A 72,089-nucleotide genomic window follows, 5' to 3' on the forward strand; every position below is an offset into this window, starting at 1 on the left:
AGACTTGACATATGTGCAAGACTTGTATTTCTCTGTTCTTTAAAGGTGCGTGTATATTTATAAATGGTTGTGTGTAACCTGATGGTGGTTACATTGCTTGCTAGGCCAATACCAACTCATTGTACCCATGTGAAGAACTCTGAACTCTGATCTTTGCTAGACCATCAGGGAGAGATGCCAAGGAGAAGCCAAACACTTTCCCACAGGGATTGCGGGGAAACCCGAGGCAGTGCCAGTACAGACAGCTCTTGTGTACCTCTTGGAAAACTATTTACACAGTGGGAGTGGTAGAGTCTTGCAAGCAAATGGCCTGCACAATGATCCCATTGGGGAGTGATGTGTATCAGTGTTGCATGGCGGGAGGGGAAAGAATACAAGAAGTAGAATAAATAAAACAGAAGGTTTCTGATGCCAAACTGCACAATTTCACAACTTTTACATTCACAAGAAGATCAAAGTAGTCAAATTACATGCGACGGATTCAAATGTCATCAAATTATGATCAGTTCACACAGCAAAATCAAATTTGGTCCCTTTTGAAGTCTGGCTGAGAATAACTAATCCACTCGCTTCACCTGTGGACTGCAGAAAGGGTTTGTTGACCTTTGACTGCCACACTGAAACCATACTTAGGGTCTGCTGCCCAGTCACAGTAAGAGGCCCATATGTCCATTTTGGATCACTCTGAATCAGTTACTTTCCCCATTTGTCCAAATACATACTCAAAACCAAATTGGACTACCTACTATTTTCCATTTCTCTCAATATTGCTATGTTCACTGTTTATTCCACAAAATAGTCCTTTATTATTTTTTTTAAATGATCTAGTATGAGGTTCTATAATATAAGGTTTTACATATGTGAGCAGACTGGTCTTTCTGGGACTTAGAAAATACTAAGCTATGTTTGTGTTAAACTTGTAAAATGGCAGATAAGGTCAGTTCAATGAAACTATCTCCCTCTCTCAGAAACTGAGTTTAAGTTTCTGAATCAGGATCACATTCAGCTCTACATGGAGATGCAACCACAGAGGCATAAAGAAATTGGCACAAGCCCTCTGTGACTGGGCCACTTCCTCTGTCTGAAAGTTGAATGGAATCTTGTTGTGCGGGGTCCCTTAGGGAAGAGCGACCATAACATGATAGAATTCCTTATTAAGATGGAGGGTGAAGTAGTTGAATCCGAAACTAGGGTACTGAATCTAAATAAAGGAAATTATGAAAGTATGAGGTGCAAGTTGGCTATGATAGATTGGGGAACTTTACTAAAAGGGATGACGATGGATAGGCAATGGCTAATATTTAAATGTGCAGGAATTACAACAATTATTCATTCCTGTCTGGCGCAAAAATAAAACAGGAAAGGTGGCTCAACCGTGGCTTACAAAAGAAATTAGGGATAGTATTAGATTCAAAGAGGAGGCATATAAAATTGCCAGAAAACGCGGCAAGACTGAGGATTGGAAGCAGTTCAGAATTCAGCAAAGGAGGACAAAGAGATTGATTAAGAGGGGAAAAATAGAGTATGAGAGTAAACTAGCAGGGAACATAAAAACTGACTGTAAAAGCTTCTATAAATATGTCAAGAGAAAAAGATTAGTGAAAACAAGGACAGTCAGAAATGGGGGAAATTATAATGGAGATCAAAGAAATGGCAGAACAATTAAACACATACTTTGGTTCTGTCTTCACAAAGGAGGACACAAATAACCTGCCAGAAATGTTAGGGAAGCAAGGGTCTAGTGAGAGGGAGGAACTGAAGGAAACCAGTATTAGTAAAAAAATAGTGCTAGGGAAATTAATGGGGCTAAAGGCTGACAAATCCCCAGGGCCTGATAATCTACATCCCAGAGTACTAAAGGAAGTGGCCCTGGAAATAGTGGATGCATTGGTGATCATCTTCCAAAATTCTATAGACTCTGGAACAGTTCCTACAGATTGGAGGGTGGCAAATGTAACCCCACTATTTAAAAAAGGAGGGAGAGAAAAAATAGGGAATTACAGACCAGTTAGCCTAACATCAGTAGTGGGGAAAATGCTAGAGTCTATTATAAAAGATGTGATAACAGAACACTTGAAGGGCATTAATGGGATTGGACAGAGTCAGCATGGGTTTATGAAAGGGAAATCATGCTTAACAAATCTACTGGAGTTTTTTGAGGCTGTAACTAGTAGAATAGATAGGGGAGAACCAGTGGTTGTGGTGTATTTGGATTTTCAGAAGGCTTTTGATAAGGTCCCACACAAGAGGTTAGTGTGCAAAATTAAAGCACATGGGATTGGGGGAATATACTGGCATGGATTGAGAATTGGTTGACAGACAGGAAACAGAGAGTAGGAATAAACGGGTCCTTTTCCGGGTGGAAGGCAGTGACTAGTGGGGTACCGCAGGGATCAGTGCTTGGGCCCCAGCTATTCACAATATATATCAATGATTTGGATGAGGGAACTAAATGTAACATTTCCAAGTTTGCAGATGACACAAAGCTGGGGTGGAATGTAAGCTGTGAGGAGGATGCGAAGAAGCTCCAATGTGATTTAGACAAGTTGGGTGAGCGGGCAAGAACATGGCAGATGCAGTGTAACGTGGATAAATGTGAGGTTATCCACTTTGGTTGTAAAAACAGAAAGGCAGATTATTATCTGAATGGTGATAGATTGGGAAAAGGGGAGGTGCAACGAGATCTGGGTGTCCTTGTACACCAGTCGCTGAAAGCGAGCGTTCAGGTGCAGCAAGCAGTTAGGAAGGCGAATGGTATGTTGGCCTTCATTGCAAGAGGATTTGAGTACAGGAGCAGGGATGTCTTACTGCAGTTATACAGGGCCTTGGCGAGACCACATCTGGAGTATTGTGTGCAGTTTTGGTCTCCTTATCTGAGGAAGGATGTCCTTGCCATGGAGGGAGCGCAACGAAGGTTTACCAGACTGATTCCTGGGATGGCAGGACTGACGCATGAGGAGAGATTCGGTCGACTAGGCCCATATTCACTAGAGTTTAGAAGAATAAGAGATGATCTCATCGAAACATATAAAATTCTAACAGGACTAGATGCAGGGAGGATGTTCCCGATGGCTGGAGAATCCAGAACCAGGGGTCACAGTCTCAGGATACGGGGTATGCCATTTAGAACCGAGATGAGGAGAAATTTCTTCACCCGGAGGGTGGTGAACCTGTGGAATTCTCTACCACAGAAGGCAGTGGAGGCCAAGTCATTAGATGTATTCAAGAAGGAGATAGATCTATTTCTTAATGCTAAAGGGATCAAGGAATATGGGGAAAAAGCGGGGACAGGGCACTGAGTTAGACGATCAGCCATGATAATTTTGAATGGTGGAGCAGGCCAGAAGGGCGGAATGGCCTACTTTTGCTCCTATTTTCTATGTTTCTATGTGATCTTCTGTAAAAGCATTAAAGGTTAATGGTCCCAAAATTTACCGGAGGCTGGGCCTCATTTGCAGCTTGTAGGGCCACCACCTGCCCGGCAACCGGCCGGCGGGCAGGAGGACTGGGGGGAGAAGGCCCACAACCGGGAGGGCTGGTGGAGGGAGGCTGGAGATCGGGGCTGGGGGAGGGAGGCTGGAGATTGGTGCTGGGGGAGGGAGGCTGAAGATTGGGGCTGGGTTGGTGGGGGAGGCTGGAGATTGGGGCTGGGGGGGGAGGCTGGAAATTGGGACTGGGGGAGGGAGGCTGGAGATCGGGGCGGGGGGTGGGAGGCTGGAAATTGTGGCTGGGGGAGGGAGGTTGGAGATTGGGCAGGGGAAGGGAGGCTGGCGATCGGGACTGGGGGTGGGAGGCTGGAAATCAGGGCTGGGGCTGGGAGGCTGGAGATCGGGGCTGGGGGAGGGAGGCTGGAAATTGGGGCTGGGGGAGGGTCGCTGGAGATCGGGACTGGGGGAGGGAGGCTGGAGATCGGGGCTGGGGGAGGGACGGTTGGAGATTGGGGCTGGGGAAGGGAGGCTGGCGATCGGGACTGGGGGTGGGAGGCTGGAAATCAGGGCTGGGGCTGGGAGGCTGGAGATCGGGACTGGGGGAGGGAGGCTGGAGATCGGGGCTGGGGGAGGGAGGCTGGAGATTGGGACTGGGGGAGGGACGGTTGGAGATTGGGGCTGGGGAAGGGAGGCTGGCGATTGGGGTTGGGGGGTGACTGGAGAAGTGGGTTGGGGTTGGGTTGCCCGATCCTGATATTTTAACATTCCCCTGACCCTCTCCTGCTCATCTGGGATGGGTTGGGGGGGATTAAAGTAGAAGCAAATGTGTTTTGGCTATGCCTTATTCTAATAAACTATTATAATAAACCTCTCATTATAACAAGCTTTCTACTTGTCCTAGCTGAAGTTCTATTAGAATTAAATCAGGTGAAGAGCTCCAAGGTTGCTTTCTGAGTATATCAGTTTCCAAAGCGACAAAATAGCCTCAAACTTCTCCACATGCAGTGAAACTCCTGAGAGAATGAATCTCCTTATATAACAAATTAATGGCTAGATTGTTACTGAAGCATTGTAAAACTGACATAATTCCAGCAAAGCAAAAAAGGAATGGTTTCCTTTGTTATTTACCTTATAAAACTTTTGAGTATACAGAAAAGTCTGCCCATGTAACACCGCTTGATGGATAGATTAACATAACCTAGAAATGATTGTTGCTGATAACAGCAGATGAACATTTAACAAGTTTGTATGACATTACACTGTCTGTAATTTTAACACAGGCAATAACCGTTTATTTCAAACATTTTTTTTGAAGCACCATTAAGTATTCATCCACTAATACCATTAGCAATAATTTCTAGGCTTTAGAGAATCAGCCCTTTGTAATAGATTTTTAATTTGTTTCTCTATCTGAAGAATTTTTAATTCAGAGAAGATCTTCATCTAGACTCAAAAGCTGAACAAATAAGAAGGGAAAAAATAAATAGGCACTGAAATAATTAAATTCTGCGAAAAGCTAATTGAAAATTCAGTACAAACTGGGGGTACGCCTGGCTAATTCCATTTTTTGTTGACTGAAATCATATCTTCTTTGCAAAGCTTCAGTCCAACACTGGCTAATTTTAAAATATTGCTGACGTATTCGACTCAAGCTGGTTGAGTCAATTCCTCAATTGACATCACTAAAATGGATTATCTGGACATTTATCTCATTGCTGTTTGTGGGACTTTGTTGTCTTTGCCTACATTATAAAAGTGACTACACGTCAAAAGTACTTCATTGGCTTCTGAAGCACTTTGAGACATTTCCGTGAAGGTGAAAAGCTCTATATAAATGTAAACTTGTTCTTTCTTTCTTCTATCTATCCTGTGATTTGCCGCTCAAATAATTTGTCATAATGGGTAGATTTTCCGAGTCCAGACTCACAGTGAGTTTTCCGATGTGCACGCAAGCACGCGGAATATGTGAGAGGACTGGGAAAATCTACCCGAGTGTTCATTATTGATTTGAATCTGGTCAGCTGCTGCTCTGGTGATTTAGGAAATCCGTATCCATTAATACTAAAAAAAAATCTACTGTGATGACTAGTTATTAAAATTCAAATACAGATTTTCCTATCTATTAATCCAGCTTTACACTGAATTTCATCGATGTAGGTGAAAAGTTATAGCTGTTCATCGCATGAACTCATGAAAATCACTTATTAAAGGTCACAATTACATCACACTTCAAGTGACTGTGAAATTTTATGAGGTGTCATGTCAAGTTTCTATGGCGACCACACTTCTTTAATAGCGACTAGTAAGTCACAACTCTCTAGTGACTAAATGAGATGTCACGGATGTGAAAGATTGATTTATATATACATAAATCAGATGCATTGCTTCATTATTTGATTAGTCACATCTAGATTAATATATTATTGATTGAATACGCCTGTCATCAATGTGAGTATGATAGATTAAAATGGTCTACTGCTGCTGATTGTGCTTGTGAGGATAGAGTCAATGGTAAAAAGTGATGCTAGTTTTCTGATGAATATCTACAGAAATGTAAAGCCTGAACCAGAAACTTTCACCTTCCTCCAGTCTTACAATATCACGCAGTTATTTCTTATCTGTTTTTTAGTACAAGTCACAAACTTCTCCCTAGCCACCATCAGGGTTGTTCTGTAATTGGCTGAAAGAAGACATATTTCTTATGTTAGGCGTGCACCTTTCTGCTGAATTGGAGCCTTCTCCTTTTACATAGAGCTTCATATTGTGACCCAGCCAAGAAATGATATAACTCAACCAATGGAGAACAGTAAGATCCAAATGTTGGCAGTGTTGAGCTTAAAGCTTTGCTTGGGTGTTCAGCATCCTCAGAGAGCTTCCTTTAGATTAAATATCAAATCCATCCATTTGCAAATATGCCTGTTTTTTGCTTGCTGTAATGTTGAAGATGAAATTGGGCTCCTAATCACTGCGTCATTACACCATGTCAAAAAGGGCTGCTGTTTCGTGCTTAATTAACTCTTCTTTGACCACAAATTATGTGCCCAACAAGGCCAACTCGTCTCCTATCAACCAATCTTGGGATGAGTTTAGTCATTTCCAGCCTAACTGCTGGTGAGGGTAGAACCACCCAGAGATAAATATCACTCAGTCATGCTTGACTGTTACAGAACAGAAACCACAAAAGTTGCTGCAGTTGTGAAGGCAGTTGTGGTTCTGTTCACTAGGTAATCATGCCTAAGTTAATTATCGTGAGATGACAGATGGCTGGCCTAAAGAGAGATACTCAACTAGCATCTACCTTTTTAGGACTTGCACTCACTCATTTTTCTTCACAAAGTTACCATTTTTGTTTATTCAGAAAAGGTTGTCTTATGAAATATTCTTATATATAATTTATATTTCTAATTCTACCAGATAACATTCAATATATTTACACAAACTTGGCTTTCCAGGTATTCTTCAGAGACAAAAATTTGTTGAAAGATTTGCTCAAAAAATGCTTGCTGTCTTCTGGCTGACAAATAAAGACTATTAGAGATTTGTTTGGTCAGGTTATCCTGTCCTTGAGTTACTGAGTGAACAGTGGGAGTGCACACAGACATACAACAGAGACAACACCATTTTACATACACTGGTGTGGAAGAGGGCATTTCTCAGTGCAAACAATGGCATTATTTATAATGGTTAAAATACTTGTGCTGTTATTTGTACTCACGTCCTTACCAGACCTTTCAAATCCTCCCTGTTATTACATGCAGAGCAGGTGACAGTTCAATAGACACATCCCTTTTCCTCATCTGCATGCATTATTTAATTTCTTGAAAAGATACCAAAGTCAAATTTACGTTTCTCCAATTTCTACATTCACAACTAGAAGTGTATAGTTAATTACGTAGCAAAATTATAGAATGGCCCCTTTTGAGCACAGACATCATCTGGCTGTATAGCACCTAGGTAGTTTGTGGCAAACAGGCTCACAAAGCAATGCCGTCCGTGTAGGGCAGAAATTAAGAGCGGTGGAGGAATGATGCAATTCCACAAAGAGAAAGGAAAACTAACAGAAATGTAATGAGCTAGCCCACTTCCGCATCCTTCCTTTATCGTGCGTTTTCAATCCTTTTTTTCCAGATGTGATGATAAATAATGTAATACTAATTCCGCCTGACCTATAAAACTGATGCTATGAAGACAACAGGCACACCAGGGACTAGGAGAAGTGGAGATTATTAAGCAAGACATGTTGAGCGAAAGTGGTTGAGACATGTGGGCACTTTACATAATATCTACAATTTGTCAGTGTCCTTAGCTAATGGAGGAGGCAGTTATTTAATTATTCATCCATTTTACTATTGATCTAATGTATTTTTTAAACCTGTTTAAATTAGCCAACAGTTTCGATCTTAAAAACATTAAATATGATTTTTGACAATAATTACAATAATGATTAATCTATCTTTTGCTATTTGAGTAACCTGGAAATTAAACCGCAATTGGACTATTTTCAATATGAATCTGAACTTGCCTCTTCTAGCCATGAATTTTTATTACTGATACTGTAGAAACAGACACCGTCTGCTGAAGTGTTCCAGGAAAGTTGATACTATGAATTGGACTTTGTGATTTTTTTTTGTGTTGGACTTTTTACACATTTTTACTTCCACTTATAGAACTGCAGAAAGCTGTAACAACAGGCACAGAACACTTTAAAAACAGTTATTAAACTGTTATCACCAAGACCTTCAGTGTGTGAGTCAACCTGCTCATTACTCCAAATCCACACCTTATTAAAAAATAAATGAATCCCCCCTCCCACCACCTTCATCCAGAGGGAAAGTAGGGAGTGTCACTGTGGTAATTATAATCAGGACACACCTTCTGCACCAGTCTATAGTCTGTGCTGTAAAATGAAATGTAGATACATATAACTTTAAAGGGCTTGGAACAGATCCAGGACACATGGCTTTGGGTCTGTTCCTGGTAACAAGTCTTGGATGGATCATAATTACATAGTGCAGTCTTCTTTGCCCTGTCAATTTTTTCATATTCGACGCGGCAGTTAAATATTTTGGAATCTTTGGCATCAATCGCTGTTTGTTGAGCCAGGTCGAATTCGACCGCTTTTGTAGGTGGCACAAGGCTAACTGATATATTTCCCTGGCCAGTGGAATTGTGGCGGAAGTACACACTGAATGTACCATTTCCATGGTCTACGATTTTCCCAGTGATGAGGAGGTTTAGTTTCACGGTTTTGATGTTTGAGTAAAAATCACCCCATCCAAACATTTTCTTAAATTTCCCAGTTTTAACAATTGGTCGTCTCTTGACTCTGGAGTGGGCATCTTCATGTTGATCTGACACATTTCCCAACCAATCCCAAATATCCTGTTTGGAGTAAGAGACCGGTGAGGAGTATGGAAATCCCAGTAGAGTGGAGTTCCCTGTGCTTGGCAGAGTCTGCATCATCCATTGGCTGAGGGGCGACATTTTGTTGCTTTTTATTAAGACATGCTTTTGTGTGCTTTTAGAGCCACTGGACTTCACATCTTCCGTGTTATTTGATGGATTTCCATGTGCAAAAGCAACCTGCAGAAACAGATACTAAATGTTATTTTAAAAAGATACACATGTGATTGTTCTTAAATGGACATGGTCAACACAAAACAATTTTTTTTGAAAACTCGCTGCAGCAGTTATGTAACTCACATTAAAAAGCACCATTGCTTGTGTGGTAAAAATAGTGATGCTCAGTTGTTCAGGTTTTTCTCCTTCAAACAAAAAAATGTCTGCTAAACGCTTTTCATGAGGATGGTTCCCCTTTAAATAGCAACTCTGCCCTAATTATAATTGGATACATAAATTGGTTACTTTGTATTATAGTGATGTTTTACACATGTGGTCAAAACAATGGAAATACAACAAACTGAAGGTAACTTGTGGATTTTGGGATCCTGTCTGAGGCTACGATGCTTTCCTTCAAGCCGATGCCTGAGAAGGTTCTAGGAACGACCTCCCGTTTTGGCTGCATCTAATTGATGATTCCGTTTTTTCTGTTTTGGCTTTGTTTAGGCTGAAATGTGTTACAGGATTAGTCAATCGCTGAATATGTACTGTATCTTTAAATAACAGAACAGTAAGTGGAACAACCATTCAACAAGTAGAGCAAGTGGGAACTTATTTGGATAAGAAGAAACATTTAATATATGTTACTGTATTGAGGGCATCTAACTCTCTATGAGGAATGTGTAAGTGGAGAGAATAGAACTGTAAGGCAAAGTTCCCTCCGTTGGGGTAATTGTTCTGCATTCAAGAGTCAATTTGGTGAAAGGTAATCCTGAGTGCCAGCAGCATGATGTCCTAATATGGCGGAGCACCTCCACACGGTAAAATAAAACTGGGCCTTCAATGTGTTGCAGCCTGGAATTGAGTTTCCAATCTCAGCCCTGCACCACAGCCTTGTTCAGAACCAAGGGAGGGAGGTAGATTTGGAGTAGGACACTTGCAGGCTGTTTGTACACATTCCTCAGTGTCCAATTCGGAGAGGATTTGATGGGACCCTGACAGTAAGTTGTACATGTGTTTTCCTCAGTTGTTGGTTTGTGGCTTTGGGATTTAAAGAAAGAGTGAGAAAAAAACAGAGGGAATCTTAAAGTGATGTTTTGTTTTTTTAAAAAAGGTTATTTGCAACTTTGTCTGGATTTATTCTAGAATGAAACAAGAAGCCAGTAAAGCTGAAGGTTTCACATCTGAATAAATAAAGTGGATTAATAATGAATTGGAAAAGATCGTCTTAAACACAGATTTGAAGATCAAAGAGAAATGGCATTATATCAGAGTCCAAAAACCTGAATGCACTGCATGTATTTCCTACAACAGACTGGAGTTTTCATTTTGAAAGAATTAGATGGTTATATATAATTTACACAATACATCTCCTTTTATTTTAACCGGAGAGGATTTCTATTAAAAATTTGGTACTATTTTCAGATCTAGCTTCTGGCTTACTGCCTTCCCTGTGGAAATAGAGAATTCCAAATGCCTCCTCATGCAGTGTGCATGCATTTTTTTTATTTCAATGATGAATCAGACTGGCTGTATGAGAAATGGATTATGATTAAGTTATATTGAAGATCAAGTGGAACAGTAACTGTGTTATAAAACTCTTGGGGCTCAATTTTATTGTGTGTTGTGGCAGCACTAGTGCTATCTTTTTCGTGTTTGTATTCAAATATGACTGCACCATGTGACTATTTCAACTATTGGTTAATATGGTTTTCTGCCATACTTCTGTACCAATGCTGCCAGTTTCAGCTAAAGCACTATGTGCTGTTAAATACACCTTACATGATAAAAATATATGAAAAATGTTCAGTTCTTCTGTGCTTGTCATCCACAGTAGCCAATATCTTGTGTACATCACAGGTCGGATATCTTGTGGCAAAGCCCACAATATCAAAAGGAACAAATGCCGCCTACACAAGTTGAAAGGCCTTCGATAAAGTCCCGCACAGGAGACTGGTCAAGAAGGTACGAGCCCATGGAATCCAGGGTGCCTTGGCACTTTGGATACAAAACTGGCTTAGTGGCAGAAGGCAGAGGGTGATGGTCGAAGGTTGTTTTTGTGACTGGAAGCCTGTGGCCAGTGGGGTACCACAGGGATCGGTGCTGGGTCCCTTGCTGTTTGTGGTCTACATTAATGACTTGGATATGAATGTAAAAGGTATGATCAGTAAGTTCGCTGATGATACAAAAATTGGTAGGGTGGTAAATAGCGAGGAGGATAGCCTCAGTCTGCAGGTCAGATGGGCGGAACAGTGGCAAATGGAATTTAACCCGGAAAAGTGCGAGGTGATGCACTTTGGAGGGACGAACAAGGCAAGGGAATACACAATGAATGGGAGGACCCTAGGCAAGACAGAGGGTCAGAGGGATCTTGGTGTGCAAGTTCACAGATCCCTGAAGGCGGCGGAACAGGTAGATAAGGTGGTAAAGAAGGCATATGGGATACTTGCCTTTATTAGCCGAGGCATAGAATATAAGAGCAAGGAGGTTATGATGGAGCTGTATAAAACACTGGTTAGGCCACAGCTGGAGTGCTGTGTGCAGTTCTGATCGCCACACTACAGGAAGGATGTGATCGCTTTGGAGAGGGTGCAGAGGAGATTCACCAGGATGTTACCAGGGCTGGAGCGCTTCAGCTATGAAGAGAGACTGGGAAGATTGGGTTTGTTTTCCTTGGAGCAGAGGAGGCTGAGGGGGGACATGATTGAGGTGTACAAAATTATGAGGGGCACAGATAGGATGGATACTAAGGAGCTTTTTCCCTTCGTTGAGGGTTCTATAACAAGGGGACATAGATTCAAGGTAAAAGGCGGGAGGTTTAGAGGGGATTTGAGAAAGAACTTTTTCACCCAGAGGGTGGTTGGAGTCTGGAACTCACTGCCTGAAAGGGTTGTGGAGGCAGGAACCCTCACAACATTCAAGAAGCATTTGGATGAGCACTTGAAATGCCATAGCATACAAGGCTACGGACCAAATGCTGGAATATGGGATTAGAGTAGACAGGGCTGATGGCCGGCGCGGACACGATGGGCCGAAGGGCCTCTATCCGTGCTGTATAACTCTCTAACTCTATGACTCTCTATGAAAGGGTGAAAGGTCGACACCACAGTGCAGCTGGTGGAGTGACAGGACAAAGGTTCGACCTTTTGATTCCCCACTTGCAAAGTCACTAAGACTCTTGTGAGGATGTGTTGAGTAGAGGACAAGTGCATTTCCATGGAGGGAGAAAATTGCTGAGAAGGTCACCAGACACTCCTCTCACTCCCTCCCAATGGCTGGTTATATGCGGCATCAACCTGGAAGCATATCAGACATGCCTATTTTTGCCCCAGTGTCACTAACCAGAAAAACAGCTCTACAAGAACCCCCTTCATCTGAGGGGGCACCACTAATATAATAATCTGAAAATGAGGTCCAATCAAACTTAGAGAAGCTTACATTAAAGCTAAATCATGTTATTATCCATATTAATTAAACAGTGTGTGTCCCGCTGTGCCCACCAGTCATGGAAAGCCTCAAGCTTACTGGTGACCATTTCATGTTCCCTCTCCAGGGCCACTCAAGCGCCAACAATTAAAGGCACCACTGGGAATCAAATCCATGATCAAGACAAGTGCTTAACTGGTGCCCAACTGCAGAGATTTCCAGACCATAAAAAATTTACGAACAGGAATAGGCCATTTGGTCCAATAGGCCTGTTTCTTTTTCATTGATCTTAACTCCCAACTACCTGCCTTCCCACCAACTCCCTCAATCTCTTCCTTCTCTAGAAGTGCATCTATCATTTCTTGAACAATTTATATTATTTGCATCAATGGATCTTCCTGGAAACTTGTACACAAGAGAAAGGGAAGAAAAATTAATAAAATATCTGAAAAATATAATTACATTTCTGACTTAAGAGAAATAATTTAAACACAAAGTAGCAATGCAGGGATTAGGTAAAAACACAAATAAGAAGGAGATACTATGATTAATTCCGCAATCCCAGTGGGGAAGCCAACTTGAGGGGAGTGCGGTCCGCGACAGGGTCACTGTAACCCCAATCCACGCTCCTTGGGAGCACAGCTCTCCAATGGAAATGGAGAATGGTAGAATTATCTCCATAATAGTTACAAAAATTAGAAGTAGGTCAAGAAAAAAACAAACTGAGGGAAGAAATAGCGAAGACAGCAATTATCATAGACATGAACTGGGACGATTTTATAACAGCTGATTTAATTGTTCCTATGAACTTTGTAATAGCTGGCACTAATCAAATTTTTATAACTCAATATTAAAGTGTTGGACCGCCTGGTCTGATTTAATGATCTGCTTATATTCAATAGTCATATAAACATACAACTTATCCTAATCATTTACAATGTCAGCTAGAAGGTTGGCTAATTACAATTCACAAAGCAAAGTTTAGGGGGAAAAAAGGTAACCAACTCAATTTGACCAGTTATATTTGTTACTTGCCAAGGCTTCTTCAAAGGGCAACCCTCAATAATTGGGCACCCAGACCCATGAATGATTTTTAAGGGTGGTCCAAAGTATTTGAACATTGTTGTGCTTGCCATGAAGCACAACCCTTAACTCTCCTGATTTAATTGCGATGTCTCAATTTTGCAAATGAATTTATCCTGACTTTGGAATTACATTTCCAAATTTTAAAATGCTTAAATACTCTTGTTCTTTTTGGGGTTAAGGAGTTGGGAGATCAAACAAGTCTGATGCTTAATGTTTTTATTTCTGTCAGAGGGATCAATGTTTTATTGATTTTTGATGGTATACAGTTTAAAGTATGTACTGTGAAAAATTGTTAGTCCCTCTGGTAGGGAGCCGTTGCTGAAACTCCCTTGAGTTGTATTTGAATTTGTAATCATGTATTAAACTCATTAACATGTAAATAGTAGTACGAGAATGAAGATATTCGATTATTTGAATATTCAGACCGCTGCACACAGTAAAATAAAATGTCCCTGATTTTGGCCATTTGTCCCCGATTTTTACATTGCAGGGTTAGATGATTGGTTTATGGTGAGCTAATGATTCCGGCAGTGTTATTTGGTGGAGGTGCAGGATGAAGACGAGCCGCTTCCCTATATCACCATTTATTGCTCTGTTTTATGCTCCATTGGTTGGAGGAAGCTTGGCAGCAGCCATTTTATGATGGACTTATGACATCATGAAGTTCCATCCACCATTATCCTGAATGGAGGCTTTAGATTTCCCTATTCACTGCATTAGCCAAAATACAGTGCTCCTTCGATATAACACCACTCTTGGGAACCAAGAGAAAACAGTGTTTTATGTGAAGCCCATTTAAAAACAGGACGAATAATATAAGCACTACAGTTATACATCAAAATCATCTGTGCTGTTGAAATGTATTGCTGGAAGTCAATGATAATACACTGGGATAGAGTTTCTCCAAGGGTTCTCCCAATCTTTGGCTGTAACTTCCGCAGAATCCCTGGAGAAATATTTACGCCATTTCTCGATGATCTTCTGTGAAGTTATGGCAGGACATCATGAAAACCCCGTGGAAATTCTACCTCAATGTAAATTTGGAACCCGAGTAAAAAGAGCTTTGCATCTAAATAGCTGTAAAATTGTGCATCATATCCAGAGACAGCTGCAGTTAACTTAAAACTCTAGGTTTGATAGCAGTCATTGCTAAAAAAAAAGTTTTTTTGTGTGGGGAAGTGGGTAGTGCAGTGGATTTGTCACTAGAAACTGGGTTCAAATCAAGCCCAGACTGATGCCTCTGCCTATGGGCTGTAAGGCTCCTATATGAAATGGGTTTGGACCGTCTCAATCCAGCTTGTAATGGGCATGGGCCTACAGCATAAAATGTGCCTTAATTTGCAATTTCATTTTGGAAGTGGAAGTAGGAAGTAGGAAGTCCTCTTCTGAGGTTGGGGCAGAGGCATTTTTGTTGGGGCAGAGTTGAGGGAGCTTAACTCTGCATCTGGCTGGCACACCCAACCTGGGAGTGTGACTTGCTGCTGATACTGGGTGCATGAAATGGGAAGAGCTCCATTTCCAAAATGAACATCCCTTACTTTGATAAGCACAAAAGTGAAAAAATAAACCTGACAATATTTTATTTACGTCCATTTCTGTCCCAAACATAAACAAACTTTGCTTTATTAGCTACTGCTGAGCTGAAGCCTGAAGAACATGGCACATTTCTGGTTGTTCTGTCGCTTTCTCTCATCTTACAAACAGCATTTATAGTCACATTTACCACTTCCAGTTCAAATCAGCGATCAATGGATGGCGGCAATACACATGCACACATGCAACACGCACATGCATGCACACATACGCATGTACACAATACAGACACACACTGTGTGCCGAACAAGGGCTCAAGCACATGCAAGTCAGTAATCCAATTTTTTTTTATTCGTTCATGGGATGTGGGCATCGCTGGCAAGGCCAGCATTTATTGCCCATCCCTAATGGCCCATGAGAAGGTGGTAGTGAGCCACCTTCTTGAACCACTGCAGTCCGTGTGGTGAAGGTTCTCCCACAGTGCTGTTAGGTAGGGAGTTCCAGGATTTTGATCAGTGATGATGAAGGAATGGCGATATATTTCCAAGTTGGGATGGTGTGTGACTTGGAGGGGAACGTGCAGGTGGTGTTGTTCCCATGTGCTTGCTGCCCTTGTCCTTCTAGGTGGTAGAGGCCACATGTTTGGGAGGTGCTGTCGAAGAAGCCTTGGCGAGTTGCTGCATTGCATCCTGTGGATGGTACACACCGCAGCCAAGGTGCGCAAGTGGTGAAGGGCGTGAATGTTAGGGTGGTGGATAGGGTGCCAATCAAGTGGGCTGCTTTGTCCTGGATGGTGTCGAGCTTCTTGAGCGTTGTTGGAGCTGCACTCATCCAGGCAAGTGGAGGGTATTCCATCACACTCCTGACTTGTGCCTTGTAGATGGTGGGAAGGTTTTGGGGAGTCAGGAGGTGAATCACTCGCCACAGAATACCCAGCCTCTGACCTACTCTTGTAGCCACTGTATTTATGTGGCTGGTCCAGTTAAGTTCCTGGTTAATGATGACCCCCTGGATATTGATGGTGGGGGATTCAGCAATGGTAATGGTGTTGAATGTCAAGGGGAAGTGGTTAGACCCTCTCTTGTTGGAGATGATCACTGCCTGGCACTTATCTGGCGCAAATGATACTTGCCACTTATCAGCCCAAGCCTGGATGTTGTCCAGGTGTTGTTGCACGCGGACACGGACTGCTTCATTATCTGAGAGGTTGCCAATGGAACTGAACACTGTGCAATCATCAGCAAACATTCCCATTTCTGACCTTATGATGGAGGGAGGGTCATTGATGAAGCAGCTGAAGATAGTTGGGCCTAGGACATTGCCCTGAGGAACTCCTGCAGCAATGTCCTGGGGCTAAGATGATTGGCCTCCAACAACCACTACCATCTTCCTTTATGCTAGGTTTGACTCCAGCCACTGGAGATTTTTCCCCGATTCCCATTGACTTCAATTTTACCAGGGCTCCTTGATGCCACTCTTGGTCAAATGCTGCCTTGATGTCAAGGGCAGTCACTCTCATCTCACCTCTGGAATTCAGCTCTTTTGTTCATGTTTGGACCAAGGCTGTAATGAAGTCTGGAGCCGAGTGGGTCCTGGCAGAACCCAAACTAAGCATCGGTGAGCAGGTTATTGGTGAGTAAGTGCCGCTTGATAGCACTGTCGACGACACCTTCCATCACTTTGCTGATGATCGAGAGTAGACTGATGGGGCAGTAATTGGCCGGATTGAATTTGTCCTGCTTTTTGTGGACAGGGCAATTTTCTACATTGTCGGGTAGATGCCAGTGTTGTAGCTGTACTGGAACAGCTTAGCTAGAGGCGTGGCAAGTTCTGGAGGAAAAGTCTTCAGCATTACAGCCGGGATGTTGTTGGGGCCCATAGCCTTTGCTGTATCTAATAATCAACCAGTGACTATCCTCTTTGGGGAGAGATAAGCTGAGTGTCTTTGGGGTCTAGTTGGCTCCAAAATGAGACAGCTGACATTGGGAAATTGGAATCGAGTTGGTTTTCTGCAGCAGACTTTGTAATGTAATACTTGAGTCATGTGGGTGTACAGTACTTCCGAGCACTGTTACGATTGACCGGACAGCTTGGCTCATGGACAGGATCTGGAGGCTAAACCTGTCACTAAGGGCTGCGATCCTTCCCATGTCATTCCAGATAACCCCGCAAGTCGAAGTCCTAGCTGGTAGAGTATCATAGTTGGACAAGCAACAGGAAGTTTACAAGTGCTCTGTGCTGGTAGGCTACGTGGTTTCAGCTAGTTAAATCTCCAACAGTAGCCTTGGTCACACTTGGGGGACCTCTTTCCTTGCCAGCCTGCAGTTAAATTCTTGGCTTAGGTTAGTGAGAGGGCTCCCTACGGGGAGAGAGTTTGTGCTCCACATCAGGCAAGTGGAAACTGTGTGTGGATTTTTCAGTAGGTTGGAGATTCCTAAACATGGTGATGCACTTCCATATGTGTCAGACATCCGGCTGACCAAAGAAAAAACAATTATATTGCTTGTGTATTAATAATTAATGGCTGCACATTCTCTTATTATACGAGCAGCACCATCAAAGAAATATTAAACTTGTAAATGAAGCTAATGTGTTTCTCCGGCAAGGGACTAATTCCATTAAAGGCCAACTTTGTAATTATTTTTTAGTGTGTTGTCAGAATGAGAACTCAGCAGGCATTTGAGGCAGAGTAATTAGTGGGTCCTGCCTGTCTGTGGCAGGGTGTGAAAGCACTGGTTGAAAATGATTTATGACTGTGTGCTGTATTCAGTAAATCTTTGCATTCTTTAGCTGAGATAGCTGAAACCGCAACTATGCAATTCATTTGAAAAGACAGGACGAAAGAAAAAAATGTATCTGAAATATTATTTTGGCATATTTTGAACACAGTAATACCGGACTATTTCATTTTTTTGGCACCCAACACATGCAGCTTGTCAAAGCTAATGAAAATAATGTATGTAAAACTGTTCTTAATATTTTATAACTTTGTCAGAGATTATCCTTTAATTTAATAAAGATAAAGCACGAGCCTAGGATGAAGGATTGCAGACAAATGCTGCGGTATTTTAAGAAACTGTTATTGTTTCTGTTTAAATAGATGACAAACCATCCTGGATCATTAACCACTTGACTTCTTTGGTCATTAAAAATTCAATCTATTTGTTATTTTCATTTCAATTATTTTTCTTGTTAGCCCCATCGTCTTGGCAGCAATGCTCGTAATACAGTGACTGTGTTGGACCAGGAGGCACTGTATGCTGTTCTATATCAATGCCATTTGTAAAGGTAAAGATAATGGCCCAAAAAAGTGCTGTCAAAATAACACCGAGGCTAGTAGTGCTCGCCGTTATTTATGCGCAAATGCTGCAGCAACTTCAAGAGAGGGCAGATGCATAATTAAATGTGGAAATCGAAAAGTTGCTGTCGGAGCTGCGCCACTCTGCTGTTAGCTTCACGAAAACGGCATCTCGAATACTGCCTCACCATTGAAATACAGTGAGCGGCCTCAAGTTCTTGTATTTGCGCTGTAGATACGAACTAAACTCGCCACAGAAAATTAAGTCAAGTAATTTCAAGTCTAAGTTGTAAAGGGTTAAAAACTGACTTTTACTATTATCAGCCCTAACCTCCTCAGTGAGTTGATGATGTTAAGTCAGTGTGCCACATGATCCTCCGCTAAAATGGTAACTTACTGTCTCACCGCCAAGCGCGGGTGGGACTCTTGACATTGCATAAATATACAGCTCAAACAGGGTTCAGGGTAGAGGAACAGGATGGGAACTCCGAGCAGCAACCAAGTTACCATCCCTACCCAAAAAGCAACCGGGTAATATAATTGCTTATTCTCTGTAAAATTACCGTTTCTTTACTTGTATTAATCCTTGCTTGTGTTCAAAATAAAAGAACAATCACTGTAACCAATTGGTGTCAGGCCCGACTTTGTCTTACAAAGTAGCCTTTTAGCAACGTGATAGACGTTACTTACTGCCAGTCAACCTCTCTGGCACTGAAAATTAACTATTACAAGTGTGGAGTCTCATTCCTTCAGGTTTTAATTGTTGGAGATACTTTTAAAAATGTAAAATTAAAAAAAAATGTTTTACTTTTTCTTTCTGTTTTTTTTCTCTTTTAATCCAATCTTTCTTTCCCTCTCTTTATTTCTCTTTCTGTACCTGATTTGACATTGAATTCACCCACTCGAATTTACACTTCCTTTTCAGTCCTTGCACTGTTAATTTAACAATCCTCCAATCTGATTGGTTAAGGAGATACACAGTTGCTTGCTCTGTTCACTCAGGTCCCAGATGCCCTGTAGAGGGCACCACGCCGTTTCCATCTCCCACATCCAGCAACTTGCAGGACAAAATATCATCGACATTGAACGGGCGAGAGTAAGTCTAACTAACAGCATGCGCCATTCGTTGGCCTACCATACCACTATATTTGGGCTAATGCTCCTAAAGAGATGCCAGGATGTGATGAAATACACTGCAGTATCATTCTGAAATAACTTCACGTGAATTTCGAATTCTGCTTCTCTCGAGCAGCGTGTTGCATGATTTCCCAGACAATATACTTAAAGCTTGTCTGTCAAAGTCTAATGACTAAATCAGTGGAGTGGTTGTGAGAATTGCAATAGCAACTCTGCATCCAGACACAACTTTAAAGGTTCACTGTCTTTGTCCTCGCAGAGCAGGGTTGCCAACTCTGGCTGGACCTGTTCCTGGAGGTTTTATCACGTGATCTCTCCCCTCCAACAGCCCCACACAATCAAACAGCCTTTTTCCCCCATCTCCAATATTTTTATAATTAATAAACAGGAGGGTTCAAAGAAAATGAAAAAAAAAACATAATTCTTTTAAATGCCCCTATGATTTTTCTGCCTGGTTGCTCGCAGCAGTGTCCAGGTGATTAATCTGTAATTCCTGGATAATGCAGGACAATCCTGCAGAGTTGGCAACCCTGTTGCAGAGGGAAAAGAACAGCCATGCTTTGTTCCGCTGCAGCACCAGAAGAGGCAGGAGCCAAATTAAATAGGGCAGACTTCAAAACATCTCTCTACTTTTTTTCTATGTTCCTACGTACCCATTGAAGGCTCTGGCTGAGACCAAAGCCTTCGGCAGGTAAGTAATGGGGGTGAACTAGAGGGAGAGGAGGCCTCTGCCAAGATCCAATCCCGACAGTTTCCCGCCAGAGGATTAGGTTCAAATTATCCCCCATATCAGTAAATCCTGTGGTATCAGAGCTTAAAACAGTTTCAACATTATTGACCAGCAATAGGAGATTACACGGATATATTTTTATACAAGGAATATTCAGAAGGTACAGCAAGTCCCTTTTCTCAGACGTATAATCAACATGAACATAAGAACATAATAGGAGCAGGAGTAGGCCGGACGGCCCCTCGAGCCTGCTCCACCATTCAATAAAATCGTGGCTGATCTTCCGCCTCAACTCCACTTTCCCACCCAATCCCCATATCCCTTGATTCCCCTGATGAAGATTGTTTTTCAGGATTAAAGTAAGGCAGGATTTTCCAGTATTGATGGTTTGACCCTACAGGTATCTTTAATGATTTTCCTTCCAGTAATTGCCTGGTTCCTATGATATACAGTAAGTTCAAAGTAACATCTGTAATGCTTCCAACAACAAACAGCACCTCCCAAAATGTCAAAGTGAAACATCACAAAATCAATCATCTTACAATCGGGTTAAAAGTGGCCAACTTAGAAAATCTTCGACTTAGGGGTTTATGGTCAAAATGAGAAGAGATTATTCTTGGTATCATAAGTAATATGCAGCAAAACAATACACAGAAATTGGAATATAAAAATCATCCAAAATCAATTAAATAATAAAGCAAAGCAATGCAACACATATATATATCGTTATAAAATATATTAGTCGATCTCTCATGGAGCTACTCACAAGGAGTGAAGACCATGTGTAGTGGGGTTAGAAGGTGAGGAATAATTGGACCAGGGCACACAGACATAATTCAGTCCCCATTTCTTTTAAATTTTAAAAGAAAGAAAGAAAAAACTTGCATTTAAATAGCACCTTTCACGACCTCAGGAGGCCCCAAAGTGCTTTACAGCCAATTGGGTACTTTTGAAGTGTGGTCACTCTTGTAGGAAACATGGCAGACAACTTGCGCATGCAAGGTCCCAGAAACAGCAAGGAGATAATGACCAGATAATCAGTTTTAGTGCTGTTTGGTTGAAGGATAAATATTGGTCAGGCCATCAGGGAGAACTCCTACGCTCATCTTCGAATAGTGCCATGGGATCTTTTACATCCTCTTGAAAGGGCAGCTGGGGCCACAGTTTAACGTCTCATCCAAAAAACAGCACCTCTGAAAGTACAGCACTCCCTCAATACTGCACTGAGATGTCAGCCTAGATTATGTGCTCAAGTCTCTGGAGTGGGATTTGAATCCACAACCTTCTGACTCAGAGGCGAGAGTGCTTCCACACATATACATGCTGTCTTTATTTTTATATCTTGCATTATAAATTCCTATGTCCAGATTTATAATGGAAACTGCCTTTGTAAACTTGTCACGGTGTATTTACAACCCCCATCTCCCCAAGTCAAGTCACTGCAACAAATATGAACATAGACATTTATAATGGAAAAAGCTGACAGGAAGTGCATGCAAGATTTTTAATATATTATAGATAGAAATCAAGGCTTGACTGCTTGCTCCTTTTGTCATCTTTTCTAAAATACCCTTCTATGTCCGATCCTCAAAATGAGTCAACTCCAGCCATTAGACATGACTGCACTCTCGAGTAGGTCTTGCAATCAGTGTATCAGGTACGTCGCAACAGAAGAGCTGCTACTGGGTTCCTCTTCTTGCTCTTGCTCCTCTTCCTTTCTTCTTGGTGGAGATAAGTGTAATACCACTTGTGCACAATTCACATTGTTGACGTCGTCACAGTTAGCCGCAGACAAGCCTATAAAATCCAAATTCTCTTCTCTTTCTCTATATGCTGCCAAATACTTGGTTTTGTGTTTCAGTGTAGTTTAAGCAGTTTGTTACTGACTTTAATGCATATCAACAGGCAGTAACAAAGTTAAAAGATAATTGTATAAAGTTGAAAATGTCTTTGGTCCTAGGAATTAAAAAACGTGCATGCCTTGGATCATGATCTTTTCGAATAACAAACTGCTTGTACAGTACCTTATGTGATTGTGAAATATGAGCCTTGTCTAAACAGGAACTGTACAGCCTGCAGACCTTTAGATTGTCATGCTTCAGGAATCTGTTGAACATCTGTTGATCGTGTCACTTATTAAGAACTATTTAGAAAGGTCAATGTCAGGGAGTGCACGGACACTTAGGCCCCGATATTAGAGTGGAGGGGGGATGACAGCAGGGGGGGGGAGAGTGAAGGTGCACGTGGCAAACCCGAATTAAAAAAACTTACCATTTCCGACGCGATCGCGATGTAATTGATGGTGATTAAAGTTATTTCTGGGTTTCGAGCCTGGCAGCCAGCCTGATTGACAGGCTGGCTGCCAATAGCAGCTGCAACGCCAAGGAGGGGGAGAGGGGAAGATCGTGGTGGGGGGGAAGAGGGGAAGATCAGCGGGGGGAAGGGGACGATCGAGGGGAGAGGTGAAGATCGGGGGGGAGGGGTAGATCGGGGGGAGAGGGGAAGATCGGGGGGAGAGGGGAAGATCGGGGTGAGAGGGGAAGATCTGTGGGGGAAAGGGAACGATCGAGGGGAGAGGTGAAGATCAGGGGGGAGAGGGGAAGATCAAGGGGAGGGGGACGATCGGGGGGGGGGAGAGGGTAAGATCGGAGGGGGGGAGAGGGGAAGATTGGAGAGGATATTGGGGGCTGAGAGGGACATCAGAGAGGGACATCGGGAGAAGAGGGGGAGATCGGAGATGGAGACATTGGGATTGGAGGCTGAGAGGGACATCGGACAGGGAGATATCAGACATCGGAGCAGGGTGGAAAGGGTGGATTTTGTGTTTTAACTTCGTGCAATTGTTCTTTATTTAATTTATTTATTTCATTTTTGCCCGATCCAGACATGAATTGGAAGGCATGGGAAAGCTGCCCAGGTAAGTTAAAAATCATTCTAACTACCTAATGTGTCACAAGTAAAGTACCTTAAGTATCTCAATGAGGTACATTTGGTTCTTTAACTATCATCCCGCCGGCTTTAATTGCTGGGGGGACTTGGAAGTCGGCGGGTTGCAGACGGCTTCCGAACCCGCTCTGCATTTTTGCAATTTTCGCAGCTCCCCCCTCCACAGCAATTTAAGTTTAAAATTGAGCCCTTAGTCTTGTCAACACAACCTAGTCCAAGTGGCTGGGGCTTGCACTCAGTGACCAGAAGATAACTGATTAATCAAAGTGGCAGTTGATGGTAGGAGGAGCCTGGCAAACTAAGAGAGCCAGGAGGATCGATGCTGTTGTCACCAGATAGCTGAGTAAATCTGAAGTGTGATTCAAAGGTAGGACTTCAAAGAGAGGTGGGAAACAAAAAGATAAATTTGATGTAACTGCCGGAAGTTGTCTGCAGAAATAAAATCTGAGTAACAAGGAGCCCGAAATACATGAGATTTGCATCTTTGGGTTATTTTAAACATACAGCGATAATATAAATAATCAAAGAGCCATTGATATAAATGCCTCAAAAGACCGTCTGGAATAAGAGTGACAAAAGTTGATTATCTCAGAAGGAGTAATGAATGACAGACCCGGTGCTGCAAGAAGTAGGAATGACATGGTATCAAGTGGCTACGGAAATGAAGAGGCGATTACTGATGAGTCACTTTGGAGCTGACGGAGAAACCTGACCACAATGAGAAGGAGTGGGAGAGATCAAAGTTCTAATTGCTTTTGTAATGTAAGATACCAAGAATTGTAAATCTGAGGTTTACAAGGGATAATCAAGCCTTAATTAAAACTGTGAATCAGTATGAAGACCTTTACACCGTCATTGTCAGTTACTCTTTGTGCTGGATTGCTGTGCTGAAGACTTCAGAGCTGGGTGCAGATCACTGGGGGGGAATTTGAAGGCTGAATTTTAAATAAATTACTTCAGTTGAGGTGATTCCTGTGGCATGTGCTGGTTCTTGGCAGAAGCTTTGTGCTTCTAGTGGAGAAAGTGCCCATCAGAGAAAATTCCTGCCCATAGTTTCACCACCAATTAAAGAAGACACATTTACCTGAGGAAGGAGGAAGCCTCCGAAAGCTTGTGAATTTAAAATAAAATTGCTGGACTATAACTTGGTGTTGTAAAATTGTTTACAATTGTCAACCCCAGTCCATCACCGGCATCTCCACATCACATCAGATTCAATAGGCTATAGTCTTGGCTGCACTCTTCAGGAACAAGCAAACTTGTGATAAGAGACACTCCACCTCACACAGAAATTCAGCAGTTTCGCTCAACATCTTAACAGTACACAATGTGGCAATGTGTCGGATTCTCTTCTATCACATCAAATGATTGATTGTGTGTCATACCTCTCCACTGTCCTGCTTTTGTCGGGATGTCCCGTCAAACAATAATGCTGAGGAAAGCAATGGCAAACTCCCAAGCCAATAAAATCAGCTGATTCTAAAGGAAAGGGCACTCCCACCCCAAGCATCAGCGTGAATGCCGCCCTGTTATTATTGCAGTTTGAATTTAAAAAGTGGGACAGATGCACTAACCTTAGCCCAATGATGCTGTGCTCTATGGGGAATCAGTTAGAAGCTCCTTCTGCCAATCCATGGCATCATAATATTACAATCTATGGGTTGAGTTGATGGGCATGATTGTAATATGGAGACAATTATAGGACTTTGAGCTGAGGAATGCTATATTGCATTTCACACAAGTAAATCTCTTTATTTTCAAAGCAGGTGCACAAATTTCATTGTGTAATCTCTCCTCATCCCAAATCAATAGGAAAACAACTGTCAATGGGATAGACACAGAGAAATCACAGCACTGACACCAAAAGGAAGCTCCTACTATGCACAATATAAAAATCCATATAATTATATACCAAATACAAAGGCAGGAACTTATCACTTCATGTTTAACAACAGGGAGTAATAGTTTGGTTCTTATCTAAAAGGCAGAGAGGATTTACATTGAAGCTGCAGCTGTCAGAAGACAGCAGCCATGTAGATATGGATAAAATATTAGCTCGGCACATGATGCTTATTAGGCAGGAACTTCAACTAAGGCCTTTATCCTGCATATAAAAAAAATAGCCTTTCCCAGTCCCCCTCCACATGGCTTATTGGATCGAATTCCACTTTAAGACTGGAGCTCATAATCTAAGTTGACTTTCCAGTGCAGCACTGAGGAAGTGCTGCTTTGTCAGAGGTGGCTTCCTTCAGATGAGACCTTAAACCAAAGTTCCATGTGCCTGTTCAGTTAGATGGATATTAAAGATCCCATGGCATTATTTGAATAGTAGAGAGCCCTGGCCTTCATTCCTCCCTCAATCAATATCACCAAATATAGGTAAACTGTTCATTGGTCTCATTGCTGTTTGTTGGAACTTGCTGTGCACAAAATGGCAGCTGTCTGCACCTACATTACAACAGTCACTGCACTTGGAGACATTTGAGATGTGATAAAGCACAATATAATGCAAATCTTCTTTTAAATTTTTCTTTAAACCAACAAGACCAATAATCACAATTTCCTTATTGATTTTGTACCATTGTTTAGTGTGCACGATTTATGGCATTTCTATCTCTCTTCTATCCTCATGAATTGGATGTATTAAAACAATAATGTAAAACTGCTAAACTGTTAAAGTACACCATTCAAAATTCCAATGATATTATGTCGGACTAATAACAGGGATTAAAATCTGTTCCGCATCCAACAGCACCGTATGATTGCATTACTCTACAAAACTGGATGGCGGGACCTCGAGGCAGCTAAAATATTTGGCTGCTGTCTCACAATGTGATACACACTTCTGGATGCAGGGCACATCTACATAGTGTGTCGTGGCCTGTGGAGTATAACAGAGTCCTGCTGTATGTCAGCATTCTGTGCTGCCTGTAATGAGCCTTTGCTGCTGCCAACACCGCAGTGTAAATCAGATGAGACACCTCAGCCAAGCATCTGGTAAAAACATTTGAAGTAAATCCACTAACAACCTTAAGGACACAGGCAGTACATTTGCCCAGTGTAGTTAAAGCCTTAGAAATGCACATCTAATTAGCTGGAAAAAAATATTATATCAGGACATCAGGATAATTGGATTGAATGGGAATGGTATTTTTGGAGCTCTTTACTAGGATCAGTTTCTTTCTTTGACCAGGCGTTCTGTTCAGTGTCGATTCTAAATATTATGGACAGCACACCCTACAATAGCAGTATTCATTCTGTAAAAGTCTGTGGGAGGTGAACAGAGCTTAGCCATATTCTTGGAGGAACTTGGGCCCTGTGTCTCCCCATACACTTTCAGGGTGTGGTTATTCTGCCACTGATGTAAAATGGTTTCGGGTGTTAATCAAGGTAAAAGTAGCATTATACCCCCGGAGACCGGTGAGCGCACTGAAGCTGAACGGTGTGGAGTTTCTTTAATGGAGTTATACTGCATTCGGTGCAAACTCAAACTGGGGGATGGGTTTCCCCAAAGCGTTATCCCGGCAACTAGCCAAAAGAACTCTTCGGCCGGTAACTTGGGTAGTCCTGCTGGGAGGCCCGGTCTTTACTGAGGACTCCAGGCAACCACAATATCAGCCAGTTCCTGGGAAGACCTCAATCTGAGGATGGGGGAAAGGGGAACCGGACGCCGCAGCGGGGCAGGCTGGGTTTGAGGAGCAAAAGTGCCCCTTCTAGCCCCACAAAAATGAAGAGGAACTTACCTTTGGGTCCCATTCGGCCCGCTAATACTAGCCAGATGGTGGACCATTCCATGGATAAGATTTTAGCGCCAGAGACACTGAGGTTGGGACACATTGTGGGAGATGTTGCAGGGGTGGAAATGAGCAATCTTGGTGATGGGCAAGATGTGGGGTGTGGTGTGAAGAACAGCTTTGTGTTCACCTTGGCTCAATGGTAGCACTCTCACCTCTGAGTCAGAAGGTTGTGGTTCAAGCCTCACTCCAGAACACATAATTTAGGCGGATACTTCTGTCAGAACTGCTGGGTTTCAGATGAGTTGTTAAACCCAGGCCCATATGTCTGCTCAAGATGGATGTAAAAGATCTTACGGCACTATTTGAAGAAAAGCAGGGGAGTTCTTCCAGTGTCCTAGTCAACATTTACCTCTCAACAAATACCACCAAAAACAGATTATCTGGTCATTTATCTTGTGCAATTTGTGTGCAATTTGGCTGCTGTGTTCATCTACATTACAACAGTGACTAAACTTCAAAATTATTCATTGACTAAGTAATAAATTTCTCCTCTGCAGAGATTCTGAAAAGACCTGAACAGTTTCAGGAAAATCGTCTCCTTTTATTATTATGTTAAATCGTTCCAATTCACAACCGTTCAGTAGAGTTTTACAGGTATAGTGAAACCAGCTAAAGATGTTAGAAACATTGCCATCTGTTATTCAAAAGGTTTATCTTCATTTAGCAAAATGTTAGCAATGTTTTCTGAGGTGCTTTTACACTACAGGAGTGCAGCCAACTGAGATGCACAAGCATCCCTCAATCAGCTGCATCACAGAGTGAAGTCACTTTTTCATTCAGCATTTCTTTAGAGGGTCTTTTACATCATAGACCAGATCTTGGGAGAGAAACCCAATAGTGTCCCTGATCTCCCTGTGAACCAGCAGCAAAAGGAAAGTGCAGGCACAGAGAGTAGCTGTGTGATGACATCAACTACTGATGTCGTAACATGCACAGCATATACAGGCTGGGCCATATATTTGATGACGTCACAATGTGACATCTTGAATTCAAAGGGGACGTGCCTTAGTCATGTTGCAGCTGGTTTGATAGATGGCTGGCACTAAGAACCAGGGAAAAATGGGTCGTCCTGGCTACCAGTTTAATAAAATCCACCAGTTTTACTTCATTGACTGCCGGTTGAGGAGACCTGGGCTACAGGAGCCAATGGCCAAAGAACAATACAAAAAGGTCTAAGTTCAGATTGCAGGAGAATGATGCTTATACGCTGGTTGCCCATGTTTACATTATTAAGACCAGCTCCCTTATCCTGACAGCAGAATTGTAGACTCACATTTTTGTCACCAATGACATCCATTGTAATTGCGACCATAGTACTATCTGTCCTCAACCCTTGGATGATGTTTGAGATGGTCGACTACTCCAACCTCCTCCGCCATCTGTACTCATCACCCCCTTTACTTCAACCTCACTTGATTCCACTCCGAATGATCATATCATAACCAGCATATCTTCTGCAACACAGTTACCTCAGGAGTGTCCCATGGTGACATCCTTGATATTTCCCTGTCTATGTACTGCCCCTTGGCAGTATTTTCCACAGATACGGGGCCAGATTCCATATGGATGCTCATGACGTCCAGCTCTACTTCACCGCTTCCATCTTCAATTCCATGACCACCATTATGTTGTCTGACTGTTTCTCCAACAACAAGTCATAATGATCCAAAATTTTCTTCAACTAAATGTTGGCAAGAACTAAGACAGCTCACACCAAAAACTATGCACCTTAGCCTCCCAATCCGATTTCCCTCCTCAGCCGCTCACTCAGACTGAACCCGATCATGCATAACCTCGGTGTCCTGCTTCACCCTCAGCTATGCTTTCAAACCCCAATCCAGTCCATCATCAAGATCAACCTCAACAACATGGTACACCTTCACCCTTACCTCACCCCAACACTTATCTTTGTCTTTGTCACTTCCAGGCTCAACTTCTTCAACACTCTCCTGGATGGTCTCCTCAGTCCAACCCAACATAAACTTCAACTTGTCCAAAACACCACTGCCTGCATTCTATTCTGATCTCTATTGACTCCCAGTCCCACAACCCATCAAATTAAAAATCCTTATCCTCATCTACAAGTCCCTACATGGCCTCACCTCTCTCTGTTCTCACAACTTCCTCGAGCCTAATGATTAGCACACTCTTCCATCCATGTGTCCCAGCTTCATATTCAGTAGCAGAACTTTGAGCCACTTTCGGGGTGATTTTAAACCCCAAGAACAGGTGGGTTGGGAGCGGGTGGGAGTTGAAAATAGTTGTTTTTTTGGGTCACAACCGCAAAATTTTCGGACTTTGCATTCCCAGTGGGAAACCTGTATTTTTACACCTCGACGTTAAACCTGGAAATAAAGCCGATCACGATCCAAAAAACAACTTTTTTCAACTCCCACCCGCCGCCAACCCACCCGTTCTTGGGGTTTAAAATCACCCCCTTTGATACTACATTGGGAATTCTCTCCCTAAACTGCTCCCTCCAACTTGTTAACTCTCTTACCTCCTTCAAAGCATCCTAAAAACCTCTGTCTCCGACCACTTTTTTTGTCACCTCTGCTGCCACTTCTACTACGAATGCCTGACTTCCATTTTGAAGTCATTTCTTAAGTTCCATGCAATGCTTTCTAAATAAATGCACATTTTTGTCTATGCTTCTGCCAGTGGACTAAGAGAGTCAGTTTTAGCAATGTAAATATGGGGAGCCAATGCTTATTCATCGCACTCTTGAGCCAAACATGCAGCAAATGTAAAAATACTTTAAAAAAACCATCATTCCAGGAACCAGCAGCATTGTAGACCCATAAAGATGAGAGGGGCCACTGCAGTGAAAGACCAGCTCCCATCTCGGAGTATAAAAGGGGGAACCAGGTGAACAGCGGTCACTTTCTTGAAACAGGAAGTCATTTTAAAATGTCAATAAGAGAGTCCTTGGAAGCTTTACATCGATGCAGCAAGAAACAAGGATCAACAAGAGAAAAACAAAACTAATGCTGCTTAACTAGCTACAGCCCCCATGCTGTAAAACTGCCCCACTTTATTGCATGGCAGTTTCCATGTCACTGAGTCCACATGGTAATAACTGCACTTTGCACACTCTCGCACCTGTACACCTGTTTTACAGTCTTTATTCAGGGCCTCTTGCCATGGTCACATCCTGTGCTAATGTTTCACTGGCCTGTATGGGAAAGGAGTGAGAAGTTCAGCTGTTCAGCCCTCCATGGCCAAAGACATGTCCACCTTTCCCTCTGTTGGTAAGTATGTGTTGCCATAGGAGGTGGCACTCCTGGAAAGGTCGGGTAATGCCATCTCTTGACGCTGTACACTGCTTCCGACAAAACTTCCCACTAACCTCGGAGCCTCCACCCAAGAAGTAAACAGGGTATAAAATATCGCGTCTGCTGCTTTGAATTCCTCTTCCTTAAGTGCACCACCAGGTTACATCCGAGAGCTCTAACTGGTCAGATCTAAAATTAGTGATTTCCTGCTACCTCTATAAACTTTATACAATATGTTTTGTATTTTAGTCAGCATAACAGTAGGGAGCAGCCAAAAATAGATGTAAACTGATAGATGTCTCATGAGTTTGACCATAGTAGTTGCTGGGTGTGAAAGAACAAATTAACTTGCATTTATATAGTGCCTTTCATGATCTCAGGACATCCCAAATCGCTTTACAGCTAATGAAGTACTTTTGAAGCACACAGTAAGGTCCCACAAACAGCAATGAGATAATGAGAGCAGATATTCTGTTTTAGTGATGTTGGTTGAGAGATAAATTTTGGTCAAGACACCAGGAGAACTCCCCTGCTCTTTTTTGAATAGTGCCATGGGATCTTTTATGTCCAGTGGAGAGGGCAGATTGATGTCTCATCTGAAAGACAGCACCTCGAACAGTGCAGCATTTGCTCAGTACAACACTGGACTATCAGGCTAGGTTATGTACTCAATCTGTTTGGAATGGGACTTGAACCCACAACCTTCTCACCCAGAAGTGAGAATGCTACCACTGAGCCAAGGCTGAAATTATACTGGGAAAACCAGCAGAAATGTTCCAGCCACCCTTGTTCAGGAAGTGATTGAAAGAAAAAACTTGCATTTATATAGCACCTTATGTCCTCAAATTACTCTTGTTGTTATGTATGTAAACATGGTAGTCAATTTTCACACAGCCACGTCCCAAAACAGCAGATGTGAAGAATGACCAGTTAAAACTTTTTTTTTTGATGGTGTGACTTGTAGAAGGAACATTGACCACGACACCAGGAGAGCTCCCTGCTCTTCATTGAATAGTACCAGGAGACCTTTATGTGACCACCTGAATAAGCCTTGGTTTAACATCGCATCTAAAAGATGGCACATCTAACAATGCGGCATTCCCTCAGGGCTGCCCTGAAGCATCAGCTTAGATTATGTACTCAAGTCCTGGAAGAGGGTTTGAATCCACAACTGTCTGAGTTGAGAGAGCTATCATTGAGTCAAGCTGATAAGATTTGGTATTTGAATGTCTGCATAGCAAGAACAGAGCTCCAGGTAATTCTATCTGGGAGAAAGTTCCACAGGCAGAGAAGCTGGGCCTCCATTTTCCAAAGGCTTCTTTTTTTGGATTGATACAGCATGTTGTGTTATAACTGCAGCTGCTCTTGTATTTCTGGCACAAGCAATGAAATCTGACTGAACGTTAGCAGCTCTGGTGGCTCTGTTCCAGTTATAATATTGTAGAAGATGGACAGCTCAAGCAAATTTCTTGAGTGTTGGAAGAAGCTGGATTCTGGCATGGCATAGCCCAACCTCATTATGTCAACTGGTCTGCGTGCCTTTGGATTGTAGTCGGTCCAGTGGCAACAGATGGGTTTCCACTGCAGCCTGCCAATCGGCGTTGCAGTGTTGTATCGCTGAGTTGAAAATTATCTTTTGCAAAAAATAGGATATTGGCAGGAAGTCTCCAATCTTTAACTGTTCCAGCACCACTGATATAACTTGGTTCAATAGTATCCCACTCCCTGGGCCACCAATGAGCTCTTATATTGAATGCTTCAGGCATTTGAAGGTTAGCCAAAAACAAATAAAATCAGAGATTGACCTGGTTCCTCAAATGCATACTCAGCGTAAACTTTAATACTCAGCCTTATGATTGCCTCAATAATATGTAAAGCATTGCTTATGTGTGCACTGGGTCAAAAAAAATGGCAGTAAGATGGAGGCACAGTGTGTAACTGGAAAGCACGCAGCATAGAATTCTCTGGAGCTGCTGGCAGTCTAAGGGTTAAATTAGGTTGTAGTAATCCATGCAGATGCCATCACTTATGTTAACTTTTCTACCACCATCTTATGATGTGAAATCTGATTTTTTTTCCCCTTCCATCTGTGGGGAATTCCTTATTTTGTGTGATTCTTGGATGCTGGGCGAATAGTCAAGCAAAGACAGTCACGTTAATCAAAAGTAATTATTTAATGGTGTTTTTCATACAAGCATTCATGAAGCAAAATCAAACCATAGTATGACTTTCCTCTATAAAATCCCGTTATACACTTAATAATTTGCAATGTTATTATGTAATGACTTAAGAATTCATACACACATCTAGCAAATCATTAATACATATACAACCTTTAAACCAAGGCTTTTGCTCATCGGGGCTGAAGGTTGATCAGCTCCTCAGAACCTGAGGTCCTCTTCTTCTTGCTTGATGTTCAACTGCAGTGTGTGTTCCTTGTGACTGCCAGGTGGTGAAGAGACTGTTCTTCTCTCAAAGTCTTCTTCAAATATTGCTTTTTTACCAATAGGACGTAAAATTGGGGAGGGTCATTTTTTTTGTCCAATCGCTCCCTGAGGCTACGCCTCAATCATTAACATACCTCAATGATTGACAATTTAGGCTTTGATCATGTGACTGGAGACCCTTTGATGTAGGAAAGACCATGTTTTTTTTTATTCGTTCATGGGATGTGGGCATCGCTGGCAAGGCCGGCATTTATTGCCCATCCCTAATTGCCCTTGAGAAGGTGGTGGTGAGCTGCCTTCTTGAACCGCTGCAGTCCATGTGGTGAAGGTTCTCCCACAGTGCTGTTAGGAAGGGAGTTTCAGGATTTTGACCCAGCAATGATGAAGGAACGGCGATATATTTCCAAGTCGGGATGGTGTGTGACTTGGAGGGGAACATGCAGGTGGTGTTGTTCCCATGTACCTGCTGCTCTTGTCCTTCTAGGTGATAGAGATCGCGGATTTGGGAGGTGCTGTCGAAGAAGCCTTGGCGAGTTGCTGCAGTGCATCCTGTGGATGGTACACACTGCAGCCACTGTGCGCTGGTGGTGAAGGGAGTGAATGTTTAGGGTGGTGGATGGGGTGCCAATCAAGCGGGCAGCTTTGTCTTGGATGGTGTCGAGTTTCTTGAGTGTTGTTGGAGCTGCACTCATCCAGGCAAGTGGAGAGTATTCCATCATACTCCTGACTTGTGCCTTGTAGATGGTGGAAATGCTTTGGGGAGTCAGGAGGTGAGTCACTCGCCACAGAATACCCAGCCTCTGACCTGCTCTTGTAGCCACAGCATTTATATGGCTGATCCAGTTAAGTTTGTGGTCAATGGTGACACCCAGGATGTTGATGGTGGGGGATTCGGCGATGGTAATGCCGTTGAATGTCAGGGGGAGATGGTTAGACTCTCTCTTGTTGGAGATGGTCATTGCCTGACACTTGTCTGGCGCGAATGTTACTTGCCACTTATCAGCCCAAGCCTGGATGTTGTCCCGGTCTTGCTGCATGCGGGCTCGGACTGCTTCATTATTTGAGGGGTTGCGAATGGAACTGAACACTGTGCAATCATCAGCGAACATCCCCATTTCTGACCTTAAGATGGAGGGAAGGTCATTGATGAAGCAGCTGAAGATGGTTGGGCCTAGGACACTGCCCTGAGGAACCCCTGCAGCAATTCCCTGGGGCTGAGATGATTGGCCTCGAACAACCACTACCATCTTCCTTTGTGCTAGGTTTGACTCCAGCCACTGGAGAGTTTTCCCCCTGATTTCCATTGACTTCATTTTTACTAGGGCTCCTTGGTCAAATGCTGCCTTGATGTCAAGGGCAGTCACTCTCATCTCACCTCTGGAATTCAGCTGTTTTGACCATGTTTGGAGCAAGGCTGTAATGAGGCTTGGAGTTGAGTGGTCCTGGCGGAACCCAAACTGAGCATCGGTGAGCAGGTTATTGGTGAGTCAGTGCCGCTTGATAGCACTGTCGACGACACCTTCCATCACTTTACTGATGATCGAGAGTAGGCTGATGGGACGGTAATTGGCTGGATTGGATTTGTCCTGCTTTTTGTGGACAGGACATACCTGGGCAATTTTCCACATTGTCGGGTAGATGCCAGTGTTGTAGCTGTACTGGAACAGCTTGGCTAGAGGCCCAGCTAGTTCTGGAGCACAAGCCTTCAGCACTACAGCCGGGATGTTGTCAGGGTCCTTAGCCTTTACTGTATCTGGTGCACTCAGCCGTTTCTTGATATCACGTGGAGTGAATCGAATTGGCTGAAGACTGACTTATGTGATGGTGGGGATATCGGGTGGAGGCCGAGATGGATCATCAGCTGACGGAGGGCAGTAGGTGGTAATCAGCAGGAGGTTTCCTTGCCCACGTTTGACCTGATGCCATGAGATTTCATGGGGTCCAGAGTCAATATTGAGGACTCCCAGGGCCACTCCCTCCTGACTGTATATCACCTCTGGTGGGTCTGACCTGCCGGTGGGACAGGACATACCCAGGGATGGTGATGGAAGAGTCTAGGACGTTGGCTGAAAGTTATGATTCTGTGAGTATGACTATGTCAGGCTGTTGCTTGACTAGTCTGTGGGGCAGCTCTCCCAATTTTGGTACAAGTCCCCAGATGTTAGTGAGGAGGACTTTGCAGGGTCGACTGGGCTTGGTTTGCCTTTGTCGTGTCTGGTGCCTAGTGGTCCGATGCCGGGTGGTCCGTCTGGTTTTATTCTTATTATGACTTTTTTTAGCGAGATTTTACAACTGAGTGGCTTGCTAGGCCATTTCAGAGGGCAATTAAGAATCAATCACTTTGCTGTGGGTCTGGATCTGCTCGAACGATGGGTTGTAAAAGGGTCCCTTTACTGTCCCTGTTTATGGCCTTTCATGTAGAGATAGCCCCTTTCAATTCTACGCACAGACATTCTTAATGGTCCTTACGTCTCCAATTTTGATTGCTTCACTGGCTTCAAATCCATTCCTATACCATTTGATCATATGCTGGATGCAATACTATTTGATGTTTTACAAATCCCAGTTCTTTTGAACAGATTACCAGATAGGAATGAGAGGCCCATGCTTTTTTCACACCTATCATTGCTTTCCTGATCCAAAGCCTTTGATGTATGTCCTTGTTGCCTCTTCTTACATTACCCCCTGCTGTATTGAAAAGCTTGTGCTTCTAAAAGCCTATGTGTTTTGAAAGCCTGACAACATTTTAAGCTCAATATTATCCATCTATCTTATTTATTTAATAATCTAGATATCTATTCGCAGTACAAGGTCTTCAATCCCGAAACTCATACTTCTCCAATGACATCAGCGTCAGTGAGGGAAAAACAGGATTTGCGAGAAAACATTTTACCACAGCACTTTGCAGGCTTTCAAATGTCTTTGTTTAAAAGGGGTACAGTTAACCCTTTCCTTCAAATGTCTTTTGTTAAAGGGGTTTTGAACCTCACACCTCCTTGAGTCCACAAAAATAAAATGGCTGCTCAGAAGTTGCTTCAGAAGTTGCCCATGTGGAGACCCAGCTTCACTTCCAGCTCCACAAGGAAAGCGGAGGTGGACGAGGGACTTACCCAACACGCAGCAGTGCTATTGAGGCGAGGTTGTTGAACTTTTTTCTGTGCTGCAAAGTAGTCCTGGGGTTCAAGGAGGTACCACAGCCACCTCCCTCCATAAAGATTGTACTGACTGTCCCTCCTGCTCCGTGTCTCCACCATAAAGACACGCAGGTCCATGCAGGCTTGAAGTTTGCCACTGCGATCCTGCGACCTGGCTGCCATCCTTGTTGCCCAGGTTGCTTGCTTCCTCCAGTGCTGCCATAGTCCTTTAAGAAGCAACATGTTTTATATCCTGTTGCTGCGCCAGGTATCTGTGTCTCCGCCACCCCCACCCCAACCCCCACCCCTCAGCAACAAACTGCCACGTAAAAGCTAATGGGGGTGAAATCCATCTTAGAATCATAGAATCATAGAAAGATACAGCGTGGAAGGAGGCCATTCGGCCCATCAATTCCGTGCCAGCTCTATGCAAGAGCAATCCAGCTAGTCCCATTCCCCTGCCCTATTCCCGTACCCCTCATTTTTTTTCCTTTCAAGTACTTATCCAATTCCCTTTCGAAAGCCACGATTGAATCTGCCTTCCTCGGGCAGTGCATTCCAGATCTGAATCACTCACTGTGAAAAAAGTTTTTCCTCATGTCACCTTTGGTTCTTTTGCCAATCACTTTAAATCTACATCCTCTGGTTCTTGACCCTTCAGCCAATGGGAACAGTTTCTCTCTATCTACTCTGTCTTGACCCTTCATGATTTTGAATACCTCTATCAAATCTCCTCTCAACCTTCTCTGTTCTAAGGAGAACAACCCCAGTTTCTCCAGTCTATCCACTCATCCCTGGAATCATTCTAGTAAATCTCTTCTGCATCCTCTCTAAGGCCTTCACATCTTTCCGAAAGTGCAGTGCCCAGAACTGGACACAATATTCCAGTTGTGGCCAAACCAGTGTTTTATAAAGATTCATTATGACTTCCTTGCTTTTGTACTCTATGCCTTTATTTATAAAGCCCAGGATCCCATTTGCTACTTTAACCGCTTTCTCAACCTGCCCTGCCACTTTCAACGATTTTTGTACATATACCCCCAGATCTCTCTGTTCCTGTACCCGTTTTATAATCGTGCCCTTTAGTTGATATTGGCTCTCCTTATTCTTCCTACTAAAATATATCACTTCGCACTTGTTTGCATTAAATTTCATCTGTCACATGTCCGCCCATGCCACCAGCCTGTCTATATCCTCTTGAAGTCTATCACTTTCCTTCTCACCGTTCGCTACACTACCAAGTTTTGTGCCATCTGCAAATTTGGAAATTGTACCCTGTACACCCAAGTCCAAGTCAATAATATATATCATGAAAAGCAGTGGTCCTTGTATCGGCCCTTGGGGAACACTACTGTACACGTCCCTCCAGTCCAAAAACAACCATTCACCACTATTCTCTGTTTCCTGTTACTTAGCCAATTCTGTATCCATGCTGCTACTGCCCCTTTTATTCCATGGACTTCAATCTTGATGTCAAACCTATTATGTGGCACTTTTGCGGGAACCATGGGCTTCCTCCGGCTGATCGAGATCGAAAACTTCAAGTCCTACAAAGGCCAGCAGATTATCGCCCCCTTCAAGAAGTTCACGGCCATCATCGGACCCAACGGCTCGGGCAAATCAAACCTCATGGACGCCATCAGCTTCGTGCTGGCGGAGAAGACGAGCAACCTGCGTGTGAAGAATGCCTTTTGAAAGTCCATATACACCACATCAACTGCGTTGCCCTCATCGACCCTCTCTGTTACCTCATCAAAAAACTCTATCCAAGTTAGTTAAACACGATTTGCCTTTAACAAATCCGTGCTGGCTTTCCCTAATCAATCCACACTCATCCAAGTGACTTTTGATTCTGTCCTGGATTATCGTTTCTAAAAGTTTCCCCACCACCGAGGTTAAATAGACTGGCCTATAGTTGCTGGGTTTATCTTTACACCCTTTTTTGAACAAGGGTGTAACATTTGCAATTCTCCAGACCACAGCACCAACCCCGTATCTATGGATGTTTGGAAGATTATGACCAGTACCTCAGCAATTTCCACCTTTACTTCCCTCAGCAACCTAGGATGCATCCCATCTGGACCGGGTGACTTATCTACTTTAAGTACAGATAGCCTTTATAGTACCTCCACTTCATCAATTTTTAGCCCATCCAGTATCTCAACTACATCTTCCTTCACTGAGATTCTGGCAATATCTTCTTCCTTGGTAAAGACAGATGCCAAGTACTCATTTAGCACCTCGGCCATGCCCTCTGCCTTGTTAAGTAGATCTCCATTTTGGTCTCTAATTGGTCCCACCCCTCCTCTTACTCCCTGTTTACTGTTTACATGCTTATAGAAGACTTTTGGATTCCCTTTTATATTGGCCACCAGTCTATTCTCATACTCTCTGCCCCTCATTTCCTTTTTCACTTCCCCTCTGAACTTTCTATATTCAGCCTGGTTCTCACTTGTGTTATCAACCTGACGTCGGTCATACGCCCCTTTTTCTGTTTCATCTTATTCTCTATCTCTTTTGTTATCCAGGGAGCACTGGCCCTACTTTCTCACTCGTGGGAATGTACCTAGACTGTACCCGAACCATCTCCTCCTTAAAGGCTGCCCATTGTTCAAATACAGTTTTGCCTGCCAATCTTTGATTCCAATTTACCCAGGCCAGATCTGTTCTCATACCACTGAAATTGGCCCTCCTCCAATTGAGTATTTTTGAGTGGTCCATGTCCTTTTCCATAGCTATTCGAAACCTTATGATACTATGATTGCTGTTCCCTAAATGTTCCCCCACTGACACTTGCTCCACTTGGCCTGCCTCATTCCACAGAACCAAGTCCAGCAATGCCTCCTTCCTTGTTGGGCTGGAAACGTACTGGTCAAGAAAGTTCTCCTGAACACACTTCAAAAACTCTTCCCCCTCTTTGCCCCTTATATTATTACTACCCCAGTCTACATTAGGATAGTTGAAGTCCCCAGTTATCACTGCTCTATGGCTTTTGCACCTTTCTGTAATTTCCCTGCAAATTTGCTCCTCTATATCCTTCCCACTAGTTGGTAGCCTATAGACTGCCCCCAGTAGTGTAATGGCACCTCTATTGTTTCTTAACTCTAACCAAATAGATTCTGTCCTTGACCTCCCCCCCCCCCCCCCCCAAGGACATCCTTTCTCTCCAGCACTGCAATATTCTCCTTAATCAATACTGCCACTCCCCCTCTTTTCTTTCCTTCCTCTTCTTTCCAGAACAACCAGGAATATTTAGTACCCAATCCTGCCCTTTTTTGAGCCAGGTTTCCATTATCGCCACAACATCATATTCCCATGTGGCTAATAGCACCAACCTTGTTTACCACACTTCATGCGTTTACACACATGCATTGTAAACCAATCTTAGACTTTCTTGTACTCTCTCTTAGTCTGATCCTACCTGATACCGTACTATTTCTTATTCTAGTGCTATCTTTCGCTCCCAATCCTTTGTGCACATTGTTTCTCCTTTCCAATGCTACATCCTGGTGCCCATCCCCCTGCCAAATTAGTTTAAACCCCCCCCCAACAGCACTAGCGAACCTCCCCATGAGGACATTGGTCCCAGCTCTGTTGAGGTGCAATCCGTCTGGCCTATACAGATCCCACCTCCCCCAGACCTGGTCCCAATGCCTCAGGAATCTAAAGCCCTCCCTAATGCATCACCTCTCCAGTCATGCATTCATCTGCTCTATCCTCCTATTTCTATATTCGCCAGCGCGTGGCACCGGGAGTAATTCGGAGATTACTACCTTTGAGGTCCTGCTTGTTAATCTCTTTCCTAACTCCTTAAAATCTGCCCTTCGGGACCTCATCCCTCTTTCTACCTATGTCATTGGTACCAATATAGACCTCTGGCTGTTCACCCTTTCCCTCCAGAATGTTCTGCAGCAGCTCAGTGACATCCTTGACCCTGGCACCAGGGAGGCAACATACCATCCTGGCCGTCCTGGCCGTAGAAACGCGTGTCTGCTCCCCCAACTATTCAATCCCCTATCACTATTGCTCTCCTGACTTTTCTCATCCCCCTCCCCCTCCCCTGTACAGCGGAGCCACGCATAGTGCTGTGGACTTGGCTCTGGCTGCACTCCTCACAGGAAACCTCTCCCTCATCAGTATTCAGAACTGAACACTGGTTAGAGAGCGAGATGCCCTCAGGGGACTCTTGCACTACCTGCCTGGTCCTCCTTGTCTGTCTGGTGGTCACCCAATCCCCTCTCTGCCTGCACCTCCTTAAGTTGTGAGGTGACCACCTCCAGAAACATGCTCGCCACATAGGTCTCAGCTTCACGGATGCACTGTAATGACGCCAGCTGTTGTTCAAGCTCCGAAATCTGGAGCTCGAGTTCCTCCAGCTGAAAGCATTTCTTGCACCTGTGCTTCTCCATGACATGGGAAGCGTCCTGGAGTTCCCACATGGCACAAGATGTGCATTTGACGGGTCTGAGGTGCCCTGCCATGCCTCGATTTATTAGATAATTAATGGGCGGTAGCAAACCGGCAGCCCATTTTATTCTCCATTTTCTTTTCCATTGACTTCAAATCCCTATTGCTCATTTTGGGGCTACCGGCCCAAAACTAATTTCATCCCCAATATTTAGGGACCTAGGAGTAAATTTTAACCCCCCCCCCAAGAACGGGTGGGTTGAGGACGGGTGGGAGGTTAAAATAACAGGTTTTTAAAGTGGGACCGCATCCCGGCTCCAACTCACCCACTTCTGGGTTTAACCCAGGCAGGTTTGTATGTGTGTGGAGAGCAGACACCAGGAAGTCCCGCCCCCACCTAAAGCCGGCGGGTCGATACGTAAAGAGGCAATGTACCACATTGAAATACTTGAGGTATTTAATTCTTTGTGCATTGGAACATTAAAATGAATTTAACCTTACCCGTATGGTCAGGTCAAAGCAGGTGGGAAGGGCCAGATCCATGAGGTGAGTGAATTTATTGCACTGCCGGTGGGCCCGGAGGAGCATTAGTGCTTCATCCAGGCCCAACAAGCTCACCTGGCCGACAGAACCCCCACGATTGGCTGCCGACCCCCCCCCACACAACCCCTGATAGCAGCCCTCCTCATGGTAGACTCCCACCTACCTCCGACTCTTCACCCGACCCCAATCTCCAGCGACCTCCGATCTTCTTCCCGGCCCTCCCGATTTTCTTCCCAGCCCCCCCCAACCCCGATCTTTTTAGCCCCTCGGACTCTTCCTCAGCTGCTCCTGATCTCTTCCCCGGCCTATGATCCCTCCCTCCCTCCGATCCCTGGCTGCGGCCTGCTGCCACAGGCTTTCCTGCCCAACAGCCAGCCAGTCTGCCAATCGGGGTGCCGAGCGTGAAACCCAGAAGTAAAATTTATTGGCCTCATTCTGCGATCGCGACCTGCCAACTTACTTTCCAGGTTTCGCAGCCGAAAATCCTTGCTCCCACTCCCTTCTCGGCTGGAAGTGAAAATTCTGCCCCTAGTGCCTGGTCTAGTTTACAATGCAGTTCAACACAGTCGATGCGACTGTTATATTTCCATATTCTAAGGAAGGATAGTTAATTGTTAATCGTTAATCTACTGTCAGTCTACAGTATGTCATTGCTTCTGCTCACTTAACTATTTATGGTTTAATAAATCTGGTTGGCAGTTTATAGCCCAAACCACTGTTTATTGAAATTCATTCTATTACCTTCTGAAGTCAAAGAAGATTATTTGAGGGCATATAATAAAAACCAGCAAACTGAAGTACAATAATAGGCACTTTACAAATTATGTAGATATTGGGCAGATAAAGACACACTCCAAGTCATAGGGAGCACGGACTTCCCTACACGAGTGACCTCTGACATGAAACCAGAGAAAGAATATCTAGAACAACCCCAAAACCGAACAGTCCCGATGCCCCCTGTTAAAGATCAGTGTTATGTTAGCTATTTTCTAATCCTTGGATAAATGGATAATCCCGACTCACTTGCCACTTCTTTAAGCAAATTTATATGAAGTTTATCTGGGCCAAATGCCTTGTCTTCCTTTAACTTTCTCACCTATCAGTGATCACCTTATCTGAATTTTTAAAACCTTTTAGTACTTCCTTCTTACCCCCAAAAATTCGACTTCAGTGTCAGGTAAACTGCCTGGGCTATAAATTGGGCCTACGCGGCCTCGTAAGGACCCAAAGCGGTGTCCGGAATGCGTGCGCACACTTCCAGCGTGACATGTGCCGGACGCCAGCTTGGTGAAGGTGTTTGTACACGTGCAGATAACGAACGCCGGCAGCATGTATAGTAGGGAGAAAATGCAGCAGATCAGTGTGTAACGCTGATTTAAAGGGACAGATGCGATTTTGGAACTCAACGCTCCAGCCAACGCGCTGTCTTATCCTCGCACAGCTGAACAGGTCGTAAACAGGTCAGAAATGGGGATGTTCGCTGATGATTGCACAGTGTTCAGTTTCATTCACAACCCGAGCCTGCATGCAGCAAGACCTCGACAACATCCAGGCTTGGGCTGATAAGTGGCAAGTAACATTCACGCCAGACAAGTGCCAGGCAATGACCATCTCCAACAAGAGAGAGTCTAACCACCTCCCCTTGACATTCAACGGCATTACCATTGCTGAATCCCCCACCATCAAAATCCTGGGGGTCACCATTGACCAGAAACTTAACTGGACGAGCCATATAAGTACTGTGGCTATAAGAGCAGGTCAGAGGCTGGGTATTCTGCGGCAAGTGACTCACCTCCTGACTCCCCAAAGCCTTTCCACCATCTACAAGGCACAAGTCAGGAGTGTGATGGAATACTCTCCACTTGCCTGGATGAGTGCAGCTCCAACAACACTCAAGAAGCTCGACACCATCCAAGACAAAGCAGCCCGCTTGATTGGCACCCCATCCACCACCCTAAACATTCACTCCCTTCACCACCGGTGCACTGTGGCTGCAGTGTGTACCATCCACAGGATGCAGTGTAGCAACTCGCCAAGGCTTCTTCAACAGCACCTCCAAAACCCGCGACCTCTACCACCTAGAAGGACAAGGGCAGCAGGCACATGGGAATAACACCACCTGCACGTTCCCCTCCAAGTCACACACCGTCCCGACTTGGAAATATATCGCCGTTCCTTCATCGCCGCTGGGTCAAAATCCTGGAACTCCCTTCCTAACAGCACTGTGGGAGAACATTCACCTCACGGACTGCAGCGGTTCAAGAAGGTGGCTCACCACCACCTTCTCAAGGGCAATTAGGGATGGGCAATAAATGCCGGCCTCACCAGCGATGTCCACATCCCATGAACGAATAAAAAAAACAGCATGGAGGACCTCCCCCACCCCTACACAAGTGCTATTTAAAGGAATCATGCGGGAGTTACAGGTTAGTGGCTGGATTATTGCTTCTGGCTGCTGATGCATTTGTACCTGTTTTTGGAGGTCTCCGATACTTGAATACTAGGACTAGGGGACATAGCCTAAAAATTCGAGCCAGGACTTGCATGAGTGAAGTTAGGAAACGCTTCCACACGCAAAGGGTGGTAGAAGTTTAGAACGCACTTCTGGGCCTGGGGATGAGCACAGGCCAATAGCCCACAGTTTTGATGTGTTCATTTTAATTCGGGTAAGCATAAAAGTGGCCTGAAATGGCCGTCAGATCCCAATTTGCATCGGCAATGAGCCTAACATTGGTTTCAGGCAGGTGCCCTGGACAACCATGGGGTGCCCTAACTTACATGTCTTGTGGTACACTTCTGGCACAGACTGAGTGCACGCTGCACGCTATATTGGACCCTTCAGCATCTGTTTCTCGTCCAAGAAACGGGCGCTGTGCAATCAAATTTCTAGGCCTCAGTTTCTTCATCAGCAATATGGTGACACATCAGTGTGATAGAAGGACCGAGAAGGAAACTAGTGACATGTCAGCCGCATAGAAGAAAAAAGTGAATCCTTACCACATCCATTTTGTATCATTTGAACCATTTTTATATGTGAATATTTAAAAAATGCATCAATCCCGTGCAGTCCTTGCATTGGTTAGTCATTGATTGTAGCTACAGGGTAAGCAGTTGCTATATTGTAGTAAATGTTAAGGACATCATTGCTCAAAATAAACAATTACCTTAAAAATCCTGATATATATCTGTTGGTGCTGATTAAACACAGATATTATATTCTTTGTCCCATTTAGAACCTTTCACAGTAAACACCTTCTAGTGCTAACAGCTGGCCTGTCTTCCTGAACGCACAAACCAGCTGTTTCCAAAGTACAATGAAGTCTGTCTTTAATAGTTGCCATCTGGCCTGGTATTCACCTGATGGTATCTCTACGCTGGATCAGATCAACTCAAATACCTTGGGGTTACAGCAACCAGTCTGCAGATACTGGACTCAGAAAATACCAGATGTCACCCAACAATTAAGTGAAAGCAGCTAATGAGTTACCATCCATTGGCTCCTTGAAAATTGTTGATGCTGTGAAATGTGGTTTAGCTGCAAGGAGGTCTATAAGGGACAGCTCTTTGAAAGCGAAGCCAAAAAAGTCCGTCCAGGATTTTTAGACTGTGCGTCTGCAGTACGGCTCTTTAAATTCAGCAGCATTTTTGCCCCATTTGTTTCAATAGGTTTGGCAATTTCTAATCTTCTGCTTAATAGTAGACTCAAGTGGAGAGATACCAGTGGAAATAAAATTTGCATTTTCACTAATATGACATTCCAGTGTAACCTGATGATCTGGAGCACAAAGATTTACAGGTTCATTTTTTTCCTTTTAAAAACATGCTAAACATAAAGGGGTAGAATTTCCACGGGGATTCTCCTGATATCCTGCCATAACTACCATGGAAGATCGTTCGAAACCCCCTGGAGAAACAGCGTAAATGGCACTTTATACGACTTTTCCGAGGTTCTTGCCGATCTTCCGCCAAAGTGGGAGAACCGGAAAAACCCCACAGAAAAGCTGCCTAAAAATATCTCAACTCTCTCCGGCGCCCAAATCTGTCCAAGATTTGAATACCGTTTCCGTATCTAGGCATCTTTCTCACACTCATGGACAGGAAACAAGAAAATGCTTCTTATCTCTTACGAGTCCCTTCTCTCACTGCAAGCTCCCGGCCTTTTTGTTTCCTTCTGTTGCAACTTTCATTGCGGAGCCAACTATCGGCACTCACAAAACCCGCAGCTGCAGAGACTGCAGCCTGAGAGTTAAAAAAAAATGCATTAGAGGTTTGAATAACATGAAAATTGGATGCTTTCTGAAACAAAAGTTGGCCTAGAAATTAGTCTAGGTCGGTTTTCGGACCCAGGCTCAGCGTTCGACCAGCGCGCACCGGAACCGAGAGACCCAAGGAACGATGGAAATTGTTTCTTGGTCTCAACAGTATACTCGGTGCAAGCTGCCAGCAGTGGTCATGCGCCCACAGGCAGCTCGCCCGAATGAAGAGATCAACGTCGGGCCTCCTGCCTCGCCGGCAAGGGCCCTCGAATAAGGCCCAGGACTGCGGGATTGGAGCGGGCTATGGGGGTGGTTGGGGGGGGGGGCGATCACAACTCCTGTGGAGTCAAAGGAGCACTCCTGCTCCAAAAGAAGTTTTTTGTAAAATGAACACTCACCCTTCGTTGGCAGCCGCAGGGGCTGCTGGAGAATCCTGAGCGAGGTAGGCCCAATGCCTGCCCCGCTCATCGTCGACCAATTTTGAAAAGAGGTCCTTTAACAGGCATTGGGCCCCTAATTTACATATCTACGGGGCAATGCTCGGTTTTAGGTAGCCGCCCGGGACACCTAAACAAAAGGGCTGCACAAATATACCAGTGGGACCATCGCCTGCGCAGATTGGGCGCAGGCTGTCCCACTGCTAAAACTGGTACACTTTGCACCCGTTTTATGCCCGAAAAATGGGCGCAACACATACCAATTTCTACCCCAGTTTGTTTTAAATTTGCTTAAAAACTATAAAGTTTAAACTAAAAAAGAAAAAGAAACAGGCCATTAGGGACCATGGGGAATGTGCTGATTACCTGAGTTTTTGAAAATTATAAGAAACAATTTTTTTTTGTTGATAAACTTCTACTTGAAACATGAGAACAAGAAGATTTAAGTTAAATGCAGTGATTCCAATTAATATAAGTTTATAAGACTTTTTACCTATTAAATAAATTTACACCAAAAGCTCAGTTGAGCTTGTTAACCAACATGAAGGGATATTGATACAGTTAAAGCCCTGGGCTCCTTTATAAAAAAGGAAGTTTGAGAGCAGCTTTCTGTAGTAAAGACGGATTGTAGTTGATGGGACAGGTTAAAGTATTCAGTCCGTCTCAGTCTCCCACTGTATCCTGTGAGGCTCTGGTGCAAATATAAAGTATGTGGATTGTGCGACAAGAAATCTTAGGCCGTGTGCCTTGCTCTGATTGTTCAGGAGATTCCACCTCAAAATAGCTTTTCCTTTAAGCTTTCAAAACTATTAGAACACATGGAAAAATGCTGCTGAATTTAAAGAGCTGCACTGCGCACTGACAAGGACTTTTTGGACTTTTCTTCTTTTGTTCCTCCAAAGCTCCAAATGCGCACCCTACTTGCTCTTCATCTTCACTGCATTCTCAAAACTCATTTCATCACCTCCTCTCGAACTCATTCTTTCTCAAGATCTCAAATCTGTGAAACGTCTTACCTTCCCAATTCTTCCCTTCCTCTTCGAATCACTCCAGCTAAGCTAAGGTAACTTAGCATGGACTAGAAATCGTATCTGGAATTTCCTGGGTGATATGGCAGATGGTGCCTCAGAGGTGATATCAAGTTTTAAGCTTGTTATCGCTTCATCACTCCTTGCTGATTGACCTCGTCTTGTACTAATCCTTTTACTTTGGTCAGCTACTCTATAGGTCTTGGCCCTTCACCCGAGTTGCTCAGATTCAAAAGTTGTCTGGGGAATTATAGGAAAATATCACTTCTCAATGGAGCCATTTGTGAATTATTCAGTCAGCCAACACCCCTTTTTTGTTTCGTTCAGTTAAACATCTCACATTTTCCAATTTTCAATTCTGACAGGGTCCACACCCAAAAAGTCTCTTTCTCTTCACTGGTCTGATGGACCTGCTGCACATTGCATTGGTTTTTGTGTTATCTTATTGGGCCTGGATAAATTCTCTAACATGGAGGTTTAATCAAGTAACAATTCTCACATTCAACATCAAAAAGATGCATGGACAAAACAAAGAAAATTCTTTTGATTTGCCTACTCTGCAAAACTGACAAGTGCGTTAACCACTAACAACTGTTACTAATCAGAATACATCATGGCTGCAGGGGTAGTGTGAGCTTTATTCCCACTTTAAAGATCGATCGTATCTTACATATCACCATCAGTGTCTTTGATGGTAATGTAAGCCATAAAGTACTATGGGCAATGAAGTACCTTACTTTGGGGATTTCAAACACAGTTTCTACTAATCTCACCAGTTATTTTCAATCTGCTGATAGAAATACAATAGATTCCCTGATGGTTTGAGTGACTGCATCCCCATCCTGCTGTAATATTGAACTATATAGATCAGGAGAGTTTCAGGTTTGATCGTTGGTCTGCGCTGATTTAGTTGGGGCAACAGTTAGGGCACTACAAATAGCACCCACAATAGCTCCAGGCCGAGGAGAGATACGTTCCCGCTCCTAATTACTATTTAGTGATTCCTATTGGAAAGTGCATGTGTTAACATTGGTGGAGGACAGACATCAGGCTCTGCTGTGATGGTCTCCATGGTTGAATAGCCCATAAATAGTCACAGTTGAGGCTCATGCATTAAGAAAGGCCCATGGACCTGTACTCCAACAAGTGGCCTAGTGGGTAAAGGCACAATCTGGTATGACGCTCTGCCGTACCACCCAGGAAATTCCGATACAATTTCCAGTCCATGCTGGAGCAATGGAGTAATATAATTAGCCCCAGTGCCACTGGGCTGGGCGGGGGGGGGGACTCACCAACGTTCTTGCTCCTAATCGTTATCTAGTGACTCATGCTAGTAAGTGCGTGTGTGTGTGGACACTGGGCTGTGTCCGGCTGTAATATCTCCCATGGCTGAATCGTCTAACAGTCACCGACGAGGGTCACGCAAGAAGCATGGCCATTTGGTGCGCTATGGGAGGACTGGTGCAAGTGGAACCATGTCCCAGGTGAAGAAGGGAGAAAACTGGAAACAAAATTTAAGGTGATTTGAGCACTGAGTGAACTATTTATCATTTTGTCACACCGAGCAGAGCTTTGATCCAAACCAAAGTATCAGGAGTTCAAATCTCAACCTCCAACTTCATCTAAAACAGCCTATTGCTGAATGGAGCATTACACTGATAGGAATGGGTTAAAATGCTTGCGTGCTTCTTATACTGGCTTCATACAGAAACCCAGAGGTAGTCAGGAATGTGAGGAAATAGCACTTTAGTGAAGGAACAGTAAATAATTAAAAACGGATGGACGCAAATAATTTTTTAAAAAGATATAAAAACATTTGCTGTGCTTACCCAGCCTTGTTAGCACCTGACGGAGGGCTAGAATCGCAACAAGCTGTACATTCAAATAGATAGCATCAAAGATGCAGGTGGCATACTCAAGTGTCAGGCAGCTCTGGCATTCAAACTCAGAGCCATCTGGTTACAAACTGGGACCGACGTGACTGGGCCACTTCCTGTTTGCCAGGAGCTTTCACTCGCTGAATTCGTGGAGCTTTAATTCCCCGACTAGAAATCAAATGCATTTTAAGCTTCAATTTGAGCTTATCCGATATCCTGACAATTGGACAATTGGAAAGATAAACATCGCAGGGAGTGAGCCGTTATCTATCAGTTTAATGAACAGAATAGGCTGTTTCAGATTGAAAGAGACAGTATAGTATATTTCTGCGCAATGTGCACAGGCCAGATGAAAACTATCCAGGGTTTTCAGTGAGTTTGCGACTGGATGGAGATGAGCGATGAGGAGCTCAAGGCATGTAGGAGCTTGCTAACAAAAGTACAATTTATGATAAGGCCACCGAGAATTATTGCAAGTCCTGTCTTTATGAAAACCTGTTCCTCTTTACTTATCTTCATCTTATCATAAAGTATGCAAATTATAAATAAATTTCTTCAAAGTAATGCTTCAGAAATTAACCCCAGTTTTTTCCATAATTCCTTAGGACATTGGGCGTAATTTTAAACTACCCCGCCCGGCAGGAAACTGACGAATCAGGTCAGCCGTCTGTTTCACGCCCCGCCCGGTTTTACTCTCCATCAAAAGTAAGAGGGCGACTGACCCGAAACCGCCCCATTCCCACTGGATGACCTCGGTTAACATTTACCTCCCATAGTTTTGACTTTCAGACAGGATCTTTGTGTTAAATATTTTTGATGATTTTGAATACGTTAAGATGATTGAATAACAGAGTGAGATAAAAGCACTCAGGGAATGAGTAACATATTGACGGCAAATTATATATTAAATAAAATATACATGGAATTCTGGACTGTTGGGAGCGAATTACGAGGCTGTAATTTACTTCAGAGGGAGGCAAGTGCTCAGGGATAACATAAGCTTTAACTGTGACTCTCGAGTAACTCATGGATGTTAGCCAAACACAGATTTCTTTCTTGCGTTATACATATTCTCTGCTATCTGTAGTATTTTATATCTTCTTGAGTCTCCATATACTTTATTACTGTTATATTCGTTTTCCTCATTTTGTTTTACATTAATCACTCAAAAATGTTTTAACGCATTTCAGTTGTTGTACGTATCCATGCTATGTGCGGATTTCACAGGCTGTAAAGAAAATTCAATCTTTGAAGGATAAAAGTGGATTAGTCTTCATCAAAACACATTCAGTCCTGAATGGCACCTGACAAATCTTTCTTGGGCAAAACATTTAAAACCAGCTATCACAATACTACAGTCATATACTTCCACATTATATTAAATACATAGAATAGCATGTAGTGGAGAGATCTACATATAGAACAAAATACAAAGGAGACACACTCAGAGTGATCTACATATGGAGTAACAGAGAGAGAGAGAAGCACTGAGGGAATGAGTTAGATATTGACTATGTATAGTGTGAGCCACATACAGTTCACACAAGAAGAGATTCAGATATATAACTCAGTTTGTGAGAACTAGATATAGAACAGCGAATTGAGCTACCTATAGAATAGCAAGCTGGGATCTACTAATACAGTAACAGCCTTATTTATTACAATACCCAGTGCATAATATTAATATACTATTATAGTCAAACATTACTAACTAAAATTGTTGCCTTTAATCGGACAGGATCACCTTCTACATAATCCAAAGTCACTCACTGACACAAGTGAGGACTGGAAGCTGTAAATCCCCAGAATATGAGCCATTACCCTTTGCAGGAGTTGCCGTATTTAAAAATCTACTGTACATCTGGTGGCTGTTGGCTTTTAGCTGAGAGTGGCCCGTCTGAACACAGCTCAAACAAACACAGTCCCCCTCGGACAACTCATCACTGCCGTGGAGAAATAAGTAAGGAATTGTAACTAAGGACATAACTTCATTGTAGTCAAATTAATTATTATTGATTACTGATTAGTATGCCTTAGCAACTGTAACTAACCTAATTAGCACCAATCCCTGTTAGTGTGACTGCACTTGTGTAACGCAATGACAGGTTTGCAAAAGAATGGCAACAGCTCTTTGGTAAAAAAAATTGCCACAGTCATAATCTTCCACTTTTTCCTCCAGAGAATCATAGAATGATACAGTACAGAAGGAGGCCATTCGGCCCATTGTGCCTGTGCTGGCTCTTTGAATGAGCTATCCAATTAGTCCCACTCCCCTACCCTTCCCCCATAGCCCTGCAAATTTTTCCCCTTTTAAGTATTTATCCAATTCCCTTTTGAAAGTTATTATTGAATCTGCTTCCAGCACCCTTTCAGGCAGTGCATTCCAGATCATAACAACTCACTGCGTAAAAAATGTCTCCTCATCTCGCCTCTGGTTCTTTTGCCAATTACCTTAAATCTGTGTCCTCTAGTTACCGACCATTCTGCCACTGAAAACAGTTTCTCCCTATTTACTTTATCAAAACCCTTCATAATTTTGAACATCTCATTAAATCTCCCCTTAACCTTCTCTGCTCTTAAGGAGAATAACCCTTGCTTCTCTAGTCTCTTCACCTAACTGAAGTCCTGCATCCCTGACACATTCTAGTAAATCTCCTCTGCACCCTTTCTTAAGGCCTTGACATCCTTCCTAAAGTGTGGTGCCCAGAATTGGACACAATACTCCAGCTGGGGCCTAACTGGTGATGTATAAAGGTTTAGCATGACTTCCTTGCTTTTGCACTCTATGGTTCTGTTTATAAAACCAAGGATTCCATATGCTTTTTTAATTGCCTTCTCAACTTGTCCTGTCACCTTCAAAGATTTGTGTACATAAACCCCCCCAAGACTCTCTGTTCTTTCACCCCCATTAAAATGATATTGCCTCTCCTCATTCTTTCTATCAAAATGTACCACTTCACACTCATCTGCGTTATATTTCATCTGCCATGTGTCTACCCATTTCACCAGTCTACGAGTGAGCAATGCCACAGGACACCAATTGTTAAAATTAAATCTGTGATGGATGATACACGATATAGTGTAGACTAAAAATTTCAATAAACTTTACCATGTGCCATTATTTTAACTTCTGCCATCCAAGCTGCTTGCCATGAGAAGAATGCATATTCTAATGCTATGTAATTGTGACATTAACTTGTTGCTTAAATAATTAAAACACTGCAGTGGTAGGAAAGAAGTTCCCATCTACAGTTTCTTTCATGGTCAAATACCATTATGCAGTGAAAGATGATTGTTCTCTTGATTAGGGAGACCTTGGAGCAGGTTGCCAGACCTGTCCTCTGTCTGGAAATGATACATGGCAGGAGATGACAAGATTGATAGGCCAAAAGTATTTTCAAAAAACATTTTTTTTCTCTCTATTCTTTGCTCGTTTTATTGGTATTTGGTAGTTGTCATGCTTTCTTGCTATTTGTTCATTGATCTGATCCCTGTCCGGTTTTGCTTTGTTGATTTTAATAGGAATGATATTTCAGCCAATTAGGTGCATTGTGTCTCTAACGTGCTAGATGCAAGACTTACATAAAGAAGTATGACTGACTGTGGGCAAGTTAACTTGTTCTCAGTAGGGTTGCAGGTCGAGATTATTTTCCCACTGTAGCAAAACCTTAGATTTCAACTGATGCATCTCAATAGCTTTACTTAAATTGTCTATCCTCTGAACAAGTGAAGTATTTCCTAACACCCTTTGAATTCATTCTTTATTCGTTATACAATATGATTCAATTTTCATTCTACACAAGAGCTGTACTTTTCTGTCCTTGCACCATTAGCCAATTAAATAAAATTCATCAATTGACCATATTACATTAGCATAGATTTAGACCTTTCTCCAGATCACTGGTATGGGCCATGTGATTTTAAATAGTGACGCTCATTTAATATGGCAATCAATTTACGGCCATGAGCTTAATCCATTTGACTCTGATAGCCTCAGCTGTATCTGATGTAACAAAATCAGATCTTTCTCCAGCAGTTAGGTTCTCAACAGTGGAAGTGAAGATTTTCAACAGAGGGGAAAATTTTGATGGGTGAGGGGAGGGAGGTTATGCAAAGAGCATAAAATAAGATAGGAACATTTATTTTGGAAGTTTTATTGGAGTGGAAAGTACATAAAGGTAATATAATAGCAGAAGAGGGAAGCATTTAGGAATCTAACTATTTATTGTAGGATTTGAAAAATAGATTGTCAGTTCTTATATTGTAAAAGTAAATATTTTTCTTTGTAAACTAAGTAATAATGAAGAGGAAGTATATGCTTACTGCCATTTTCAGTGCATCTAGGACTGTGGCATATGCAGCCTTGTCAGTTCATGTACACAGGAATAACTTATTGTACTGTCGTGTGCAACATTCATTGTGTTTGTTTTCTTTCAGGCTAAACCAGCACAGAGAAATTCTGCTACATTATCAATTGGTCACCTAGGGAAAATGACTGAACTGATAAAGGATAAATGGAGTTTCAAACAATCGTAAACATAATCTTCTATATTTAAATAGCAATTGTATGTCAAATTTGATCTGCATAAATGTAAACAATAAAAAAAACGATTATGGTCAGCCAATTTCAAATTGGACTTTTATTCTTCCTTTCTTCTTATTTTTGCATTGGCTTTTTATCATGGCCAAGATGGAAGGCAGATGATTACTCCCTGACCTCTGCCAATATTATTCTTAAGCCAGGATGCTATAAGTACAAGAGAGCAGCCTTGTGTGACTTGCACTCTAATTATTTATTTTCAGTTGCCACCTTTCCCCGGTGGGGAGATCAGCAATACACTGGTTTGGGGAAATTGGTGTAATCTGATGCCCTACCATTCCATAGCAGTGTCCTGGTAGGACAACTGTGATCAGAAACTTTTTGAAATCAGAGATATGAATTGACATCCTCCCATTTCCATAAGATGCACTTTTAAAGCACCAACACAGTGCTGCTTCGAGTCTGGCTTTTTGGAGTACTGTATAGTAATTACAATGACAGAAGACAGTGTATGCTGTAATGGGGATGATCTCCATTTAGAGGTTGCTTCATTTATTCGAACTAAAAATGAATGTTTTAAAATAGATTACAATAAAAAAAAACTCTTGGTTGCTTTCCTGGCAGCTCTGGTAATTAGTGAGTAGCTGAGGCATACAGACCGAGAAGCTGCCAGGTACAAGCGCCAATCTCTGCTGAATTAGCTGGTTTAAGCTAGACCGCTGGTAAGGGTCCAAGAAGTAGCTGCACCTCGGCTTCTTTTCTGCTAGGGAGGGGAAAAGTAGCCACTATTCAGCAGCTCTTGCTGGAAGTGCATGTACATGGATGTTGGGTGAGAACAGGTTTGGGCTTTACTGTGGTGACCCAGGAAATTATGGCCAGAATGACTTGCGTCATTACTTACACTACGCCATAATTTCCTGGGCCTATTGCGCAGCCCCGCAGTTTCCCTTGTTGAAACAGCCGAACAAAATCAATGGCAATCACAAATGTTCTGGATTATCGCCAGTTTTCACACCACTGCCCCTTAGAATCTTATTCCAATATAAATATTCCATATTGTGTATATTATTTGTAATGAGCAGCATTTTTTTTTTAAGTCACACAATTTTTTCCCCCTTGTGAAGAACTTTTCACTTCACATAGCTCAGGTGAATGACCCACCAACTTCTCCATGACTCCAATTCGACTGCCATTGGTGGCGATACACGGCTGGATTTTTTTTTACTTCCCCTTCAAGGTGAGTCTCTCTGCTACTGTGAGGCACCGCCACCTGCTGGTCTGTCTAAGTACTGAGAATACTTACTCAAAATGTGGTTGATGGACATCCCAGAAGTACCTCCAGGATCCTGACTTTCCCCAGCTTGTTAAGTAAAGCCTTAAAGCTCCAGTCCCTGATACGGAGAATCAGTGCAGCAGCCAAACGAGTGGTACAAATTCCCTGTAGTATCAGACGTGACAAGATAATGATCCCAGTCAGTTTGCCCCAGGAGGTGAGCCAACGAGCTCTTTCACACAAGCTCCCGGTGGCTGATTAAAGAGTTCAGACTTGGAACAGTTTGTCTCCAGTGGATGGTGTGAGACAAACTGTGAAATGAATTTAAAGAGGGAAAGTATCGAGCCCGGATTGGGGGGAGGGAGGGATTTTCTTTTCAATAAGTTGCAATCTTTTCTCCAAAATTCAGTATTAACTCTCAGACGTTTTGATTGTGATCCAAACATTAATTTTTATTTCTGTTTCAGGTGCTGTACGTGGCCAGCTTTTTCTCTTTGCATTTCCGATTTCCATCGTTTCCAATTACCCTTTATATCTGCATTGTTCATCAGGGACAATTTTACAAGTTTACACTGCTTGCACGGAACTTCATGTGTTGGAAGTGCATATTGGGAACTCAGGGATCATCCACTCATTGAAGACGAAAAATCCCGTAGCGCAGCTGACCGACCCCGAGACCTGAATTCCCACTAAATGCTCCTGCCATGTGAAACCCTGTGCCGGGAGATTACATTCATAAAATCTACTCGATAGTGTCTGAAATTGGATTGGGAGGGGGGATTGAATTCTGATGTTTGCTTTACTCCTGTTGAAAATTCATTGAAAACCTTCATAATTTATTCTGCTGCATCCCATAAAATATTTTGAAAGCCAGTGTTTTTACGTTCAATTTACATTTTAGAAATCTTCACACAGCCCACTCAAAAAATGAGCTGTGTGGTCCAAAATGATGTCGGTGACTTGATGTTACAATATGAGGGTCTCGCCTTAGATATTCCCTCAAATACATTGGTACTGATCACTACTGTAAGTGGTCTGATCATCTTACATTTAGGAGTGTGCCCATACCGCACAATAACTATACAATAGCATAGTCCTGGGGTGTAACAATATTATTCCCTTGTGATCTGGCCAATACCAGATATAAATCATTAAGCTGCCTTTACTTCAGAGCAAGTGAACATAAGGTGCAGCAGTTATGATTGGATTCACTTATTTCAAACAGTACAGCTTGTCTTTCAGTACAGCTTATAATAAAAATAATGAATGTGCTACACTTCCCGCATCGGGTCATCTTACTTCACTTAAAGAAAACTATCAGCTACTCTCCTACATGCTAAACTGCTGAGCCTGTCCAAAGCTTGCCCTTGCGGCTTTGAAGACCTGACTCACTTCAAAGTCTTTGCTGGACTGGATTGACTCCCATATGTCTCTACCTTAGTTCTTTAGTATCCCGTGCTCATAGCTAGAAGGGACTGGAGACTTCCCAACACATTGGGTATGAGATGTTTAATTGGTTGCCAAGGCAAGTTAATGAATTGCTTATTGACAATCTATGGGGAAATAACATCAAAGCTTAGCTCGTTAGTATTATTGGCCTCTTATTTTCTCTTTTTATTAAAAAAGCTTTTGTGAATACACTTTGCTTTAAAAATCCAACATTCAAAAGTAACTATTTTTTCCAAATCCTTTCTGTGAAAACGTGGTCAAAAAATCCAGAAAAGTGTCACTGGCACTGAATTATATTTAGGTTTGAACCAACTGCACTTCAAACAGCACTAACCTTTATTTTAATTTGTGCAGCTTTACATATTTTGTGTAACCAATCAAGTTTCATTCTTGACTGACATTCTACAAACAAGATACACATAAGCCCAATGCAATACAACAGGAACTTCAGCAAAATTATTAAAATAATTCTCAGTAATTAACACGAGGCGCAGTAACGTCTCAAGATCGCAATAACCACAGCTCTGTGCCTTACTGCGAGCCTCAAAAGTGCATAGTTAAAAATTGAAGCTTTTATTGAACTGAAATCAGTCCCATAAAATGTTTAACTATATTTAAAAAGGATTTTTGATGTAATGCTCTAACTCTAAATTTATTTTCTCCCAAAGTGAAGCTCCCTCCATTACACCCAAGCCCTGGAAACCACAGAAGAAACCTAGAAAGCACAATTCATATTGACTGAGAAAAGGGGGAGTGAGCACAGGTTCCATTTTCTGACAAGCAGTAAAATATAGATTGGCTGTGGGAAATTAAAATCATTTATTTTTCTTTTAATAAGCTCACAACTTAAATAAATTAAAGCCACACAAAAAAAATCAGGATCTACGCTATTGTTTGAGTAATATTAATTTTTAAAAACTAATTAATGCAGCTGAGTCGGGTGCTCTGAATTACAAATTTTAAAGCCTTATTCTTCTGTTCCCCCAATGGATGCTATGAAGCCACAAGCAGCAGGAAGATCTTTGTTCAAATAACTGATCTCAGCCATGTCTGCAGTTGGAATTGGCCGTAGTGTCCCTGTCTTTTGGATTTGGAGAGGGGGGGCGGGGAGATTGGGTTAAATCAAATAGGGCTCTCATTCCCAATCCCCATCAAATGACCCCTTCTGGATCATGCATGTGGAGAGGAGGCAAAGGGGGAGAGAATTGGGAGGGAGTGTTAGGATATGATCTTATAACTGAGGTACCTGAATTGGTGGGTTTTGGGGGGAGATGTGGCATGCAAAGGCCAGAAACTTCTCCACAGGAAGGGAGCAGAATTCAGGGGGAGTGTCACTCCTGGGCATTCCTGCACACCTCCTAGTTAGTGCTTGTTGACTGAATAGTTGTGACTGAGCTCTGTTAACAGATTGTCTCCCTGTTTACTTGACCAAATAATGATGCACAGCATAGAAAAGGAGACAGGTGAGAATAACTATACCTTTCATTCATATAGTAACTTGCATCCATTGGTGACTAGCTCTGAAATGTGTGTACTTCCAACAAACCACATGAAAATACACATTTTTTTCTTTTTCTGCAAAAGCAAGATGAGTTAAAACTGTTTGTGCTCAGTTTTTGAAATATCAGTCTCATTATTTGTGCTAATCACTGGGAATTCCTGTTTATTCAGAATGGTAAAAGTTCATCTGTTGTGGCCATTAAATGGACACCAACAATTCACTGATTTATTGGCCAGTTGCAGACATGCCAAGCTAGAAACTAGCAAAAGCTGGCTAACAGCTTCAAAAAAGCTAATGATTCAAAGAGGCCAGAATGTAGGCCCATGATTTCCACTTACACTGAGCATGCAGTGGCTCAAAGGCTTGTCGTAACTTAAGGCTCCAGTAAACTCAACATTCCATGATGTATAGCGGAAGATTATGGCAAAAATTGCGGGGATTTCCCCGCATTTCTAGTAGAGAAATTGTAGGCCACAGTAGACATGTATTGGCGTTGTCTATTGCTAAATCTGATTGTTAAGTTGTTTTAAAATAGTTTATACAGTTGTCACAGCAACACAGGGAATTGTCTTCCTACCTCACACATTAGTTCACGTTGCCTTCTTCATCCATAAGTGTCAGCTTGGCTCATTTGGTAGCACTCTTGCCTCTGAGTCAGAAGATTGTGGGTCCAAGCTCCACCCTATGAGCTGAGTACATGTTAGCACTTGAGTGCAGTATTGAGAGAATGCTGCATTGTCTTGCCTGTTCTAGTGGTTCAGTGGATGTTAAAAATCCCATGGCACTATCTGAAGAAGAGTAAGAAGTGTTCCAGCTGATATTCCTCTATAGTCAACTGATATGTCATTGTATCTGAGAGATTAACAAGATATATAAATACCCACCCAGTTCATGTTGCCACTCTCCTTTGTCTCCCCCTCAAGTCAGGCTGGTACTTTTCATTGGCCTCCTTTATCTTATGCTGGTCCTCTTTTCCCTCCCAGTTCCTGCTGGCATTTTCCTTAGCATCTTTCCTGACTCCTACCTCCTGCTGCAGCTCCAGGGGATTGAACGTCACTGCAATCTGGGCAGGGACTCCTGCTCTAGTAAGAATTCCTGCCCACATCGTGCAGCAGTGTTCAATTCCCTGAAGCAGCAACAGGAGGCAGGCACTAGTAGTGCTGCTCATTTTCATCTGCAAGCATGGGTAAGTGGCACTGCTTTGAAAACACTGACTGTCTGTAATTAGTACAATGGCTCCTAACTAATGGTAGTAATCAATGCCATCAAGCAGCATAGTGGAGTTTTCCGCTGTGGGAATAACACTTATTTATCCCAGTTTGCTCCAGCTGCCTAATTTTCTCCCCTGCTTTCCTGAAGGGGCTGACTCATACTGGAATATAGTTCCACAGGTGTTGATCATTCTCCGGTACTTCACCGAAGTGGTTAATTTTCATGTGTGAGCAAGGCATTCTACTATGGTGGGTGGAGGCATCAGAGCTGAACTCAATTCCATCTTCATCCCACAACCACACAAGCGACCTTTCAGCAGGAGCTTCAATACCAATTGTAGCAATCCTATTACTCCCTGAGATGAGCAAATAGCACAGCCTGGTGTTTGAACCTGGAGCTTTCTTCATCTGCAATGTCTCAGGTTCATCTCTTTAACTCAGATATCCATGTTCTGGAGGACAGACTGTCCAGTTCATATCTCTACTGTTGCAGTCAATTTTTGAGCCACCTATTTTTCCTTTCTCCAAAACAACCCACCCCTGACTGAAAAACCTTACTCTCTGCCCATGGGAAGCAGAATGCCAATGTTATTTGAGACTAGGATTTGAACTGCGTTTTCTGATTTGGTGTTCCAGTGTCCTCATAATGGTTACATTACCTGGGGGGGAGGGTGGAGAGGGGGAACCCTTAGACAACTATTAACATTTCTGGGCAATACAAGGCATTATTACACATTCCAGACTAACAGTAACACATCTCACTCACTGTATAATTGGGATATTGCCTGATAAACTATTCAGTATGACTTACATTACAATTTATGAGAATGATCTTTATAACTCACTCATAATTTTCCACTTGTGAGTTAACAAAATCATTCCTACCTTTGTAGTATGGCCAATAAACCTCTGGGTCCATTTCATACAATGAAAGACAACTGTGAGTAAGGGGCAATAGTGTAGTGACCAGTCACTTCTCTCCCAATTACACCAAAACATGGACAGTAACTGTGAGGAGTAAGAGGGAACGGGAGGAAAATAATATGAATAACATACAAAACAATTAGCCTTCCTGTCTACAAAACCCTCTAATACTGCTGATCCATTTATATAACCTATCTTCAGGTCCTACTTCATAAAATTAATGATCCTCTTTATCCTACATAATAATATGAGTTTTGTCTTCAAACACTATGTAGATAACCTCCATGTTAGACAGACTGCACTGCAACAGTAATGAAACCATTAGAAAGTAAAGCTCTTGTGTATATAAAACACATAATAAAAATGATACCTGAGTAAATTTTGTGCAATAATCTTATCCTGGGGTTCATGTAATGTTCATCCAGCTCAGGTTTCACATTTATGGTCTATGTCATCCGAACCCCTGATTGAAATACTGCCGTGTAATTCATTCACAGGGATCCATCATCATTGATGTGAGCTGATGGAAACACATTTGTGTTCTGCAAGGTGCAAAGGGGAATTCATCACTCAAGGATTTAAATGTCACTTGACTTGTGTGGCATTCAGAACTGACACTTGGAAATGATTTTACTCATTACCATTTTAGTTGGCAAATACATGCTTTTCACGGTTTGGGAATTTTAGGCACACAATTAACCTCCCATGGCCAGTATAAATGGACAGGATGGTTTAATGTGAAAAGGCAATCTCATCATCCAGTACTTTAATATGAATCAAAACATTAGAACAATTTTGATTGCTGTCTCTGTTGGCTTTCTGTTTAAACAATATGCGCTAATAATATTGTCAAGGGGAGTGGCTGGGAGAAAGGGCTGAAGCTGACAGTGTGCTGAAGCTGTATTAACTGTATTGCTGAGGTTGTATTAACACACACAAAACTGAAATGACGAGATCATTAAAGCACTCTGGGTTAATGATTCTACCTGCCCCTAATTCAGCTCCCCTTCCCCCTCAGGTTCAGGGTGTAGCTTTAAAAGGCGCTTTATAAATGCAAGTTGTTGTTGTCACTTTATCATCATCATATAAAGCAATTGTGGGCGTGCATCATTATAAAAATAACAGCATAACGGAGGGAGAGTATTAAGGTTCACTAAAGCCAGGAGGTGTGAGCCCCTCTCTAGTGGATCCTTTGGCACTGGTACAATATAACTCCAGCCTCAGTATCTCACCTCAGCCAGTTCATCCCATCACAAATACTGTTTAAGTAGAATCATTTTGGATAGAATTAATTATGTTAAAGTTAATCCTAATTATTTGCAATGCTTTTTAAGGCAAGGATAGAAGGACTGACAGTCTCCCACTTTTCCCCTTAATGACCTATATTTTACACTGATGGAACCATTTAAAAACATATTACACACCGTTTCAGTAAAATAAATGAATGCAGTTTATTAAATTGAAGCCGCAGAACTGCCATCACCGGAATTCTTAGATCTCAGTTCACCCCAATATTTTCTGACATGCTAAGGTGTCTGGTGATGCTACACACCATTTGCCTCAGGCTGGACCTCTCTGGGTGAAAGTTCATCTCCTGGCGATCAACTAATAAGCACGTCCCATTTAGGCCGGCCAAAATCTGATGATGGTAGTGGGGGTGGAGATCAGATCTGAGGAGATGTGCGCCTCCCTCCCCGTACAGTCAAAGGTGTTCTCAGCTCACAGCCAAGCCACTAAGTGGGATATTTGCTGAGTCTGGAGAGATTCTGTTCATCTTACCCGTAGGTTGCCTCTGACAGTCAATCGGACAGCCCAGGAACTCATTCATTGAGTAAACAGCATCAAGTCCTCACCACGCAATGCACATTCCTTAAAATTCCCCAACACATCTCTCCCCCGAGTACTACTGTAATGATGTTAAATCACTTTCCATAGAAAGGCCAGTGTGGTGAACAAATAGACCCACCTCAGTCCATTAATAAAGCCCGGTGGTTTTGTTTATCCTGTAGGGATTATGAAATGTGATTATGAGATGGGAGGTTTACAGATGCTGTTTTACAGCGCAGTATATGGGTTTAAACTCGCGTTCCCGAAGCTGGACCCATCTCCCAGCGACAGTGCAGCGTCACTCGTTTCAAATTTCACATTATCCAAACCGGCAATATTAGCACTGGGTTCACGCCTCAGAAACCAGGCAGGCTGTTTCGATCGGGACTATAATGTTACCGCTAACAAGTTAAAGTTTACTTTAAAACTCGAAATCTGAGTATCATTCGATGCTCCTCGTCACTGTGCACCGACTGCAGGGGTTTCAACATTGAAACCACCAGATGAGGTCCGACTACCTTTGGATTTCTCACTCATATCACCGGCCTCATAGAAATGAACCCGGGCTCATTACGGTGCAAACAACCCACGGCTCACAACGTGCTGAAATGGACCTGCTCCGTCCACCTGACATTGTCAGATATAAAGCGACAGCAATCTCTCTCCAAATGGAAACCCCTGTCAATCTGATTTTAAGAATTCAGACATCCCATTAATTCAGATAAAAGCCCGTTTGGTTTGTTTTAAAGTTATTCGCATAAAGTCGAAATCGCACCTGACGATGGAATTGACAAAAAGGATAACATTGAAAGGTGATCCAGCCCCTTTACTCCAGAACAGTGTGATCTGTAGAATAAAACCAACAATACAATGACACCGTCTCCGGAAGTTTTACACTAACCCCCCGTGTATGGTTGAAACGGGTGGGTTTTACGATGAGCCCATGTTAACCCCGCGCTCTCTTACCAGGTACAGGCAGCGGTGGAGGAGCAGGACGGCGCACCAGTAATAAGATCGCATCTTCCTTCAAACTCGCTGGGGTTTTTTCACATCAGGCACCTGGTATCCAGATTGTATTCAGGCACTGGGGTAGGTGCATCTGAACACAGAATTATCCATCCCATCATCGCGCAGCCTCACACAGCACAAACACTTTTCTCACTCCTTGTAATAATTCTTCGTCCGATGAAGCAGATGGATCTGAACGAGAGTTGGTTCCCCTCAGATCCCTCCACCCGTAATTTCTCCGAGCGCTGGCTGCAAGTTGAAGAGATGTACAGCCTACTCCTCCCTCTGACACTCAGTACAGTCCAGCACCATCTCTAATATTGCCCCTCCCGTCACAGCCAAGCTGACACACAACGTGCTGGATCGTCACTGGATCCTGGATGTGTCTCACCCAAGGATCTCAGTACCTGATAGGCAGTTTAACGAACCACAGGGGTGTCAGGAAGCCAATGGTTTTAGTATCGATGCTCTTTAACAGTCAGTGAAGGAGCAAGTACAGAGGAACATAAAGGAATGGGAGTAGGCCATTCAGCCGCTGGAGCCTGTTCCGTAATCACAAGACTTATTCCGAAATGTATATAGATTATAGAAATACCCCACGTGATAATGTAATTATGTCAAATAAATCCCCATAGAAAGACTATATGAAACTCAGAGTCTTATCCAAATATAACCCACCCATTAATAAATCACTGCGGGTCGTTTTTCCCTGTAGGGATCATGTTAAGGTAGATTTTAGGGATTTCACGTAGGCGGTTCTTCATTAGTGCCATAAGGAGTTCAGCTCAGATCTCACCTTTCCAAAGCCAGACCGATCGAACAGGGAGCAGTGAGACCGGCCGGTGCGATTGGTTTATCCCCTACAATGCTCCCCACCCGTTACACAGTCTGTGTACTATCAGCACCAGGATCGGATATCATTCACACCTCAGAAACCAGGCAGGCTGTTTCAATCGGGACTATAATGTTACCGCTAACAAGTAAAAGTTTACTTTAAAACTCGAAATCTGAGTATCATTCGATGCTCCTCGTCACTGTGCACCGACTGCAGGGGTTTCAACATTGAAACCACCAGATGAGGTCCGACTACCTTTGGATTTCTCACTCATATCACCGGCCTCATAGAAATGAACCCGGGCTCATTACGGTGCAAACAACCCACGGCTCACAACGTGCTGAAATGGACCTGCTCCGTCCACCTGACATTGTCAGATATAAAGCGACAGCAATCTCTCTCCAAATGGAAACCCCTGTCAATTTGATGGAAAAAAATCTAACCAGGTATTAATTTGGGTAACTGCTGATTTTTAAAAGCCTATTTCGCGATTAAAATTGGTGGCCTCATTCATAAAGGGATAGATTTGAAAGGTGTTTACTGTCACTTTAATAGAACGGGTGGTTTGAACGGGCATTTCTCAGTGTGATCTGTAGAATAAAACCAACAATACAATGACACCGTCTCCGGAAGTTTTACACTAACCCCCCGTGTATGGTTGAAACGGGTGGGCTTTACGATGAGCCCATGTTAACCCCGCGCTCTCTTACCAGGTACAGGCAGCGGTGGAGGAGCAGGACGGCGCACCAGTAATAAGATCGCATCTTCCTTCAAACTCGCTGGGGTTTTTTCACATCAGGCACCTGGTATCCAGATTGTATTCAGGCACTGGGGTAGGTGCATCTGAACACAGAATTATCCATCCCATCAAGGAGCAGCCTCAAACACACAACACTTTTCTCACCCCCTACTATTGTATAACTTCGTTGTATAATGTAGGAGGATCTGAACGAGATTCCCCCCCCACCCCGACCTTTGGTTTTAGCGACACCGGTAATTTCCCGAGTGCTGCCTGCAAATTGAGTTATGTACAGCGGATTGCGAGTCAATGTTCTCCCTGTAACACTCAGTACCATCTCCACTGTGATGGTGCCGCTTCGGTCACGGCCAACTTAATGCACAACGTCAAAAGCAAAATACTGGAAATTTGAAATAAAAACAGAAAATGTTGGAAATACTCAGCAGGTCAGGATCTGTGGAGAGAGAAACGTTTCAGGTCACGACCTTTGGTCAGAACTGGAAGATGTAAAAAAAAACTGTTAAATCTTTACTTCCAGTTCTGACCAAAGGTCATTAACATTAAACGTTAACTCTGTTTCTCTTCCACAGATGCTGCCTGACTTGCTGAGTATTTCCAGTTTTTATTTAACACACACCTGTCGGGTCATCGCAACAAATTCATTTACAAGGCGCCTCATGTTACAAATGAGCCTCTTTATTCCAGACATTAAATCGACCGTTTGGTCACTATCTCCTACCAGAAAACCTTACGTATTCTCAATTTTATTTTTCCAGAATAATTAGTGGTGCATCTTTTAGCAAGTTATAATTTTTTGCAGAATTTAGTTATGTATTTTTCACACAAAAGGTAGTAGAAATCTGGAACTCTCTCCCCCAAATGGCGGTGGATGCTGGGAGAATTGAAGCTTTCAAGACTGAGGTAAATAGATTTTTGTTAGGTAAGGGTTTCAAGCCAAATGGATCAAGGGCAGGTAAATGGAGTTGAGGTGCAGATCACCCATGATCTAACCAAATGGTGGAACAGGCTCGAGGGGCTGAATGGCATGCTCCTGTTCCTATGTTGTCTTGCAATTATTTAAACCCATGGATGGAGTATGTCTGATGGTAAACTGTGAATATTGAATACCATTTCTCTTTGAAAGCTTTTAAAACCAGTGACACTGTAGAATACAAATGCAATAGAACCTATACAAAAAGGGTGTCCATACAAAGAGTGCAAGAGTGGCCTGTACTCAATACACTTTTCAGTCATAGGCATTAGAGACACAGGAACATCAAGGTATGGCAGAGGCTACTAATACACAAGAAAAGGTAGAATATGAACTCTTGTCAGAGCATGTTAGCCCAGGCTAGAAATTCCAGCAAACTCACATACATGAATCGTGGCCTATATGTTATACCTCAGAAGGTGAATGGTCAACTGTGTTACAGTATAGAACTTTCCTCACTTAAAACCAGAGCTGGATCTTAAAAGCTCGCCCCCCACCTCCCCACCAACAAATTCTCCAAAAAGTGCCAAAATTTTAAGACACCCAATCGCAACTACTTTTTACGGTGTCTTCCTTTGTGCCAACTAACTTACTTGTTTGTGCTCCTAATCTGTTACTTCTCTGAAGGTGCTGCCTGAGTGAGATAAAGTTGAGAGGTGGTATGATTCCCTGGAGGTGACTCGTGTCTCTGGGTAGCTACTGTCCCAGAGGGACCAGCTTCCTGCAGCCTTTCTCTTGCAGTGGCAAGGGGTGCCCGGCCAATGTCTGAGCCTCCCTTATGTGTAAGCTTTGGGGGGGGGCCTTAATGCAGCAGGCTCAATGCCACTCTTCGAGAGACAGTGATATCTGTGCCCACTCCTTGCAGCCCACTGTGTCAGTGCAGACCAAATAGTCCCAACTCGTCTGTATAGCAAATGAGGGCCCTGGGAGAAAATTGCAGCAGGTTAGTGGCAGAATCACATGGGCAGGCGGTAGTCCCACTCTATGGCTAACCTGGGCATGATCTTATGGAACCTGGAAATATGATCCAGCATCTCAGACAACTTGAGGTAATGGAAAGGAGATCAGGGTGGTAGTACTATGACTGATGGATAAGTCAAGTGAGATATTCCTGCAGGTGCACACTGTCACCCAAACCAATACGTGAAATGGCATGCATCAAGCACACCATTCCTGGCAATGAGATAACCATTAAAAATGTTAAGGCAACATTCTTGTTTCAACTGCTGATACTTACTCTGGCATGACTCTAGTAATACTACTTCACTGTAATGCTGAAGGAACAATTTTTAAAAACTATTTTTGAAGGCTCCTCACACGCCACAAAATGCATGCAATCTCCAATCCAACTCCATAAAACTGTATTACAGAATAAAAAAACAGACCTATTTGCAATAAATACAAGTGAAGGAAATTGATCTGAACAACAGTGTCCTGACCCAACAATAATAATGGCAAGGCATTCCATCTTCCCAAATCCATTTTAATTGCACATGGGAGTGGAGGGGGGATTGACCAAATATAAGGAGTCAAATAATGAGACATTTGGATGCCTCAGTAGCTAAGCCTGTTGAATACTATTTCTAGGTGCAAAATATTCTTTGCACCTTAGGCTGTTCATTTCCAATGCTGAATGCTACAACATAGAACTGAAAAAAAGAATATGTAGCGTCATATCAAATTTCTTAACTCACTGCATTAATTATTTTTCAATCTGCAGTCTTGTTCGATTTCCTACTTTAATGAAAAGCCACAGTAATCTTTGAAGAGACACAATTTTTGAAAAAAAGGGTTTGACAATCCTTTAATCTATTTTTGGCCAAAATTGTGATGTGATGAAAACATTTGTGTTGCATTAAGATAGTCTCAATGCATCATTTATGTTATTTCTTCATGAGGAAGGTGACACATGGCTATTTCAACTGTTCTTGCTCCGCAGTAATAAAGGTGGTGTCCCTTTTGTAGCCTGCAATTTAGCATTGCTACCTCTTTCTTTGGAATTGTTCTGTTGAATATATGATCTCATAGCTGCATTACAGTTAAAGAAAATAAAGAAAGAATTTGCATTCATATAGCACCTTTCATGACCTCAGAATGTCCCAAAGTGCTTTACAGCCAATAAAGTACTTTTGAAGTGTAGTCACTGTTTTAACATAGGAAATGCGGCAGCCAATTTGCGCACAGCAAGGTCCCACAAACAACATAGCAACATAGGAACAGGAGTAGCCATTCAGTCCCTGGGAGCTCTTCCTCCATTCAATTAGATCATGTCTGATCTGTACCTCAATCCCACATACCCGCCATTGAATCATATTTCTTGATATCCTTACCTAACAGAAATCTATAGATTTCAGTCTTTAAAGTTTCAATTGACCCAGCATTCACAGCCTTCTGGGGGAGAGGGCTCCAGATTTCGACTACTTTTGTGTGAAAAAGTGCTTCCTGATTTCACTCCTGAATGCCCTGGCTCTAAGTTGAAGATTATGCCCACTTGTTTTGGATGTGTTTTGGTGAATCAGTAATTTAAGGCAGTATTATGGATGATGGGACAACAGACTATTTGGGCCAAACCGCTTACTTCTCTATTGTAAATTCTATGTAATTCAGTCAAGGTCTTCAGACACCACACATAAAGGAAACAAATGCAAACTGCATTAATGGATTTCATCTGAACGCCCGCCCCCCCTCCCAACCAGGGTGGATTCCGGCATTTTGCTCATACAACACTATCTATATTAGCAGATGTCCCATCGAATTGCTCAAAGGTAATCTAGGATGTGGGATAGAGTTGTGATGTTTGACTGCCCTATTCAACTACTCCCTGTGAGAATCTGGGTAATTATAACTATAAATTTCTATATTCAATTAGAGGTCAATAAAATGGTTGTAGATTTCAGGCTCTAAAATAAGCAGTTCAATTTATTTTGTAAATAAATTGAACTGCTTATTTTAGAGGTCTACTGGTGTGATATTATCCACATCTTGGAGTAGACACAATAGAATTTAAGAACATAAGAAATAGGAGCGGGAGTAGGCCGTACGGCCGCTCGAGCCTGCTCTGCCATTCAATAAGATGATCTACTACCTCAATTCCACTTTCAGGCCCTATCCCCATATCCCTTGATTCCCTTAGTGTCCAAATATCCCTCGATCTCAATCTTGAATATACTCAACGACTGAGGAGCAACAACAGCCCTCTGGGGTAGAGAATTCCAAAGATTCACAACCCTCTGACTGAAGAAATTTTCTCATGTAGTTCTAGACTCTCCAACCAAGGGAAGCAGCCTCTCAGCATCTGCCCTGTCAAGCCCTCTAAGAATTTTGTACATTTCAATGAGATTACCTCTCATTCTTCTAAACTCCAGAGAATATAGGCCCATTCTACTCAATCTCTCCTCATAGGACAACCCTCTCATCCCAGGAATCAATCTAGTGAACCTTTGTTGCACCCCCTCTAAGGCAAGTATATCCTTCCTTAGGTAAGGAGACCAAAACTGTACACAATACCCCAGGTGTGGTCTCACCAGAGACCTATATAATTGCATTACATTTGCCTTCCTAATTGCTTGCTGTATCTACATGTTAGTTTTCTGTGATTCACATACAAGGACACCCAAATCCCTCTGACTACCAACATTTCTTAGTCTCTCACCTTTTGTAGGTAGCCCATATGACCTGAATTTTTAAAATGTGGTAATAAAATTCCTGTGGGCCTGTTATCTCATTTACCCCATGTATGAGGTGTTGGAGAGAAATGGAGAGTAATATTGGGTGCGGTGTAAAACCGGCGTTGCATCCGATCCCATGGGTTTCCTGCCTGGCGAGTAAGGTTAAAATTACCCGCTTAAAGTCTACAAAAGTGATTTGTGAATAATTGCTCATGTAGAGATCTTTCAACACTGCAGGTAGTGTACCAAATCTAGCAAGCAACGTAAATGGACTGAATTCACACATTGCACAACTAATTGCAAGAAGCGGTGCTGCAACATAATTGTGCCATTAGTTATGACATTCTGTTACACGAGCGATGAAGTTCTCTTAACACACCATCAGTGGTGTTATCATGCCCCATTCATTACATGGGTTCACTTCCCAATGCATCCTGGAGACTATCGCACGGTGCAGGCTGTTATGTGATAATTGACTTCAGTTAGTTATCATTCGTATTTTTACTGCAGCTAATTATCACCTTCCTAGGCTATGGAATCATCACTAATTGTAGCTGAATAATTGCCAATAACAGCTCTACAGGAAAGAATGGTAGGATTCATCTCGTAAATAACGATTAAGAGCTAGACTTCAGAGGTAGCTTCAACACTATTATCAGCCTATTATCAGCCTTGATCTTTGCAGCAGCACTGTTTTGTACCAAAGTTGTACTTTAATGTAATGGTTTTTATTCTTAGTTGTGCTTAAACCTTTTGTCATTCTGACCTGAGTTTCATTTAATTGTACAAAGCTAGTGGTAAATCAAACTAAATTGGCTGGAAAATATTTATGGCAATTTAAATCTTGCAAATTATTATTACCATCACCTCACCAAACAAAAAATCAGTGAAATGAAAATCCTCACAAATGTTTTTTTTAGTATTTATTTTTTCATTTGTTCACAAAACATTTCAACTGATTTTTAAAAAAGATATCCTTACATTTTAGTAAAAACACAATGAAATTACTTCATAGCCATCACCTCTGGTACTGATTAGGCGTCCCTAGTCTTATTCATCAATATTGTATGTGGTTGGGCTGTGATTAGATATTCACTATCAATGGGTGGTCCTTATATACAGGTCTTTGATACAGATTTCTCAGTACCATAATATTCAAAGTTACAAATCTCCAGAAGGATATGTCTGCATCACTTAAATGATGAAACACAATGCATTTAAATCCTAAAACTGATCGCTCCTGAGGGTGGAGTGTAAATCTATTAGTTCAGGTCATATTTGATCATTAGCTGTAACAACATCATTTCAGAGCAAGCAAAGGCTTTATTTATAAAAGTAATTTAATTCCATAATTATAATTATGCATACAGTATCTGTCATTACTCAGCATCTTAATAACAAAAGCATTATTATATTAGTGGCCTTATTGTCACATGACAACATAAGTTGCAAGTCCTTTGGCAGGTTGCAGTTCCAAATGGCTGGTACAATCTATATGACCGGTACAATCCATACAGCTGGTACAATCCATATAGCTGGTACAATCCATATGGTTGGTAAAATCTATATGGCCGATACAATTTATATGGCTGCTACAATCCATATGGCTGATACAATCCATAAGGCTGGGGCAATCCATATGGTTGGTTCAATCCATATGGCTGGTACAATCTATATGACTGGTGCAATTCATATTTCTGGTTGACACTTCTGGAGGTAATTTTATGTAAAAGCCTCATATTGAAGTAAATTACACTTGTGACCATATTTTCAATTTAGGATTATTTTGTGAAGTTATTTGGGATTGAATATAGAAAATATCACAAACTTAATCAAAAGATATTTGAGCAATATTGAATGTTAGGGCATGTGGTTATTGTGTATTCAAATACACTGAAGACATTCTGATGACAGGTGAAGATTGTGCTGCTGTAGCTATCATTCTCTCTCATCCTGTTTTTAAGTGCAGCTCGAATACCATTCAGCTCTTAAGCAGAGGATTAGATCAGTTACGAATGCTATACTTTTAAAACAATAATTGATATTTATTTATAGATCAGTGACTAGATAACAGAATCAAATGACAATAATGAACCCAAAGGCATCCACAAACATTTCTATATTTTACGCCTGTGTGCACTTCCAGTGTCAACTTTTTCTTTTATAAATTCTTACGTCCACATTCATAATGGAAACTGCCTATGTAAACTTGTCATGGTGTAATTTCACCCTCCTATCAATGGCAGCATGATAGTTCCTAATTTTTGTGTCTCCTGGCTTCACAGCTGTGCTGCAATTAGCTGTACTTCTTTGCTTCCCAGATTGCCATATGTTTTGTCAAAATATTATGATATTGAAATCAATGTTCCACTGCTCCCATTTTTTCAGCCAGCAGGTGCTGGTAAAGGTTCTGCTGTTGCCATTTACAGCTCCTCTAGACCCATCTTTTGTTTCTTTACTTGACCCATTACCACCCTCTTTGCCTTGCTCCATCATCCCTTCTGTCATTTAATCAATCCTGCCCCCCACCCTATCACAGACCTTCCCTTTTGTTCTTTCCTCCCCTCCTCCTGGTTCTGTACTTGCTTAAAAACTGTTAGATCTTTACTTCTTCCAGTTCTGATGAAAGGTCATTGAACTGAAATGTTAACTCTGATTCTTTCTCCATATATGCTGCCTGATCTACTGAGTATTTCCAGCATCTTCTGTTTTTATTGCTGTAACATTAAGCAGTACAGACCAAAAGTTCCTAGATTTGTTTTGTGGTCTGTGCTGAGCTGGGGAAGCAATAGAGGTGCTACCATTGGTTTCAGTGCCCCTGACTAAGGAAAAGAAAAATCATTCGGGGTTCCTGCTCTTGATTGCCAAAAGTGCAAGTCTGGATGTCAGGTGAATAGGATTGGGCTCAGTGTGATGCCCTTCTTGCTAAATAGCTTGCTAACATTGTCTAGACTCACACTTGAAGAATGTATGAAGTACTCGTACATGGATGCTGGGTTGTTGAGTATATTCAAGGCTGAGATAGATAGATTTTTGGACTCTAGGCGAATCAAGGAATATGGGGATCGGGTAGGAAAGTGGAGTTGAGGTCGAAAATTAGCCATGATCTTATCGAATGGCAGAGCGGGCTCAAGGGGCCATATGGCCTACTCCTGCTCCTATTTTTTATATGTTCTTATGGAGCTATAGGGGTAATCCAACAATTCTGTGTTTCCCAACAGAGAGCCTCACTCGCACCGAGTGTGCATCAGAAATAGGGCTATAAGATTGTAAGTCCGATTCTCCGATCCGCACTCCTGGGAGTGTAGCTCCCCACTGACAATGTGAGATTGCAGAAATACTCCGTCTATCCCAGCAGGAGTCAGCACCTTCAGGAGAAACAGGGAGAAAATCAGTAAAAAAGGGACCTGGAGCCGTCTTTTTCCTGTATCTGTATATGTCTGTGCTGCTGTGTAGAAGGGATCATTTTACAGTTTGTTTCACGGCTGCTTTGTTTACAATAGCACAGTCAGAGTTGGGAATGATAAGTATATAATAATAATGTTCAGCAAATATCCCTGTAATCTGCTAAAAAAAACAATTTTATCAGGTTTATAGCCAGCATTTAAAAGCGATTGCTTCTTTTCACTTCTTTTCCTTTCATGCTACACAAAATAAGTGTTTTCTCATTCATTCTCCCTCCTTCAAATAGCTTGTTGACACACATCTAGGCTCACATATGGAAAACAGGCCCTGAAATTCTATCAGGGTTCTCCCCATCCCTCGTCATGATTTCAGCA

General features: G+C 42.6%; 1 protein-coding gene across 1 annotated transcript; it reads right to left on the bottom strand.

Annotated features, from left to right (window-relative positions):
* Positions 1-8,246: 8,246 nt before the first annotated feature.
* On the bottom strand, positions 8,247-35,979 carry LOC137300070 (neurexophilin-1-like). The gene is made up of 2 exons (XM_067969166.1): positions 35,773-35,979; positions 8,247-9,011 (listed from the first exon to the last, which is right to left on the bottom strand). The coding sequence occupies exons 1-2, from the start codon at positions 35,977-35,979 to the stop codon at positions 8,247-8,249; spliced, it is 972 nt and encodes a 323-aa protein (XP_067825267.1).
* Between the last annotated feature and the right edge of the window lie 36,110 nt (positions 35,980-72,089).

Source organism: Heptranchias perlo, chromosome 30, assembly GCF_035084215.1.
Source record: "Heptranchias perlo isolate sHepPer1 chromosome 30, sHepPer1.hap1, whole genome shotgun sequence".
NCBI classification, from domain to species: Eukaryota; Metazoa; Chordata; class Chondrichthyes; order Hexanchiformes; family Hexanchidae; genus Heptranchias; species Heptranchias perlo.

Bases quoted from the DNA above. Each gene is read 5' to 3' on its own strand.
- LOC137300070 (XM_067969166.1), bottom strand. From the start codon at position 35,979: ATGGCAGCCAGGTCGCAGGATCGCAGTGGCAAACTTCAAGCCTGCATG. The intron at 9,012-35,772 runs GTAAGTCCCTCG...CTGTTTCTGCAG, and splicing joins ATAGCACTGCTGCGTGTTGG to GTTGCTTTTGCACATGGAAA.